The 72,089-nt window shown below is 37.6% G+C and overlaps 1 protein-coding gene and 1 long non-coding RNA gene across 12 annotated transcripts in view; both read left to right on the top strand.

Moving 5' to 3' along the window:
* The first annotated feature begins 23,419 nt into the window (after positions 1–23,419).
* On the top strand, positions 23,420–51,198 carry ZBBX (zinc finger B-box domain containing). Of its 11 annotated transcripts, none has more exons than XM_068692410.1 (21): positions 23,420–23,629; positions 28,948–29,081; positions 29,515–29,606; positions 30,721–30,803; positions 31,622–31,735; positions 33,535–33,628; positions 35,881–35,929; positions 36,072–36,181; positions 40,801–40,968; positions 41,467–41,641; positions 42,810–42,930; positions 43,433–43,569; positions 43,794–43,909; positions 44,200–44,306; positions 45,298–45,467; positions 46,045–46,292; positions 47,063–47,222; positions 47,772–47,927; positions 49,644–49,880; positions 50,231–50,369; positions 50,980–51,198. In XM_068692410.1, exons 4-21 carry the CDS (start codon positions 30,736–30,738, stop codon positions 51,053–51,055), a joined length of 2,445 nt encoding a protein of 814 aa, XP_068548511.1. In that variant the 5' UTR covers positions 23,420–23,629; positions 28,948–29,081; positions 29,515–29,606; positions 30,721–30,735; the 3' UTR covers positions 51,056–51,198. The 11 variants fall into 11 exon arrangements, with proteins under 11 accessions (XP_068548511.1, XP_068548509.1, XP_068548512.1 ...); XM_068692408.1 differs by having other exon boundaries at positions 30,716–30,803; XM_068692411.1 differs by lacking the exon at positions 28,948–29,081 and having other exon boundaries at positions 29,518–29,606.
* A 19,469-nt stretch (positions 51,199–70,667) lies between these two features.
* The window catches only part of LOC137861332 (uncharacterized), a 1,612-nt gene continuing 190 nt past the window's right edge, over positions 70,668–72,089 (top strand). The window contains exons 1-3 of the long non-coding RNA XR_011099547.1: positions 70,668–70,795; positions 70,884–70,952; positions 71,162–72,089. The exon at positions 71,162–72,089 is cut by the window's right edge and continues 190 nt beyond it. This is a non-coding gene — a long non-coding RNA (uncharacterized lncRNA). The remainder of the gene's footprint in view (positions 70,796–70,883; positions 70,953–71,161) is intronic.

Here is a 72,089-nt window from a genome sequence, read left to right as displayed (position 1 = left end):
AGTGACTTCCTTACTTCTTCACAGCCCTTTCTGTATTACCAGGGAAATGTTCAGGGTCTCTGTTTTCCGCTGTACTAGCACTTTCTGTGGAAGGGTGGAATATTTTAAGAACGACTTTCCCCTCCTTAGACAGTGCTTGCGTAAAAATATGAAATACAAAAAGCGAAAAAGTAGCAGCTGTGGCATGGTAGTTACTCTCACTTTTAAAACAACACTTTTAAGAACTGCCAAGGTAGAAATAAATACTATAGCTCCGTGGGTGCCTCAGGGGAGAGATGTGCTTGCTTTCTTTGTCTTTTTTTCTTTCAGGAAAATGGTGACAACTGATATATTTATCTTTATATAGAGGAGAGTCTGCCTATTTTATTTGAAGACTATAAGAAATTATTCAAGCTTCAAGCAACTCTGTGCGCAATGCTTTCAGAAGAAAATCAGCAAATTGAAAATATTATTGTCTTCTAAAAGAAGGATGTTACCAAAAAATGTACAAGTAAAAAGGTAGAAGAGGATGAAGATTCAGTGAAAAAACACTTTCTCTTGACAACAAATCTCCTAATTTTGCTGTGAAGGATGAAGAGTGTTTTTTCTTGTATCTTACAAAATGTGGGGTTTTGCGGTGGTACACTTTAACCTGTTATGTCAAATCTGGATTAAAAAGCCAAAAACTAAGGGGTTCTTCAGGTTCAGTTTTTTGGAGCATATTGAAAGCCTTCCATATTTTATGCTAAAGAGTTCAAACTGGAGACAATTTGAGCTATTTGTTTGTTAACCTAATAAAATTTATTTTTTAAAGTAAATTTGTGTACTTTCTCAAACTTATTGATGCTTGACTTTCCCCATCCTCCAGTCAGCAACGCGATTCAGGCCAAGTGTAAAGAGCAAATGGAAGTTCCCAGCATTGCCTCCTTGTCAGGTGCTGAGAGCTTCTTGTCTACGTGCTAGGAAATGTCTCCTTCAAATGGAAAGGGAACAATACAGCTTGTTGATATAGAGCATTGCTAATATAATATAATGCTTAATTAGTATATTTATGGACTCCTCAAAAATAAGGTGTGGTTTGTTAAAAGCTATTGTGAAAGATAATGCTTTGACCTGCTGACAAGATGATGTATTAATCTGTATCACTTCGGTATGCTTTTAAGAGCCTCATTCTTACTTTCTGTATCACAGGCTGTACAGAATACAAGCAGAGTAGAATGTAATTGTACTAAAATAGTTTCTTGTATGAAACTTTATGAACATAAAATCTTGAAGCGCAATATTAAAATAATTCTTGGATAGCATTCATACATTTAATCTTAGCAGTACTTTTTGCTCTGAATGATCTAACCAAAATGAATAAAAATTGAAGTTGATTTTTGTTGTTTTTGGAGTTATTTCTATAAAGGTTAAAGTGTTTGTTAAAGACCGAGCAGCAGATAAAGAACAGCAGTATTAGAGTGAAAAACACTATTAATATACTATTTTCAACACACTATTAAAATACAGACTCAAATTTCAGAGCATTTCCCCACATTTCGCTTCATAAAGCAGTTCCAAATCAGACCTGAACTGAGCCCAACACCTGTCATTTCTACTATTTTTATAGGAAAATAGCAAATTGCTAAATAGATACCATTTTGTGAGCAGAGCACATGCATGTCTCAGTCACGGACAGAACCATCCAGCAAAACCTTTGTGCTTGTCAGGTTGCAGGGTCTGCATTTTTCTGAGGAATTGCTATTTTTTGCCAATTCCCAAGTGCTGCCTCTGACACGGAGCAGTGCCAGCCCCTTCTTCCACTTCACAGCAAGGCAGGTGCCTTGGAAGGCCTCTTTAGGGAGGGAAAGGTAGAGGGATTTGGTGTGAGTCTTAGAAGTGTCTAAAGATAAATAGATCTAGTTGTTCCACTTCTGCTACAATTTTACAAGCACAGGAAGAAGAAGCTGGCTTTTGGGTGTTCTGGTAAATATTTTACTAGAAAGTGGCCTTGTGAGGGATTCTCTCTTTCACTACCGCCAGATTCCTCAGAAATAGTGCTTTTAGTAAAAATTGCTTTGGGATCACATCAGCGTGTCCTAGTTTCCAATCCTGCAGTGAGGCATTTCTTGGAGCATGGACTTTTTCTGGAGACATTTATGGTAATGTATAAACCTCTAAACTGGTTTACTAACTTTTACATAATTAACATTTCATTAAAAAAAGATGATTGGGAGCCTTATATAAGTTGAATTTCTGGTTCACTTGCTAAACATTTCGCTTATATTCATTCGCACATGAGGGGGTCATTTCACAACTGATTTGCAAAGGGCTGCTGGCCTGATCTCAAGCCTTCCCAAATTGCTAAGATCCTTTCTAGCACATTTAAAGGGCTTTTCATCTGACCATAAATTGCTACAGCTACTTCTGTTGCTTGTGCTCATTGAAAGAGAAGCTGCAGACTTGCAGATATATTTGTGTGCTGTATCACTGCATCGTACAGCAGCAGCTATTTCTGCAAGGGGTAGCCACCACAGGATAATGATAGAGCACAAGCAACCCTTTGGATTTTGTATTTAGCCAGAGAGTGCTTTATTTTGTGGCAAAAATCGAGAGTAAAAAAACTTTCCACCTCAAAAGTACATAAAGTTCTGATGTGGTAAGCAACTATTTTGACATAATTTCCCCTAGCCACCTGCATATCTAAATACAGAATATTCTGGGCTTACTTTAAATTTTTCTCTCCAAATAAAAATAAAAACCAAAGGTAAAGTCAAAAGAATAAGAAGCTTTTCTACTGAAGGATGGTTTCAAAGCTCGTTCTTTGGTTATGTTATAAAAGGTATCTGCCTAAAAGCAGCGTCCTTGTGGCTGTGTTGAGAGCTTACTACTTGGTTGGCAGGCAGTAAAAGTTATTCTGCAATCTTCCCTAGAGGTCTGTTTCACGCTGTATGTACATACACATTAAAAATGCACCCTCTTACTCCCTAAAAATCTTTTTATATACTGATTAATCTCACCTTTCTATAGCTTAGGGGAAGATGGAAGACAACAGCACACACAACATCAAAATGTAGATGTTGGCAGGCAAATGGTAGGTAGCTGCTCCTCAGATCAATACTTATAGATTCCTCCTGTGAGCCTGACCTTGAGGGAGACGCTTGTGTTTGGCTTGCCCTGGTCGGGGATTCCTTGAGTGATGTGACTTGTGGGTTGTATAGATTTATTTCAGCTGTGCCTCAGGCATTTTTTTTTGCTTTCAGCATGGGCCCAAACTGATTCCCAACTGACTCGTATGACTGTTGTTTCAAATGGCACCTCAATGTTTATTTTTCTTCCTCAACAAAAGAAGCACAGCACCTGATGTTTCTTCATGCAGTTATTTTCATAACACACCATAGTAATTCACACTATAAGTTGTATTCAAGAGGCCGGCCCAATTTCCTGCATGTTCCCATTTCAGAGTATCTGGGTTCATCTCATTTAGGAAGGACCTTATCTATGCCAGGTAGAGTTTTGGCTTTTTAACTGAAGTGCAATCTGTTTTTAGGAAACAAGGGCATTTTTTCCCCCTAAAAGATGTTGAGGAATTGACTATTTCTCGGGGACTAAAAAATTATCATGGTTTTATCCCACACATCTGTTTAGAGGTTCTGAACGCTTTTTGCCTCTAACTATATTGTCTGCCTGGTGGAATAATATTATGAAGATTAGATGAGGAATGTTAACTCATCGTAAAAGCACAATTGTATTTAGTTTTCTGGTAAACCTGGAGTTTTAAGGTGTGTTTAGGGCCTTGAACATTGGAGCCCTCAAGGAGATTGATGGTGCAAACAAGTCTGACTTTGTTCTTCTCCCTGAGAAACACTTTAGGGAAAAGATAGAGGAGAGGTGTGCTGAAAACCTGAGTCTTCCCAGCCTATTGGAAAATAAGTAGACCTTCATTATACTCTCATTACTCCAGCTCTCAGCACAGAAAGGCAAAAAATAAAGGTCACTAGCTTTTACCATCTGTGCTAAAATGAGATGAAGGTAATAGAGAACTCCAAGATTTATTGCTTAGCTGCTGATCTGAGGCTTCAAGTAAGTAATAAGACGTATAATCCTATCTCAACAACTTCTTACTTCGTAGGGGCATGTTCCATACCCCACTGAATTTGATTGGAAAATCAGAATTTCTTTCATCAGGCACTGGATTAGGCTTTACAAGTTAATTGAAAAAATTAATCTGAAATCCTGACTTCAGAATTTAGGACAGAAGAAAAGAAGAATTTTAATTCACAAGCAGATTTTTAAAGAATGCATCCAAGAGTCTGAGAGACAAATGGTATTTGTATATAGTACCGGATGATTTCTGCTGAAGTATGATGTCTAATAAGATGATAGACTTCCCTCAGTCCATTTGGGGAAAATAACCTTCATTCAACTGTCAAAAAAGTGAAGATAGGAGAATGATAGCTGGGCAAGAGACTGTTTCAGCAATCTTGAGAAATAATTCTCGCTGTAGTGTAGTTACAGCTGAAACCCAGCAGTGTCGGACAATTCCTCTTTTCACTGACCAGAGCTGAATGTGTAAGCAAACTGATGATGGCTTAATTGGCTTGTTAAAGAGAAAACTTTAATGGAACGGAACAAAGTTGGAAATGATTCAAAAGTAAATATAGCACTAAAAGGGTGGGTGTAAGACAATTACTTCTGGTATCAATCTTTTCCTAGCACCTTCAGACAAACACATTACGACATTCTGCTATGTGCATTCCTATTTAGTCCCAAAGAAATGTCAATAGTATCCATCTCAAAATAGGTATTTGCTATCTAGGTGTTATCTTGGTTCAGAGAAACATTGCTACTGCTCAAGTCTAAGTGGCTCTCGGCAAGGTCTTAATTTGATTCATTAAAGTAGCTGATTTGTGCATTCATTAGTGTCTTTGCATCCTTGATGAGACGTTCTGATGGCTTTGCAACTTGTTTTGTAGTCTCTCCCTACTCTTTACAAAGTCTCCTACATAACTGCTAACAATCTGACTATGTTATGAAGAATATACAACACTTTGAACCATGCACCTTATAATAGCCAATGGATAATGGCTTATAGATACAAATATCAGCGATTTGAAGGTCAGTATTTGGTGCTCTTCTGTGAGATACTATCAGCTTTTGGAGAGATAGATAGCAAAGGTCAATTGCTAAGTTCATGAAAAGAAATGAGGTGAAAGAACCTGATTGTTAGACATTTTGCAGCTGAGTCAGCAAGGTCAAACGTACAATCTTTAAATACTTTGAAACTCAATTAATTGTCATATAAGCTTTTTTTTTTTCTTTTTTTTTCTTTTCTTTTCTTTTTTTTTTTTTTTTTAACCAAGTGCCCACTTTCATATGAGCAAGGGATTTTATTTCACAGCAAGGATTTAATTAGCACTCTCCTTGCTTAGAGTACCTCTCACTCCCCACCTCTTCTTGCCTCTCCTGTGAAAGGCAAGGTGTAAAATACCGTTCTTGCAATGTTTCCTAACTTTCCCATTATTTTTGCTTTAACTATCCAAAAATCCTTCTCTTCCAGCAAAAAAAGAACAGGTCTTATACTTCCACATTAGTGTGAGTTGCTCAAAATGAGAGGTAAGTGAGAGATAATGCCATAAAAATAGTGTGGGCAGTGCAATATTAATAGCAAAACATGAATGAGGTGTTAATTGCTATGTGTGAATATCACCAGCATTACCAAACTAAATAAGCACAGGGGCTAGTAAATCTGCATTGTGGATTTGGCTTCTCAGTGACTACCGTAGAGAGGAAACAGCTAGCATACAGACTTTTGGTGCAGACCTGTCACGTCGCTCCAGTGTGTCACAGCACAGTTTGAATAGTTTTGCAGCTCACTTTAATGACAATTCATGGTCAAAAGTGTTCACATTTAATTGCATGTTTAAATTGCTCATGTATTAAGTAGCTGTTTTTTTGTTGTTGCTGCCTGTTTTTTTTTTTTTTTTTGAGTTTAACATACATTTTAATTAACTGGAGCCAGAGATGCAGTTTACACCTTCAAAATTCTAATCCTTTAAATCACTGAGAGTTTCATCCTTAGCTTACTGAAATCAATAGATAAACTCCTGTCGCCTCCCCAAGAGCTAAGCACCTGCAATTATAGCTGTAAGGTGAGATTCCACAGTCTGACAAAAACTTGTCTTGAATTTTTTGCTCCTTGCTTTCCTACTCTGCATGAAGGATATACGTTCCTGCCTACACAGTAATGAGCAGGGCTCTGGGAGAACCTTTTATTTATTTATTTATTTATTATTATTATTTTTTATTTTTTTTAATGGTTTCCACACTGCTGGCAGTCATTTGGGAATTACACTCAGCCTTTGCAAACTGGACTCATAGCTTGTTAAATGTAAGTAAACTTTTGGGTTAAATGGCTGCAACAAGTTTGATCTCTGCAGCTCATCTGTGTTCTGATGGGCTAATGCTCATTTTCTTAACAGGAGACATGTATGTAATTCCTAACAAGTTAATTCCTCAGACTTCCAGTCTGCACTACTCAAATGAGATACCATCAGCTGTCATAGTAACAGCTCATGACTATCATTTAATTCTTATTCATAAGCTAGTCTGACTTCAGTGGGAGGGATATGTGTGCATAAGGAAGAGCCTTGTCCTTAATCCAGGACTGTAGGAATCCCTGAAGATCAGCCTGCCGTATGCATGCAAATAAATTGTTGCAGGGTAAACCTGCTCAGTCATGCAGACGTTCAATGAACAGTTTTAATGCTCTTGTTTCAACAGAGGATTATTCGATATTTTATGAGTCCTTAGTGGCAAGAAAGAAGCTATAATAAATTTAAAACATGGGGGATTCACTGCCTCTGTGAGGAAGTAAAAAGTTGTCTCCAGGTTGGGAGGGTGTTGGTATGAGCAACATGTGCGGGGAGGTTGGGAGGCCTCTCCCTTTGATCGCTTCAGGATCTCTGACTGAATTTTAATACACAGATTGAAGTGGGGAAGGAATACATTATAATAAGCAAGTAGAAGAGCACCCATGAAGCCACTTCTTCTGGGGATTTCTCCCTTGTGATTGTCTGGGCCTGAGTCCAGTGCCCTGCGAGGTGCTGGCTCGGCCTGAGGGCTCTGCAGGGCCTAGAGCAGCGTCCTCCTCCCCTGCTCCCTGCTTGCTCTGCTTCTCCAGGGGAAAGCCTTTTTCTCTTCCACCCAGTCCATCTATTTTTGCTTTCTGTAGGAATTAAGTTTTCCCCAAGATCTTAGCTTTTTCTTCAGATTTATTAGGCCTGGCCTGAACTCAAGCACAAGGGAGAGCCAGACACAGCGCAGTCCTCAGGACTGACCAAGCCTTGTTTCCCCAATGGGCGAAAACTACCAAAAAGCTAAACTTGTCAGCAGAACTGGAAGCAGAAAATTCATTGTTGTTCTATGAATTATAGTGCTTCAGGTCTGCTTCTTTTATTTCTTTCCCTTCCCACAGCCTGGTTTTCACAGTGCATCTCAACAAATGCACAACTGAGTTTGATGTGGAGTTCAGACTTGTTTTGTTGCCTTGAAAGTTGTATTTGATGAGAAGAGCCTGTTCCCAAAAGAAATTCATGATCATGAACAAAAGGCAAGGCAACTCTGTGAGTGAATGTGCAGTTGATGGCAAGATAAAAAGAAATAAGCAAGCAAAGCTGGAAGAAAAATAAACCTTCTCTTACAAAGGGAGGTGTGTATAAAGAATGCCACATACAGAGCAAAATTGCCTTTGCTACATGCTGTTATTACTTTTTACAGCGCAGTCCCTTTTTTCTTAGGGGCAACATTTCCAGCCATTACTCGGGACCTCAGCCTTAGGCAGCTCTTAGGTCTGAACTGGGACCCCATCTCTCTGGCTTCTGTGTGCTTCATCGAAGTAATTGAGATCAATGAAGTTATTTTTATGCTTTTTTGTCTGTTTTGGATCATTTTTTCTGTCTGAAGTCCAGATGAAGGTATTTTGATGTCCTTGGAGTGCTTTAAAACTGAGTGCAACAGAATCCAGATTTGATTTAGACCAAATTGTTTGGGTCCAGTACAGTTTTTGGTATTTATTTACCCCTGTCCAACTGCAAGGGTTCTGTAAGAGGTTTCTGTTCTGACCTTAAAAAGAGAAATGAAAGTGTGAGACCCCAGAAGAATCTTGTGTTTACAAGGATTTTCTTGCTAAGCGTGTGCTGTCCTCAAGGTTTGAAAGTCATTAATCGAGACTGAATAAGTACTGACCCAAACTTCATCTCCTACTTCTAAGCAGACGTTCCTTTGTATGTGTGAAGGCATATGCATATGACAATTAGCAGCTGAACTGGATGCTTGATTGGATTAGGTGGTGTCAAAACATCAGTCATAGCAAGCATGGCTCTTTTCCCCTTGCATTAAAAAATGGAAAAATATTTTGTATTTCTTCTGGGTATGAAGGCATCAATATTCTGACACTGTTTTTTTTTTCTTTCTCAAATCTCCTTTTTGAATCTGAAGGCCAAGAAATCTCTGTAGACAACCAAATTTCCTACATTTTCTATCTTAATATCTGTTCTGGATAAATGTGGGGAAAGTACTTGACTATTCAAATGATTGGCTACATTGAGGGAACTGTTTTAAGAGGTGCTTTTTCTCTAAACTCAAGCCCTAATTCTTTCTCCACTGGGAGATTTGCCGTTCATTGCAGACCAAGGTCGGATTACAGGAAGAAAACAACTACCTGGTTTTCAACCTCAGCTGCAGCTTCTGGTCAGGAAATCCTACAGCATATGCTTGTGTGTTCGTCCTTATTATTTCTACTGGATTTTTTTTTTTTTTTTTTCCACTAGAAAATGGACCTTATTCAAACCAATTTACATATCTTACTGAAATATTGTTAATATTTTGGCTTAACCTCAAGTTTAAGTTAATCTGCAAAATATCCTGTTGTTGAATAATTTGCATGTGCATATTTCCAGACCAAATCCTTCAAAGATTTAAGACACAGGTTTCACTGAATTCAGAAAGACTACACAGATTTAGATAGGTTTAAAGAAAATATCTCAAGTGTATAGTTGTTTACAATATCATTTTTTTCCCCAGTATTGTGTAAACTTCAAAGTAAATAAAACCTCCTACAAGAACACAGTCACATGGTAACCTGATACTAGTTAATATCAAATATATGTTCGTTAACTCAGAGCCATTTTAGCACCTAGTGGCATGGGTATAAAAATCAGTGGACAGCTTCATGAAGCAAACCATGCTGAGGAAAGTTAAGTAATTAAACCAAAGCCTTGAATATAAGAATTTCATAATTTCATAGTTTTTTTTTTTTTTTTTTTTTTTTTTTTTTTTTTTTTTTTTTTTTTCCCTCCAGAACTGTATCAGATCTCATGTTTGTGATTTCTCTTACAATTTCTTAGCATTCTCCTGTAATATTACCTTAAAGGCTTCAGGACCTCAGTTACACAGATACTAGATACTTGATGCTTTCTAAGCTGTGAAAAATTATCCCTGCTATGAGAAACTCTAATTCTAAGGTAGATAATTAAAGTAATCAAATACCAGAGTGAAATGAAACAAGCAGTTTGTACACATACAGAAGTGTTTAGGTGGATTTGTAAATGGTATGGCAAAGATCAACAGGATCTTAAATGCAGGGTAGGAGCAGATAGGTTTTGGCTGACTGCCGCATGGTTAAGGGGTGTGAAGAGGCGCGGAGGATTGTTATGAAGGGCGACAGAAAGATGTATCTGCACGCACGGCAGGAGCAAAGGGTGCTTTCCCTTTTGACTGCCTGATGCTCACACAAGACATTTTCCTTTTCATATCAGTTAAACTTAATTTCAAACCTGAGGAGTTTCAAGCAGAGGCCAATTTTTAAAAATCGATCTGCTGTAGCGATGCCCTTTCTCGCCTCCCAGAAATGGAAAGCAATTGTTGCTCACCTGCCCCCGATCGGAGTTACGCAGGTCTGAGGAGCAAATGGGCAACAGTTTTGCTGTACCTGTGGCTTAGGCTTGATTATGTCTGTCCTCTGGGCTTGGAATAAAATGTTTAAACTCTTGAACAAAGAAGATTCCTGCCTTTCCACAACATCTACTTTTAGTCCTAGGAGACCACAATATGGTGGGCTTTCAACTAGCACCACCTTTATCTACAGAAAGGCCTTCTTGGTCGTTCCCAGAAAGCTCTAAAAACTTTCTTATGGCACTCTTTTCCTTTAAATCTTGAGCAAGCTTGAATTTAACAAAGGTGGAGTGACAAAGAATGTTTGTAAAATGTGGCATACGGACCACATGGACACCAGGGTTTCTTTTAGGAATCAATAACTCCTTTATTGATGACAGTCACTTCAACTCCTTTACTGAGCACAGGCTCCCTTCTGATACCATTCACTCTACAGCAGTACTTTTCCACTAACTATTAACTGGTTAACAACTTTGCCTGGCAACAGCAAACATTCTGCAACTTCCATGTCTTAAGGGTTGGAGAACAAGCAGTTTGAGACACCTCGATGTCTCCTGAATCACCCTTCTTTGGTTCTTCTAACTTGTTTACATTCCTCATGGCTTCATCATCAGGAGTCCAATGTTATCACCAACCATGGGGCTTGTCGAGCCCCATGGCAATACTCCCACAGTAAAATATCCACAAATGATGTACAAAAAATGTACAGATACAGCACACACAGACTGGATAATGTTACTGAGCTGAGATGTATGTGGGACGACTTGAAGTCACAACAGCCTTACCTCAACCTCACACAGATTAAAAGCTTTTGAAATGCTCTATCATATATTTCCAGTGCTTTTAGTGTCACAATATTTCTCCATTTTAGATTATTGCTCTAAGGTTAATGCTGTTTTGTTCATGTGTGCCTGTTCAGCTAGTGATAGATTAAGGAATTTTTCTACATTTGCAGAAAAATTCCTTCATTTGCAGTAAAAAGGCCTGAGTTGAATTGCAGCTGTTATACTGACTAAGGAGGATTACAGCAGTTGCTTCTGGTTCTTTTTGCTATGGGAAGAGGTGGAGGGGGCAAGGATGGGAGAGAGAGCCATGGTTTCATGTTGGTGTGCACCATTACACACTGCCCTGCCCTCCAGCAACTGGGAGCTCTCAGAGCTTTTCCCCGGGCTCCATTTTGCCATCCCACTGAACCCAAATGTTGTTCCCTCCATTAAGTTCTCACCAGAGGCACGGCACCCAGCTCATATTGCTGCATTCAGGAAGGCAGCCTCTCGTTACAAAGCCTGTGCCCACCTGCCGTGGGCCTTGGTGCACCAATCAAATAGGGTTTCGTGGTAACTATTGCTGTGTCCTTCTTTTAGTCTTTGTTTTCCAAGGCAAACTTATTTTAAAACTTATCACAGCCCTGAACAGTAGGCAGGTGTAATGCTGTTTTCCAGGTAGTTGTACGTGTTAATCTTTTAAATGGCTTTTGGGAACAGTTAATGTATTAGTGATGGTTATTCACATGAGACAGCTTAAGTGTTAGCAACAGTAGTTAGTGACAGCTATTAACACAAGAAAGCTAAATATTTTAAATTGTCTTCAGTATTATCGCTACCTAAATCCAAGTTACTTTTGCTTAAGCTTTCAGCAGTACAACAGAGTGGTTAGCGTAGCCTTAATCTCTGCCTTCCCTGAAGACCAGTAAGTTTGCTATTGATCTCAGCAGAAACTGTTTTGGAAAACTTGACTGAATTAAATATATATTTATCTCTGAAACTCAACATGTTTGGGCATTGATCCAAAGCCCATTAAAGTAAATGGGAAGAGTCCCATTGGTTTTATTCCTTTTCAGATGATGCCTTTAGGGCCGAACAGGTGATAAACAGTATTATGGGCTTGGTACAGGACTCTCAAAAGAGCGGAAGTGAGATGCTTTTAAAATTCCTGCCTTCAGCTCCCTAACGTGATTGAAGTTTATACTCTAGGTTAACACAGGAGAGAGATACTATTTCTTTGTATAGTGCTTGTCCAGTGAAAAATAAGAATCCCATAAAAGAAAGTAAATATGCTGAGGCAGTTCTTTGAATGGAGGAAAAGGGTGTGTTGGTGATCCCTTTGAAGTGTGCTTCTAAACCAATATCTGAAACTAGCATTTCTACAGGACAGTTTAACTTGGGCTTCCAAACGAAAAAATTCTTATCTTTTCAGTATCACATAAGGTCAGCTTTATACCAATAACCTTTAGTCATCTTAATTTAAAATTTTTGGAAGGAAGCAGCACTGCACAATTGAAAATCTGGGGTCCTATTTGCCAAGGGAGACGCTCTGCACTAGCAGCAGAATATTCCACAATAATTAAAATAATGCATATGCTTGGTATTCTTGTGTATGTAAATGATACACCATCTGTGTACATAGCATTTCCTTCTCAAATCAGGGGAACAAGTCATTCACTGAACTTGGTTCTCCACAGGGAAGAAGCTCTCTTCCAGTTGAGAGACTATTTTCAGTGTGTCAGTGAGTGGGGTGAAGAAGTATGTTACCTTAAGGCAAATTATACTTGTAAGAAAGCCATAAATATGAATTTTAACTTTCACTTATATGGATTTTTGTGTGATTAAGTCTGACTTTCATTCAGAAGGTTACTTTAGATGCTGATATACATAAGGTCCTGTTCCAGGTCAGAGATAATGATCCCAAAAGATGTGGACAGGTTCCTTTTTACTGGGCTTGCACGTGAGCCAAAAAGACTGAACAATAAGGCTTCAGAAAAGTCAGTTCTATTTTATCTAATTTTCTCAGACAGGCGTAGTGCTGTAAAGTCATTTTTCTGCTTTCAATAATTTAATTTGTTTCAATCATTCAGAGGGGAAAAAGCTGCAATAAACTGCGCTATAATGACAAGTGCTTAATCGCAAAGCTCTGCTTGCACTGCTGTTGCGATGTCCCTGGCTCGGAGACCATCCCAGGCCCTGTGATGCTGAGTGCTGTGCACCTGGCTGTGGGTCTCTGTTGGGCCCTTCACCTGTCCTGCCACTCTGCTTCTTCACATGGGGCAATGGGGCAAGAGGGATGAGCATTTCAAGTGAGCTTTGGGATGCCAAGGACATTGGGAAGCAATGATGGTGAGGATCTCTTGATCTGCTGTTGTCAACCTGTATAGAAAAGGTGAATTCACATTTTTAAAAGCAGGGATATTTGAATCTCAAAATTGGGAAACAACAGTAAGACTATTTTAATTAGTTTTTATCATTCTAATACAGTCTTAACAAGTACAGTCACTCATTTGCACTTGGAATAAAAAGTCGGAGGCATGTTTAGTGCCACTGTTTCCTACCGTAACCTTTTCTAGACTCACAAAAATAATAACTTGCCAAGGCTTTTGTCATGTGTTCATAGACATCGGGTCCACGATGCTAGTCTACTCATTCAGGCAGATGATTACTAGCTATTATAACTTGTTCCCATCAGAAATATTTCAGCAGACAAGTCGCGTTAAACACCACCTCTCCGCCTGCTGCCAAGTGCCCCGCAGTCAGCCCCTGGCAGGAAGGTCCCTTTCCAGGCTGCCTGTGGATGCAACATGGCACAAACAGAGCACTGACAGTAGGTGGCCAGCACACTAAATGAATTTCTTATCCTGTGTGCTTGTAAAATGACAGCATCAGAAGACTGGAAGATGAGGATGGAATTTAAGAGAGGAAAAAACACTGTAATAAGCTGAACTGCCAAGTTACTGGCATAAGGCAGTTTAGCCGTAATGCTAGTGACATCAGTAGAGGTGCTTTGGAAGTGCAGCTGATTCAGGCTTCAAAAATAGAAATTAGAATCAAATATGTAATCAATAAGGTAAGGATTTCAAAATACAAGTATTCTCAACAATGACAGCCAAAGCACATAAGTGACTTAAAAAATCACCTTCATGCACTGGAAACCAATCAAAGACAGTCAAACACTTGAAATTTTCAGCTCCCGGCATCAATTTATTACAGAAGCTGGGAATCTAATTGGCACGTTGCCTTTAAGTTGCATTTTTCATGTTTTGCTTTTGAAATGAGTTTTATTCGTATTATTATTTAGCATTGCGCTTTGAAGAAACTCATCAGGTTACCAGCCAGACTTTGCCATGCCTATGCTGAGCTGTGTGTTAATTTTCTGAGTAGTCCCTGCGCCTGCTTGTGATGTGAAGTGCGTTTTAGGGGAGGAATGAATTTGGCCATAAATCACTTCACATGTCTGAGTTGCAGAAGGATAGATTAGGTCTTAATGCTGAAGGGGTGGCTTCATTTCATTTTCCGCTCTACACAGGCAGGGTCGATAGCGGTTTCAGAAGCCATCAGATTGTATTTATGGGAGGGCTCTGGGTGGGGGCCAGGAGACAAAGCTAATCTGACCGCCTCTGTCTTTCTGTCATGCTGCTCATCGTGAGGGTCAGAGCCGGGGAGCTTGCAGCTGGAGGCATGGTGGTGTGCAGGCAGAGAGCGCATGCAAAACAAACAAAAAAGCATTTGGTTTCTCATTCTTTTCACACTCCTGAGCCTTTGTTGCTTTCCCTGTAGCTGCAGGTAGCTTCCACCTGCTGGGGCTGCTAGAAAACAACAGGGCATCCTCTTTTGTGTGAACCAGACAAGGATGTTGCCAGTTTCCCCAGACATCAAATTTCCTTGCCTATCACCTTTACAAAGATTGTACTGTTTGGAAGGAGAGATCATTATTGATCGCGCTCAACTTTGTTTCATTAAAACAGACCTCCTGGCATAAAGGCAATGTTCAGCCCGTTGCTGCTCATTCTGAGAGCAGCCTTAGTGGTGCCGTACTGTGAGTTTCAGGGGATTATGGAGTGGGTTTTGGGTATGGCTAACAATGCCCTGACACAGCTGCTTTATGTTGTTCCAGTGAAGACGATACAAACCAGTTATGTTTTGGGGGTGAGGAATTGGCCCCCTCCAGCCACTGCTGTCTGTCACACTTCAAACAAAAAAATTAAAAAAATTAACATTTCATCTTGCCAATGTCCTCTACCTTCAAGAAGGATTCATTGTGAAAGGATTGCATTGCCATAGCAACGAGGACTTTTTTTTCAGACGGCTATAAACCTGGTGAATTTCCAAGACACAAAAGCTTGCTCAGAGCCCAGAAGTACCTGGATAGAAAACAAAACAGATGGTAAATTCTCCACAGCTTTTGCAGAATCATTTTTTGCCAGTTTCTCCCATGTCCTAAATGTTTGTTTTACAATGAATTTGTGATCCGTGACAGATTCAAGACTTTGCTCGGTGGGACTGGAAGTCAGCACCTCTTTTTCCACCATCGCCTGTCCAGATGAGTGGCTAATCTGTAAAGGACAGGGGAGCTCCTGAGCTGCTCCGAAAACACCAGTGATGATCTTTTCATTCTCAGCCACCTGAAACATTTCTTAATACTGTTATAGCCAATGATATTTCCTAGAGCTTAAGGGGTTGTGATACTGGGGACAGTTACTTCTCACCACCCATGCTGTAAATGACTTCTAAGGCCGCACCAGAACATTACTGCAACCCCAGATTTGACTCTCAGGAGGGAAATTTTCTTTTATAGTCAAAGGTTTTTAAACTCTGGAAGATGGTGTGGTACTGATGCAAAGATAATCATCTGCTTCTCTGAAAGGATATGTGCTGGCAAGTGTCGCAAATTCTTGCCATGAGCACAAATGAGTTTTCTTCACACGTATCAACACTTCAGCTCACTTACACGAGTAAGGAGAAATTTTCTTCTGGCAGGAGTGACAGACTCCTGCAGACAGGCTCTGTGTACTACCCGCTTTTGATGTTAATTCTCATTAAAAGACGGCGGCTGATGCTGTTGTGATTGTTCCATAGGAGGTGACTGCAGATTTTCTTTCTCTGGGCAAATTAATATGAGAAAATCATCCTGAGTGGGGAATTTGGGCTGGCTAGGCTTGTCCCGGTGAAGTGCACTTCACAGGCGAGTGAAGCAGTGTCGGAGCAGAAGCTGCCCGCGAGCAGCTTCATTAAGGAAGAATTCTTCATAGCTGAGGTATCAAGGAGGCATTTTCCCCAGAGAATGAAAACTGCTATTTTAATATAAGTGGGGTTCTTCACATATATCAAATATTAACTATTGCCGAATACGAGGCATACCACTTTGCCTTTATTCTAGCTATTTTTCTGACTGTCAGGAGAGCTGTTGGGGTTTGGAACTGCCACAAAAGAAGAAGAGTTCAGCTTAGCCCTAACGCTTCAGCAGCAGCTATAGCTGCAGATGTAGTAGATAAACGCATTTTTCAGTTCAGTTGATTTCAGGCTGGCTTACTGAAATTCTGGAGGAAGAGTTGGAAGTAAGTCTTCCAGATATATTTTTGGTATTGTACTTCTTTCCATTACCTTTTGTTGGTTTTCCTGTAAGTAAAAATAGAAGGTCTAACATACAGAAATGATGAGGATGTTTGTGGTGTCAAGCTCTCGTCTTGCTTCTCTGAATTTAATGGGAACTTTCCCATTGTTTTTGGCAAGCAGAAGATCCAGTTCCTCCTGGGCTCGTTGCCATCCATCCCAGACAGGCAAGGACCCCTGTTCTGTGTACACAGAAAACCCTGGTTTCTTCTCAATATTGCAGCCTGGGAACAAGGGACTCTCCTGCACTGCACAGCACCAGTGAACCCTGGGCTGCTGAGCTCTGTTGGCTGCCACTACTTTTGTATTACACCTTGGGAATGTTAATTTTGCATTTAAATTAATTTCTGCTCTAGTTTTCTGGTCCTTAGGCTGCTCATGGACTTGTTTTAATGCAGGAGAAGTGATTTACTACACGTAGCGAGGATGTTAATAGGGAACTGGAGATAACATGACTTTATTTTAATGATGGAGTTTGCCAGTATCAAATTTTAATTCTTAACCAGCACATTTTCAGTTGTAAACCACTGTTCTTGAGCATATCCTTCATCACTTAAATGGGCCTTTTTAAGCCTTCCATTTGCCAAATGCCTACAGAGAAAGTAATAACTGTAGTTAAAGCAGAATATAGTTACAATATGCCCTGTGGATAAGTTTTAAAATGAAATGCCATGTCTTGAGTGGAAGAAGTTAAAATCATTTGCTATTTCAAGGCAGTTACTATCAATGATTATTTGTGCTAGGTCTTAAAGAAAAAACAAGTTACACAGCATCCAGATATAGACTGAGAGAGCTTTTCTTCCTTGGAATTGTCCTTCTGATGAGATTTTTCACCTTCTCTAAATACAATTAAGCATTAAAACAAACAAGCACTTATACTGGAATATTTGTCAGAAGAGAAATCCTAATCCCTTATCTCAGCTTTCCTTGTTCTTCATCCCGAGACAGTTGAAGAACTTTAGCACTGTAGTATCCTAATGCGAGGGTTTGGCAGTGCTCAGCTGGGGAGCAGTAATCGTGTTTCATTTCTTTATTTCACTGCTAGAAGGCAGCAATTCTGGCACTTCTGCACAGCACCATATGATGGCAATCAGCAAGTGACTGTGGAGGGGGAAACAGGAAATTCCCCACACCCTTACACACTACAATTTTTAACAATATGCCTTTAATGAAAATTTATACTGTTTTATGATCTGCGTTGGATTTAAAATGTCAAAACTAAGATACTTCTTAAATTATGGGTTTGAATCAATGACAGATCATTCATGGGAGATGCAAATGGCTGCCATAAAAAGCAGAGAAATTACTGTTATTTTTAATGATTACACAATCGGTATTTTTGTCGGCATGTCTTCAGAAATGAATTATGGAGAGTCTCTGGTAATGACAGGCATTTAGGGAACTATGTAGGGCTAATGTGTCTCATCACAGATAGATTCAGATAGATGAATGTCTCTAGCATTGCGTGGTTGTTCTGAAGGATTGGGGCAATGCTGGTCATTTCCTTCCTGCCATACCTTCCTGCTCCAAAATGCTAAATTTCCGTGTTCTTCACAGAGAAGAGTGAAGCACTCTGACAGATGCAAGTGCGGCTCAGGATGATGATCAGACAGCACACTTCGGGGTGGAAAATAACAGGCAGATGGTACAGTTGGTCCATCTCCTCTTGTATCTGTGAGCAGAGCCTTTGGTGATGCTGATCAGTGTCAGAAAACTGGAGTCAGAACACGGTAAAAATGTAAACTTCAGGGAGTAATGAAAGCAAGGAGCTACATGAGGAATTACATGCCAGTAATTGGACCTTAACAGCAGTTCTGTACCAAACAAAAACTGAACAAGCCCTAATAGGTAGCACAAAAGCAGTCAACTTTACATCAACTTGAGAGATGTGCAACACTAGTTTGACTATAACACACGTTATACGTTTAGATTTTCTTGTTCAAATAAATATCAAGGGCAGGGCAGGGCAGTTTAATTGGTAAGTGAAATGGAATTTTTAATGTTCTGTGACATTACATTTCACTATGGTATTTTGTAATGCCAAGGAAATTTAATAACTGATGAAAAAACAAAGTTCACAGTAATGTTTACTTTTAAGTAAGTTTTCTTCTCCTTCGAGTGGTTTTTGGGGGGAATACTGAAAAAGCCGACCAGATAATAAAGGGGGAAATGGGGTAATCACATAAAGCTAAAAGGATATAATTTCCTGAAATTACAATCCGATCATTAATAGTTAAGTACTGCTTTTATTCATTTAATGCTAAAATGGTAAGAAATGTTGAAGTTCAGAATAATATAAAAAAAAAGATATATTAAGCTCTTGAAGCTTATTCTTTGTCCATACAATAACAGTCTGCTTGTTCATCTTAATACAACTATCAAGAAGATGTATTTGAACTCTATATTGATTAATTCATGCACACTGCGACTTGATATCTAATTCTTTCTTTTGTCAGCTTGCTGGAATTGGAAGAAAATGTCTGATCTTATTCCTCTGCTGTAATGACTTTTCTGTGAATTTTCTAACAATGAGATCTTCACTTGTATATACTTGCAGCACTAATGTTTTAGTCTCTAACTCTGGCATGCCAGCAGAGATGATTAAATTCTATTGCTTTTGCTTTTTGGGACAAAAAGGGACTCCAGTGAAGATCTTCTACAGTGAAACTTCTTTTTCTTTCTTTCTTTTGTTCTTAACACCACAGCCGTTTTGTGCTTGCATGTTTATTTTTTGATTTTTTTTTAGACACCACTTGAATCTTTTTCTTCTTTATTTGTGGTATTGTCAGCAATTTCCTGATAGATCTTCTGTCTTGTCTTTTCTCAGTAATGATCCAATAATTAGACTACAAAATTTACACTATAAAGAGATCTGTGTTTATAGGCAAATATCTAACACATGCTTTTTGCTTGGTATTAAGTTTCTGTTGGGGCCATGACCAAGGCTGTAATTTTAACATAGGTGCCACCCCTTATCCTGACCTTATTTAGTCATGAGTAAGTACTTTTTCTGTGGGCTCTGCTAGGATTTTATTCACAGAGAGGGTTCATTTGTAGGGTACTGGCGATTAGAATGATGATGTTCAATTACGGCATTCTGTAAATAGTTTTCTGTGAAGAGCAATGAATCTAAAATATCTATCCAGTAAATGCTTTTGGCATCTATAGTGGTATTTAGGCAGAACTGAAACGCCTAAGTTATAAATAATAATTAAAAAAAAAACACTCAAAAAATGAATAGTTAACTTTGATACTAAAGTTCTCAGTTCAGCCTCTGGTCGGGGGTGTCCCAGTCTGATTAGCTTGATGTTCATTATCAGGTTAACATAACTGGGATCCAAACATTTCCTTGGCTGAATCTCTTATTCATTATTAAAGCAGGCACAGTTAGACAAACCTAAAGCTGGTCACTTAAAAAGAGGCCACCAACACCAGCTCAGAACAAAGCACAGAAACAGAGCCTTAAGGAAACTGGGGAAAACCCACACACCAATAGAAGAATGCAAAATGTTTTTATCTAAATTGCTAATTATGGAAAGGAAGAGCTCTTAGGAAGGGGAAAATGTTCATTTGAGACCTCCTTGACTGAGATTATCAAGGCCTATTTTTTCCCCTTTTTTTTGGAGGGATATTAAACAGATTTTTTAGAGGTGGATATATTTACTCTTAAAATGAGAAGAAATTATTGTATAGAATGAAAGAATTCAGATAATTGTTGCTTTAGATCGGTTGCCTGAGATGCTTGCCTCTCCCATGCATTGTGCACTGCATTTAGATAGCTTATCCAGGGAGAGATACCACTCTGGGAGCCTAAAGGGAGCTAAACATATCTGTTATTAAATAGTTGGAGGGGAGAAAACGTTCCAAAGTTTATATCTTGCAAACCTGTAGAGAACTAATAAGAGTAATTTCTCTAGGCTTTCTGATTGCTGAAGGCTGGCTGCAAACAATTCAAGAATTAATTACAGAACTAGGAAAGTAACAAGGATTTTTTTTTTTTTATTATTATTTTTTATCTTTGTAATGGAAAGTTTCCCAGCAACTTAAGCACAGGAAGCAGGCCAGTTCTTCCTTTAATATAACAAAGACTTTGGCAATGCAAAAATTGATATCTCAATGCAGAATTTTTGCTCCATCACCTTTCCTGTCCCACCTAACAGTAGTAGCAATGTCAGGGACTGGTTATATTTGTCTGTTGATCACAACGCTTTCTCAACAGCTTGTTAAAAGTTATTCAGCAAGTGAGAAATGATCACAATATGACCTAAGATACATTTTTGCTAAGAGCTCAGGTCCCTACAAGCCCAGAAAAACAGGATCTGGGCTTTTGATTTTGCCCATTTCAATATGCCACTGCAGGGACTGTGCAGTGAAAGGGCTTTAATACAGGCAGACCCAACCATCCTTATCAACATTTTACACGCATTGTACTGAGCACATCGGAGCTGAAATAAGTGAATAGTAAAAACCTAGCAAAAGTTTGCAAGACTACAGTCTTGTAAAGGAAAAAAGTCTATAAAAAACTGCAAAACCGTAAACTTTTGCAAGACTGCATTATCTTAAAAATTATATTAAAAACCTTCTTTTCTAGAGAAGCATCTCTCACTTTCTCTACAGACCTGCTAAATAAGATATACTTTCTTAAAATTGTTACCAATGACAGTGTAAGTTCTTTAAAAGATGATATGTTGGCGTTCTGGCTGTAAAACTTTACTGTGATCTGCATTCCTCTGTGTCTTATTCCTTCACTTTTTTATATGTATGAAAAAATGGAGCTATTTCTACTAGGGCTAAGGGAAATAACTTGGTATTGCTGTTAAAACCGGTCATTATTCATCTATATACAGCTCACTTAATGTTTCTCATATCCAATTTTTGAATAAAATATTGATGATGACATAGAAATACCTTGGCAAGACTTTGAAGAAGCTCTACGGAACTATTGCAGAAATAAATTACAAAACTGAGGAGCATTCAGTAACTGTGTCAAGTGGAAGTCAATATATAATGTTCAGTTGATGATTTGGTAGTTTGAATCCTTCTAGGAAGTTCTTGTAAACAAAATTCATCTTAGGCAAGGTATCTCCTGATTTCTGGTTTTGCTCATTCCAGAACTGAGAGAAATTAAGTTGCTCCAGTTGTGAAATTTGGAGGAAAATGTTATTAACCACTTCAAACATCCAAATTGCGCAGTTCAGTTTAGGTAAACACTGCTGTAAAACAGGTAAGATCTTATCACTTATCTTATCTTGTAACAGAGAAAAGAAAGCTCTCCTGCCAATACCCTCTGGGGCCCTCTGCTGAAAGTTGCATTGGTTTCAGGCTGTGGAAATGTGTGAGTGAGAAATTTGGCTGTGACAGCAGCTCTGAACTCATGAGGTGGACCTGTATTAATGACTACATAAAAAATGTGTAGATCAGTAACCGAGGAGAAGGAGACAACCAAATTCACCCTGTCCTTCCTTAAGAAATGCAACTGCCAATTGTGCCTAAGAAAGAATTTTCCTCTCTGACCATGAAGATTTAAAGTGCAAGGGGGGGCTGTGGTTCTAGGCAGAGGTGGAAATGTCAGGGGGCTGAAATTTGGAAATCTTTCAAGGAGATGACTGCCAATGCGCCTCACCATGTGTTCAGCAAGTAACTCTTGATTCTTCCACTATAATATCAACGTACAAACAAGAAGGTCTGTTTCCTCTCTCCTATGGCTTGAGAGAAAAAATGCTGTTTCTACTTGTAATACTTGAATATGCCTGATTACTTTGATATTCTTATATGAAAAAGGAAGATTGTCTAAAGACAGACAAATAAAGGAGTAGCCAAAGAAAACAGTTGTGTTGTCTTTGGCTATGAAACAGCAACTAAATGGTTAAGCCTTTATAATTTCTTAAGCCATCTATAACTTAATTTGCCTTCTAAAGAAACTGTTTTGGCTGCTGTTTTCACTCTTTTGATCTTTTATTTTATTAATATACATATATATATATTTATTTTCTTAGGGCCTTGCAATGAAAGCTACTTTAATCTTTGTAGATAAATCTTCAGGTTTGTGGATTTTTTTTCCTCTTAAGACCTTAGCTGTCTTAAGTCTTTCCATTTCATCATGTTTAAATATTTTAGACAATTTGAAGCCCTATTTATAAATGGATATGATTAAGATTAGGCTCTAATAACTGCTAATCTTTCCCTCCAACCAGGGAGATAAAGCCTGTCTTAAACCTGGATGGCTTAAGACGAGTTCATTTTTTTTTTTATCCTTACAAAGTGAACAAATAAAACACTATCCAGCAGCTGTATTCACAGGAAGCACTGAAGATAATCCCTTCCATTTATTATTGCAAAGTGCTTTTCTTTTTAGGTATCAGCCTGCTTTACTTTCAGATGTGTAGGCTGCAGATTACAGAGCTGCCTGAAACTTCGTAATGAAACCTGAAGCTCACCTGGTCTCACATCAAACCCAAAGCCTTGCTGTTTTTTATAGTTTTGATTGAGTTTCGGGTGAAGCAAGGCCAATAATAGCACTAGCATTTTCTTCTCTGAGGCATTTATAAGCATAAATTAATTATCTAGTCTTCACACCACTCCTCAAGGTGAATGATATCTCCTTTTGTCACGTAAACTCAGATGCTTTGATGTGCATCCCTCTGTGCTGTTTTGAGTTCAGTTCTGAATGTGCTTAGCTGAGCCCAAGGTTTTTTAATCAAACAAGGAGCTCTGCCTAAGCAAGGTAATCCCAATTTATGAAGAATGGTAAAAAATTATTGTACATGACAATGTAGCCCTGGAGTTCTGGGAAGTCTGAAGGACAGTTTTGACAGTAAACCAAACACGTAATAGAGTCTTTGATCTCCAGGTTTTTACTGAATGACAAGCTGAAATACTGGAATGGGTATTTTATGACAAGGAGGGTGAGTTTCAGCACACAGACTGCAGTGGTCATGTAAGCTCCCTGGATATCTGGCATATTTCCCCCACCATCTTCCTTGCATATACACCCTGCTTGGGTTGGACTTCCCAGCAGACTTAACCAGCCCTTGCCCATCAAGCAAAGGGGATAATGCTGTTCAGAGGTCAGCTGGCAGTTAAATAGCTTTAATACTCCCTAAATGGGATCTGATGTGATGAAAAGTGTAATATGCTTCACAGCTGGTTGGCATCTTTCATTCCATGCATCTATCTGCAGCCCCAAATGGTGCAGTGGTGGAGGAAGGGGAAAAACAAGGTTCTTGCTGTACGACAAAGTGGAACAAGTAATTCACAACTCATAAGTACCCTGGTCTACTTCTGAAGACTGAAAATACTCTGCTTTTATTGGAAGTGTATTAGAAGTGCGTGGTCAGGTAAATAAAACAAAATTATTTCTATTTCTTGCCTGGTCATGAGACCACGCTGTTCCAGAGCAAATTTAAAGTTCGTTTCCTGCAAATATTGGTATATGAGATTTTAAAACTAGCTTTTGGTTCATGAAACTGGGATTTGAACTACCAGAATGCTTGTGGAAAGGGATCTTAAAAAAAAAAAAAAGAAAAAAAAAGAAAAAAAAAGAAAAAAGGGATATTTTCTTCATTTTGAGTATTAACTTAACTTATCGCTCCCCAGCACAGCAGGGGGATTCTGGGTCTGGGGCCTTGCCTTCACAGAAGGCAGTGTGTCCTATGTTTTTATCAGTCTCTGCTGTAGGCACATGGTGCTACAGAGGTGGGAGAGGAGAGGACTTTTCCTGGAGCGGAGCCTCCTCTCCTCCTCCGGCAGCTCCCCCCTGCAGCCCACCTCTCCGTAGTGGCGTGCAGCTGCACGCAGTGACTCATCTCCTCCGAGAACGGCAGGAGGCTGGGTGGAAGTAAAATCAGACAAATCAAGCCTGAGGGCCACAAACCATTTAATATTCATCTGTCTCAAGGGTTGAGCCTTGTTCATGGTATGGAAATATGGTCAGGCAATGTGATGCAGAGAGCTGACTTGGAAGGCCCAAATAACTGGTTTTTAGCAATGTGTAAGATGTCCAGTACTGAACCAAACAGACTTCCTTACTTTATTTACCATGTGTCTTCCAGCTCTTTCTGCCTCTGAAATGAGAGTGCTAAGTCCTATGTACCCTACCTAAAACTACAGGGGAAATCCATTTAAAAATGACTTCAGTTTCAGAGTTCCTCAGTAATGATCTAGTGAAAGCTGCTTCCAATTATTCCACAACAGGAATAAATGTTATTTGATTTTGTTTGAAACCAAAACAAATTTAAGGGATTGCAAATCAAAATAGGAATGTGGGTTGGTACTAAACCCTGCATGGAAATGTTGGTAAGGTTATTTTGCCTCTGTGCTCAGGTATTCTTTCTAACTGTGTCTTTAAATACAGAGTTTAAAATATTATGTTCCACAATATTTTAATATGAATTGAATAGACAAAACCTATGAAGGTAACAAATCTGGTTTTGCTTGTTGAGAAAATCGGTATGGGTACAAAGGCAGATAATGGTAACAGGCAGATCCTTAAGAAACAGAGAAGGTTTATAACTTATAGCACAACTCCACCAGATGGATTTTAGTTGAATTTCAGTTGTTTTTTTTGTCCTTATAAACTTTATGTTTAGTTCCAAAACAAGTGACTCTGAGAGAAACTATGCATCCACTCCTTTATTGTATGTGATCTGCATTTGTGAAAGTTGAATGCAAAAATATGAAATGATGTTTCATAAAATCAGATCTAATTATGTAAAACAAAGTATAGAACTGAACACCGGGGAAGACACATAAAATGGCTGAAATGTAAATAATCTAATTATAAATATGTTGATGTGTAGAATGCCAGCATCAAATTCTGCATTACTTCATCTCCCATCTATGTAAATCTAATGGTCCAAGTCTCATACAAAATAGGCTCTTGATACTCTTCCAGCTAAAGTACTTGATCCAAAGCCCACAAAGTCAGTATGAATCACTTAAATTTTGGAAATCAAATGCCAATTTTTCTGCAGAAAGTTATCTTACATATAAACTGAAAGTTTTGCATTTTTCCGAGTGGAAACTTTGAAATTAAAAGTAGTCCTGAGCTTTGTAACAGTGATTCAGACATAATTCATCTAGAATAACATTAAGGGTCTCATGTACAGGCTACTGAAAGACATCATTATAGAAGATGTGATATGAAGAACCGTATTTATGTGGCTACTTAGGATTTTCGTACAGGACAGAACGTGTTTAAATGCTACAAATGTGCTCCAAATATGGTCCAGAATACACATCAGCTATTGCTAACGATATATATTGCACTGGAAACACCTGCTCTGTGCAGTCATAACAGAGCCTAAACTAGTTACAGTTTGCATAGTTTGAAATTATTTTATTAAAATGAATATCAATTTATTTGTACTTTTTCATCAAAACATCCTTGATGAAATGGAAAACACCTCCAAATTTGTTTCAGAGAAGAGAGCATTAGGACATATTTTTAAATTTACACATATTATGCAAACTATGATTCCTTCTCAAGAACAAAAAATCCATATGTGTTTCCACAGGCTCTCAACACAAATTGCCTGTCACAGTAAAATCTTGAAAACTGTACTGTAACCAAGATGATGAAGGAAAATTACTGCCAGACAGATTATACAGTCAAGAAAAACTGTGTAACTTATTTTGTGCCTCCTAGCTTGACTACATATGGGACAAATGCAAATTCTCCAGATGAAGTACAGCTCAGAGTACATAAATTTCAAACAGATAGTAGTTTGCACTTATTAAAGCTTGGCTTGGATCATAAACAGAGTGTTTTTTTTTTTTTTTTTTCTCCCTGAAATGCCAGCTTTTCTGTAAAGACTGTTTTTTTTTTTTTTTCCCCTAAAGGAGCATCCATTATAAATAATGGTCTAGCCACCAATATTGGAAGGGCTAGACTCAAAGCAAATAAACTGGAAGACATGATTGATTAGAACATGATTATCCTGTCATATATTCTAGGTATCCTTGGAGGGGATGGTTTGGGGGTTATTGCTTACTGGCAGATACATAAATTCCTGATCTGGAATATCCAAGACGTGATGTTAGGGCTACACAGATCTACGGGATGTGTGTGCATAGACAGAACTTTCCCCAAAAGTTAAATGTCTCAAGCAAGCCCTATAGTTCTCAGGGTTCTGCTAATGGGACAACTTGTATGAAAATTTTCAGAAGCTCTAGGTTGATTTAGGTTTAGCTGCTTATAGTATGGAGCTAATCAGCAAGAAGTGTATATCGATTCTTCTAGAGAGGAAGTTCTAAATGAACAATAATTTTGAATGAAAACATGGAAGAGTCCACATTCAAACATAAATGAGGGGCCTAGGGTATCATGGCTGAAATGAGATGGGAACACTTGTGGCAGAAACAGCATGGATGTTGTGAAGAGGATGTGGCCTCCTTTCGCAGCACAGCCACGCATCCCTGCCCCAGGGAAAGTCTGTGTCAGATACAATTTGAGATAATCCCAGTGCTGCCAAGCTTTTTAGGGTACCTAAAATTACCACTTCTGCTTGGAGGAAGGCAGTTAATAGAAATATCACCTCATTCAGCGGTGTAAAAAACACCTGCCACGTATTGCTGTTTTTACCGAATAGAAGCCTCTGCATTTCTTGTGGGGAAAAAATGTGAAGAAAATATGTCCTGAAAAGTTGGAAAGTCGGCGGATAGAAGTGCTGTAAAAGTATTATTGTGGCTCTGGGTTCTTGGTGGGCCTTGTTCTTGGCTCCTGGGCCTGGTGGCCAATGTGTGTGCCAACACTGGGTTTACTTGATGTGAGAGGACCCTGAGGGCCAAATTTAATCCACCTGGGTGGGAAGCTGAGAGGCCCAGGCACCTAGGCTGGAAATTATAGCATTTATTCTCAAAAACAGTGGTCAGGCGTTGGAACAGGTTGCCCAGGGAGGTGGTAGAGTTACCGTCCCTGGGGGTATTCAAGGAAAGGTTGGACATAGTGCTTAGGGACACGGTTTAGTGGGTGACATTGGTGATACGGTGATGGTTGGACCAACTGATCTTGTAGGTCTTTTCCAACCGCAATTGTTCTATAATTCTATGATCTGTGTCACAAGGGCTGGGCCCTGCTCTTCAGCGGCTGGGGTTTCCAACTCTGGAGCCCTGCATGGAAATATCAGCAGGGCTGATGGATGGCGCAGCCTGCACACAGGTGGCTGCCGAATGGGGCAGCTCACAGCGCTGGCCCTGGGTGTGACTTTATCTAAAACCCAACGCGTCCCCATGGGGAATGGCAGAGGACCAGGGCCCCACAGCCCTTCCCCGGCCCCTGTCTGCCGAGGGGCGGACACCTCAGCGCGGCCCCGCCTGCCCCCCCCTGCAGGCAGTAGGCTCTCCCCGCAGTCCCCTTCAGCCGAATGGACTCTCCTCCTCCGCGCGTCCCGCTGCCAGGGCAACGGCGACGGGGACGGGGAAAGGGACGGGACCGGGCCGGGCCGGGCCGCCGGGGGTCGGTGGGAAGGAAGCTGGGGGCCGGGGAGCCCAGCCCGTGTCGTAGCAGGGCCCGGCGTCCTGCTCGTGGGTCAGGGCTGCGGCTGATTGCTGCTGCCTTGCTTCGGGAGGTGGGACGACAAACAAACCCCAGAGCCACCGGTAGCGAAATAAACGAGCAAAGAAAGAAGGCCGCTGTTTCGGTAACGGGGTGGGTAACAGCCTCGCCTGGCAGAGCCTCCAGGCTGCTCAAGGCAAGTGCTGCCCTCCATCCATCCCCTCATGCACTCCTGCTGTCCCTGCTCTGCAGGGACCCCACAGGGCCCTGACACTGATGAGCAGGCGGTTATCGCGAAATGTCCTCGGTCATTTTTGTTGATAAGACTGCATGGAGAGGCTATCCTGTTAGCATGGTCTGTATTTGGAATTAGAATAAAGTTGAAATCGTAGTTCTTTGTTTAAACGGTGAAGATATACCTCAGGTGTTCGCTTCTCAGTCCCTGTGACACCTTTCCAGTGTGTGACAACATAAACTTCAAATGGGTGGCTGATGAGTGATGTTAGACAATATCTTGCTTACATTAAGAATTCTTCAAAACAAATGAAGAATAGTGAAATTTGAATTATTGGTAAATGGCCAGGACTCAGTCTAGCATGAAATCCGTGTTCATGGGAATGATAATTAGATGCAAGTTATAACATATACTGTATGCATGTAAAATCCTCTTGGATTTTATGGGTTTATTGATATGAAAAAGCTGTAGGAATTTCATCAGCTCTAGTAAAACTCATGTATTTAGAAATAAACTGCAGTAATCTTTAGCTGTTTTAAGTTATGAAGTTATCATTTGATTAGGAAGAAATTTGAGCTAAGCTGAGATACAGGGTAGACGGTGTTTGTGTTCATTTAGCTTGGCAGACTTAAACTTCATTTAGCAGAAGCACCAGTTTTTGCTTTCTTCAGTTGTGCTGCATATCAATTAACAGTACTGAGGAATCTGCTAGAACGATGAAATTTGAGTACTGGAGTGTGTACGAGAGCAGGCAGAAAGGATGTGATATTTACTGCTTGATTTATCTGCATTGATGAGTTGCTTTACTCTCTGCCTCACTAAAAAAATGTTTTATGTGTTAGAAAGAGAAAGGATCCATAGGCAGACAACAACCTCTCAGAAAAAGGGAACTCTCATCTGTTTCTGAATTACAACTTTGTTTGCAGGTACTGGCTTGGTTTATGAGGAGTTACAGTTTGGGTTTTCCACAGAAGTACTTAACTTGCTTTCAGTGGAGTTCTCTGGCAGTCCTCACAGCCCATCGCGTGGGTACTTAAGGACATCCTACAAGCTTAAGAGGGTGTGTGTTTCCCCAAATGGTGCATGTTTAACTTTCAGACTCTTACATTGAGACCATAACATTCAATGTTTAACAGCTGTTCTCATGAACATTAAGGTTCCATTTGCTATTACAATTGACTAATATTTAATAATGGTTAAATGAGTTCATGTATTTTCTTGGAACAATTCAGGTTTATGATCACCTGCTGTCTGTCCGTGACACCTGCTATCAATAACTTCATGCTTTTATTTCAACCAATATTACAATATTCTTGAAACTTTGTGGATTGTTTTCTGTCTGACACTATCAAAACTTGAAAGCTACCTCTTTAAATGTTTGCTTCCAATGGAACATGTTAAAGTTTATGGAAATAATGTTCATGACATGAGTCTTTCCCTCCTTGGGCTTGTTAAGCTGGCCCCAGTCATTTACCTCCATTTTTACTTTTCAGTAGTCTTCAGGCTACATCAAAACCAGAGCGTTATCCTGCCTGTCTAGCTACACTAGTCCCACTAGCACACTGGAAGAACCTTCTGTTCTAAGGTAACAGAATCTCATTTTATGTTACAGTATAATAAAAGAATAATTGTTATTGGGAAGATGGGGAAGAAGGAAGCGCTTGCTTTTTCCAGCACAGTAAGAAACGTTTTGTGAGCACATCTGACATTTCTGTCCGGGCTGAAACATCATTGTTTAGGTTCCACCAGATGCTTTAAACCTAGGTTATACACTATTGATGCGCATTTTGCTTCGTGAATGGGGGTGTCGTGAGCATGGCCACTAATGGGCATTTTCAGGTTTAGGCGTGAACATACTGCTGAACTTTTGCTCTTGAGCTCAGTTATACATTTGATGTATTTCAAATACTAAGCTTCTCCACATCATTTAAGTCTTGCTTTCAGCTGGAATCTGTTAGCCAACCGTTGAAGAACAGTTTCCAAATGGCCTGTCAGCTGGAAGTCTCTGGACTTTGGCACTGTGCTTGAAATTGAGTGTTGGCATGTTTCTTCCAGCAGCCTACTTAGCCTGTACTAGTTATACTGCAAACATTCAAGTGCAGGGAGGGTATGGATATTAAGTTTTGTTTTGGACTCTTTGCTGTATAGATTTGCTCGTTGGAAGAGTATTTTACAACCTTGGGGAAAAAATATCTTTAAAACATCACTGTCTTGAAATTTTGAGAGTAGGTAATAACTCTGTCTGCTCTGCAAGTTATTATGCTATTTTGAATCAATTTGTATAGGATTGAAGACATTTGTCATTCCAAATCAGATGAGATGGTTTTGCAGCCATTGTTACTATTTTCTCCTTCTCTGTGCTTTCTATGAGTCTGGTTCAAGAAAGCTGAAATTTGTTTAATATTAAGCTGCTTTCTTTGAACTTTAGGGAATTGCCCAAAAGAAACAGACAAGTAAATATTTTCCCTGGTACCATAAATGTAATAAAAAGTTTTTCTTTCAGTTAGATTTAATCTAGGGTTGGTTTAGGTTTTTATTGAATTTCATATAAACCGCTTCTACTCTTTGTTCCTCTCTTTCTGTGTATTAATAGTTCTTTGCTTTGTAACAAATTTTTACCATTTTAATTTCAATCAAATTCCTATTTCAACAGGTTGCTAACCGTAGATCATTCAAATTTTTTCTCTCTCTCAGAATAGATTGTACTGGGAATCATGAACAGCAGTGGTTTTGTAATACTCCCAGGTTCAAAAAGTGGAACCTCAGTGAGATTAAAAGCAAAGTAAGTGCATTTTATCTGAATATGATAGAGATATTGTTTCAGCATTTTCAATATGTTTTAATGAAGCATTAAAGTAGAAGAACTTATTTGTGTAAGAGCACAAAGAATTATCATTAAAACATAAAATTGATCATGCAATCTTCACAATCTTCACTTACGTTTCACTTCTGGTATTTTCCCTATGCTTTTACACTTGAGCCTTTCTTCTTTCTTAGGTTTTAGTCTACTTTCTGGGTAAGGTACAGGTCTTATGACTTTGTATGCTAACATATATAAAGAAATACTAATAAAGCATTCACTGGGATAGTTCATTTCATCATCATTAAGCAACAAATCTTTCTGAATACAGACACAATTACATCACTTTACATTGGCACTATAAGTTTATATTGGAGGAGCCATTATCACTGTGAAAGCCAAACCAAACAAAAAAAAAAACAAACAAACAAACCAGAAACAAACAGAACAAACACCAACAAACCACAAATATCTTTATAGCAGTGTGGGTTTTGCTGTATAATCTTTCTGTTCCCATGGCTATATCATGAGAGGGCATGCAACTTGGCAGAAACTTAGCTTGTCTGTCAAATAGGATGACTGTGCCATTTGAACTGTAAAAACCGCTCTGTGAGGAGGTATTCTTGGGTGCAAGGATTTTGCACCTGACCTGCAGTTCATTTTCCATTGTTGTTTTCAGTCAGAAAGGTGACCTCCCTTTAATAACAATTTTTTTCATCTTGCTGCTTTAAACTCTTTCAGCTATCTTACTGTCTTTCACATAATTTCTATTGCATATTTGATCATTTTAACTTTTCTAGAACTGTTCGAGAATTGCGGTTGGAGAAGGTGCAGTTAGAAATGGAGAATAAAGAGATGGAGAAGAAATTACAGCAACTGCAATCCAACATGAGCAGAGAAAAAGAAGAGAGAAAGTAGGTGAAATTTCTGTTTAAAAAATGGAATCCAATGTGATGCTGCCTTTGCATCCCTCCCAGACAGGATCTTTTGCAAAGTGTAGAATTCACAATGGTATTCAGTCTCCTCTCTCCAATCTTTCTTTTCCAGTGATAGACTTGCTACTTTTAAACTCCCATGAGAAACTTTGTTTTTTTAGAAGTAAATTAACAAATTCCCAACAGGGATATTCCTTCAGAGGCAGAGATCCCTTTTCCTCATTTATTTTATTTTCTTCTTTTTTTCCATGTGCCATTGGATTTGTCAACTTGGTTTTAAAGAAGGATACAAAAAGTTGTTGCTCTTGCACTATTCCTGTCTTTTGACATTTCTGGAGAGGATCCTGTTCTTAATATTGCTTTAATCCTGTTTTGCATGCATCCGTATAGCTTCTCGGAAAGCTGTTTTCTGTGTGATGGAAAACATGGCTCAGAAAGTAAGCATAATGTAATGATGCAAGTGCTAGGGTGGAAGTTTTTAGCGTTGGCCGTTTTACTGACGCACTCTAAATGTTAGTGAATCTCTGCAACATCTGCTTCTGCTTCTTTGTATTTCTTCCTGATGTATTTTGACCCTGGAGGCACACCTACTGTTGCGCAGTGCCTTGGATACATTAGTGCCTTAGTCTTGGTAATTCTAAAGACTTGCTTTTGGCAGCTCTGTTAGCTTTTAATTGAGCTGTTGAGGCAATGTTTTCCAGATAGCGTGTGGCATTGTTTTTCCCCACATTGTTCTCCTGGCCTTGTACCTGCAAACCCTGATGGTGTTTTTACTTCAAATGATAGGAACCATTGGCATTTGCACCACAGCTGGGAAGATTGTTTCATTCCCCTCCAATAAGTTTGCCTTCTTGTTTTGTATGCTTTATTATTATTATTATTTTACAAGAAACCAAACACAATGTAAAACAAGGTAGATTATAGTCATTTAAATACCTGAAAAATATTATGCATTGTGTATCTGCATTGAAGCTTAAAACCCCATGAATGTGCAGAACTTGTGCTCAACTAGCATACTACAGTGCAAATAGCACTGTAAACGGGAATGATGAAAAGTATACAGCAGTAGGAAAAAGCAGGCTGAAAATAATCAACACCCTCATGACCAGTTCCTCTGGGGACCTTGGTACTGCTCTTCTCATGTGGCCCCCCAAAAAAGTTTTTTCCCCGTCCTTTTTCATCTCCCTTTTAAATTTATATATATGTATGTGTGTGTGTATATATATATATACACACAAATATATAAATATATGTCATATATTCCCAAAGTAACCTTCACTATTAGAGTTGGTGGCTGCCATCAGCTATGGAGTCTGCTAATAAATCTCTTTGTGAGTGAACCTGTCCTAACATCCTTTATGCAACAGTGTGCTATAGCTGAAAAATACCATCTCACCTCCCTTAGTCTTAAATTCTTCCCCACTGTCTTCCACATTAGTCATAGTAGTTAATATCTAAACTGACATTCCCTGAAATCTGTATTTTAGGTGTGTATGCATGGCTTGTTAAAAGATGTTGTGTTTCAGCTGTGCTGGATGAATGCCCTAGGGTAAATTGGGATAATGAAGACTTATCTAAAATGCACTTCTGTTACATGTTTATTCATCAGTTAAAATTCAGTGGAAGGGAGGGTCTTGTGTTATGGGTAATTGGTGACCGTATAAACCAGTGTTTTTTGTGATGCTCTGTTCTTATTTAAAATCCCAGAAGAAAATGTATATGCTTCTCTTGTTTCCAGAAGACATGATGAGTAAACTCTTTCTTGCCTTGCTTCATAGGAAATCAAGCGCTTATCACTGGAAATCTGGACAGGCAGGACCAATGACCATCCAAGCCCGAGTTTTGTCACAAAGCAAAGAAAAAAATTATAAGGTAATAGGCTATCAGTATATTCGCAGATAAAGCTATTTTAAACAAAAGAAGGTTTAGAAAATTAATGCTACACAATATGGTAATTTTAAATACTGTAAAAATAAAAGATTGAGCAATTCTGAGTAGAATTTGTAGCTGTTTATTTTTCCATGCCAATCTTATGTTTCCCTTTGAGCTGGAGGAACATCAAGTTCTGTTTGGTGATCTGTTGTTTTTTGATTGTAATAGATACTGAATTGGTAGAAGTAATGATTATTTGCTATTGTAAGAGTTTAATTTGGTACTGGTGGAAGTCATCGGGAGCTTGTCTTTCAAATTAATTAGGCCTTGTCTAGTGTCTATTGTGAATCTGTAATAAAAGACTCCATGTGAAGTTTTGAGCACAAGTTTACGATCTTCACAGATATTAACTCTGAGAAAGGCACATCATATTTAAAAATACTACAGGTACATCTTTTTCTTTTCCTCAGTCACTGTGTAAAGTAGTACTGTCATATGAATGGCATAGTGAAATGTGGTTCTCTCTTTTTTTTTTTTTTTTTTTTCCACTTCTGTATGTCTTAAGATGCTTCTGCATTTCTTCCTTCTCAGTAAGCACAGAAGAGGAACACAACTTGTCATGTGGTCCATAGTACACGGGAGGATTCCTACATTTGTCCCTTGAGGACTGATGCTAATGGGTCAAATGCAGGCTAACCAGATCTCTGAAGCATTCTTTTCAACAAGGGCCAACAACGACCGGATATTTTGAAATGTGGATTAAATTTGTCTATGGAGTCTTGTTCTATGAGGTCCTCGCTCGGCCCTGGAGAGGGGTGTAGAACTTTTCTAGTCAGCCATTGAAAGACGTTTGCTTTTTAATATTTACAAAATAGGGTATTTCCTTATTTCTTTTTTAAAATGGCTAAGGCAATTTTGCAGAAACTCTCCAAACATATTAAGCAGATAAGCAGATGTGTCTTAAGAAACTTGAGCTGAAAGTGGTTAAAGTTGGTCAAATTTATAAGCAGCCTTTCAGACAGTGTTATCACTTCAAACTGCAATAACCTACTCTCAATATTTCCTTCTGTGGTGAAATAAAATCATCACTTTAATAGCTTAGGCTTTTGTCCTTGAAGCTTTATACATCCTGGAAGCAAGCATTAGGTATATCCACGATCAAACGATGTTCATGAATGCTGTTAAAATACCAATTATGATAACAGAACTGATGGTTTTTACTCATTCCCTGAATTAGTGTGAAAAATCTGTAGGAGATTTCCAATCCAAACTACTTCAATTTAGAGATACTTCCTATTTCCTTTAGCAGACATTGATGTGTCTGAAGAGGCACAATAGGTCTGAATGGGACATAAAAAGAGAGCTTTATGATTTTTTTTCTGGAAGCTATGCTATGTATGTTGTGGTGAAATGGGAGCTGTTAATTAAGGGAGACCATTCAAAACTGGCTGAAATGAAGCCTGTGTAAGTCTTAAAAGAAAAGCAGACAATGACAACTTCAGACTAAGCCATCACAGTTGCTATTTGAAGTCTTTTGAAGCAGCAGCAGTTTGGTGTGAAGGTCTTTTTCAGCCAACGCACTCAATTTCAATAAAATTGCCTACTTGCCTCTGAGTAGAAGAGAGAGGATCGGAATGAAAGGGTTTTCTTTAACCCACCTCTTTCTCCTTCCACTTCTCTGAGACAAGTAGCTTAGAGCTGTTACTACTTCAAAGTCTTTGGATTTCAGCTGTGTTGGCAAAGGAGAAGAGGCAAAACTTTCAAAATTAAAATGCCTGCAGATTCACAGGGGTAAAGGGTTGAGGGTGCAGTGTGGACCCTGTGGAGGGAAAAAAACAAGGAAAAAAAATGTTGAAAATGATCAGTTACTGGGGTGCAAAATCTTGGAAGGATGATGAGGGGAAACAGAATAAAAACCATCTAATTCCTCCCTTCTGGCCCCCAAGGTCTATAGGTAGGTATATGTGCAGATGGCTGGACAGATTTTCAGTCTGTGCAAATGACTTCACTGGTTGAATTTTGAGGTTAGGTCACTATGGTTGCGAAAGTTCTGCAGGTCTGTACATGCGGAATACACTTGCTGTGTACCTAGTAAATAATACATGCCTAGCTATTTTCCTAGAAACAGTAATTTTTTAATTTTATAAGTTATATGTGCATTCATTTTCATTAGCACCTTAAGCTTCTTTTTAATATTCATACTCTAATACCTTAATGTTTATATAAACATACATAAATATTTTTTCATATAGGTTTCTTCAGGAAAAGTGAAGTTGCAAATACTGAAAGAACAGACGAAAGGTAAAGGCATCTTTGTTAAATTAAAACTCACAAAATTCTGATAGTGTTTGATTCTGGAAGGTTGCTGCAATTAAATAATAAGGAGGAAATCAGAGATTGGAATAATTTTTGTTTTTATCATATATATATTTTTTTTTTCCAGAGCCAGTGAAAGAACCATTTAAGCATGGAATGTCAAATTCTGTAGCTCATGAGAAATCTGAAGTGAAGGAGCTAGCATGTGGACAATGTGAAACTAAGAGCAGGCTGCTGGTAAGTAAATTACACACTATATTCTGCTGCTACAGAGTATACATAATAGCTGTGTAGTAGTATCTAGACGTACTTATAATGTATAGCAAAATGATTTATCTTGGATTTTTCTAAGCTGTAAACTGTATGTAGTCTACAGAGACAAGTCATCTGATGTGGGATTCACTTTCAGGCTCCTTCATGAAAATATGTACATATACACCTAAAACACAAGGGCAAGTCTAAATGTTATGTTAGTGTTGCGTGTGCTAGCTTTTTTGTACATTGTGCTTGTATTATGGTAGTTAATGGAAGTTGTATTAGTTGCCTCCTGCCCTTTTATTAAAAGGAATTATTTTAATGACAGTGTTGCCACTTTGAAATTATAATGTCAGGGAACACTGGTCTGAACTTTTCACCAGAAAAGCTAAGGCTAATGCAAGATTTTTATACTTTATTTTTGCCTTTTGTTCAGCTGCTGGGACAAGCAAGTCGTTAAAAGGATTCTCTAATTCTTTTAGAAGGTCCATTTGAGGTGCCAAATTCAACTATTAGATGCACAGCAATTTAAAAAGAGGAAAAATATAGTTAAAATGTTTGAAACTATTTTGATCATACTTTATTTAATATAACCTTACCTTGCTGGAATTGAAGTTACAGTAAATTTTTTTTTCACTTATATGTCAAAATATTTTGGTATGTTCTATATGATTATATCCATGTTAATTTTATGATTGCTCAGTGATAACTACTTAGTTCACATGAGGTAAAGGAAGGTTTTACATCCTGATCTCATGAATGACAAAGAAACAGATAAATAACCGTTATCTGTTCTTTAACAGGGAGTTTCTTTAAGTTGTATTTTTTTTAATTGACTCAGCATGTGAATGTAGCTGAAGAAGACTAAGACCACACCATGTGTTTAAAATAAGCTGTAGGGTTGCAGGCAAATAGGGCAAATTGAATAGTCTGTGCACACTCTGTAATTTTAAATACTTTGATAAGCACCAGGGCAAGCGGTTAATTCTGCCTGCTTTCTGAGTTGGTATTTTCTGGCTATGTTACAGTGGAAATTAGCATTATCGAGTATGAGGTGATTTTTATTTAATAAAGAGAGTTTGCCTCTTAGCAAGTGTACATAGAAAGCCTAGCCTCCAAAATATGATAGCCCCTTACTATTCAATTATTCAATTTCTGAAGTAGTTTGTGGAAAGAGAGTAGATCTATTGTTGAATGAGGAAATGACACTTTCTTTTAAAGAATGTAGTACTTTTTTTTTTTTTTTTTTTTCTTCATGTAATACATGCTACAATATATTTGAATCACTTTTATGGCAAATTAGAACACTTGGAGCTGCTAGTTCTCAAAAGGAAAAGACCTTTTTTTTTTTTCTGCCTCCTTTTGGAAAAAAACACGTGTGGATTTGAAATCCCCGTCAAGATCCCTGCGGACCAAAGCCACCTGCGTTTTGCTCCCTTGGATTCTTTGACTGCTTCCCCTTCCCCTTCCCCTTTCCCCCTCCCTTCAGCGGCCGGGTGTGGGGAGCCGGGCGGCTCCGGCTGCCCCCAGCCCCTCGGGGCTCCCTCAGGGGCGGCGGGGCCGGGCCGGGCCGCCAGGGGCCGCTGCGGCTCCACGGTGCTGCCGCCGCCGGGCAGGCCCCGGCCTGGCCCGCCCTGATTGCCTGAGTGTGTTTCTGTGTGTGTGTGTCTGAGGCAGCAGCTCTTTCACCTCAGAAATATTTGAAATTGTCCCATCCTTGCTTCTGGGATGAGTGAAACTACTGCTTGCTTTTCCCTGCCTCCCTAAATTCACCTGGAGCTGTGCTTCAGAGCGCTCAGCTCATGATCCCAGGAGGTCTCCTGTGCTACCACTGGCTTTGAAGACAAAGCGGGTGGATAGCAAGGTGGTGTTTTATCACATCTTAGGTTACAAAGGCATTACTTTGACACCATTGAATGTGAGTTTCTTATCCACTAGTAACTTTTACAGTTAAAAATTGTGATTAGAAGGAATCAAGGTTACCTTACTGCGAGAATAAAAGCTAACAAAAATAGAGAAAATGTTGGTAGGGGCATGACAGAGTGCAAGCCAATTTAACTCTTTCTGTTCTACAATATGAGGTTTTCACAAAGACAAATTTTGCTTTTCAATAATCACTCAATATAGTGTCCTGTTATTCCTTTAAAAATTGATTGTTTTATTCCTTCTTCCTAGAGAGGTAGTTCTTTCACTAATGCAGAAAATTATAAAAGTTGTTGGTCTGATAAATACATCCCTGTCAAAAGGATACTTGCTTATAGTATTTCAGAAGAAAGATGACATCATTTGGTACAAAAAATTCATGTGGAATTTAAGGCAGTTACAGAAGGTTACAACATCTACTGAGTATAGAAATGCCAGCAATAAATAATATTTTTGGCATGACATGTTATACTGAGTTATAAAAATATTTCACCACACATACTTAAAGGCAGGCTCTTTAGGATTATTATTATTATTTTTTTTTAATCTACTGTAGCAGGTCTTTTGAACCTAGAACTGAGAACTGTGTGGTAGCAGTAGTAAGATAACAATGATATATCTTGACATTTGTAATGCATTCTTTTTTAGATGCTTTTTTTAAAAGGAAATGCTATTTATCTCATTTTTTAGTGGTAAACAAACTGAATTGAGATGTTGGAAGTTTATTTGTGGGGATTAAAGGTCATGCAGCAGTTTGATGGAAGAATACAAGGATTTAAAATGAGAGTCATAGAGTGCTGTGAGCACTTCATCTGTGTGAGGAGAGTTTCACCTTAATTGTCTTGATTTTTTTTTTCCCCTTTTACTTGTCTTCTTCCCTCTTCTTTCCAATCCTACTCTGAAACTAATTAGTAATTGTTTCTATTAATAAAGGGAGCTAACAAAACAACACTGCAATTTTGCAGAGATGCAAAAAGTGCTTTTTTGCATTTAGAATAGAAAACAGTAGCTATAATTCAGTTTTTCGTAGGGAGAAAGATTATTGCAGTCCAAGTGAGATTCTGCAATTATTAATCTAGAATTTTAGCTGTATAATTGAGGAGTATTGGATGTTTTTAGAGAAATTACACAGCAGAAAATTTAAAGGCAGTCAGTCTAGTGAGAATCTAGAGTCGTGTTTTCTAAAAAAAACTTATGCTGCTGCCTCTCTTTCTTGTCCCCTTACTACTGCTGCTTTGGAAATCAGTGTATTTGATACCTGTGTTGGTTTGGCATCATACTGGGAGAAAATTAGCATCTGACTTCAGCTGCTGGGCAGTTTAACATGAGGCCAAAACAAATAAGCTTTGTAAAGATTCTCTGAAATCAGCTTTGCAATTCTTGCAAATTGCAAAATCTAGCTTCTTTTTGGAAGCAATTGAGCAGTATGTGAATAAAAATGCCATGTTGTTTAAACAAATAATGCAGCAAGCTAAGTCTTACAAACATTGATCAATTACTACATACTGTGTGCTAGAGTACCAAAAAGAACCATACATAATGCAACTGTTCATTCTCAAGAAGAGTAGTTGCATAAAGCTACGTCAAAAAAACTATTTCCTTCAAATGTGACTTCTGAATTCTACTGTAGTCTAAGATTATTTTCTTCATGTGGTGAAAAAGAAATCAACACAATCTTTAGCTGTGTACTTTTGGATGCATGTGCATTAGAAAACAGAATGAGACAAAGAGAATGGCAATTACAGAGACAAATTTAATTGTTTCTCCTTTAGTATATGTTTGTCATCTTTATGTGTTTTAGCAACATGTTGGTGAAAAAACAATCATGATTAAGGAACATGACAAAACATGCATGTTCATACAGTAACCATTGAAACTTATTCATCCAGCAGTGCAGTATAAGAAACAGAGGAAGACAGCAAAAGGAAAAAAGTAACAGCTATTTGAAGCAGTTAGTGTCCTGGCATGCTCGCTGGTATGTCACAAGTACCATTTAATGCGTAACCAGCAATTGCAAAGTTGCTGGGTCGATTATAGTGTAGAGTAGGTGGAAATGAGAAGATGTGAGTAAATTCTAGTTTTGCAATGACTGCTTGACATCTTTGACTCTTAAAGATTAAACGTTCTGACTGTACCTCTTCTGCTCATGTGTTTTGGTGGTAAGAGTATGTGCTATGCTTTACTTTGACTTTATAGACAAATTATCTTCCCTTTTGGCCTTTCTCTGTGTGTAGAAAGGATTGACATAAAATAATTTTTACTACTGCTTGATAATCATTCAAGAGTTGGTAATCAAAGTCTTCATATTACATTTTAACAGTAATTTTTTTTTTGTTTGTTCTACGATAGGTTGCACATCAGTGAAGTTCCAGTGGAGCAAAACTCTTGATCTGTAGCAATTTTTAGTCAGTTATCTAGTTCTTCCTAGGACTTTCCTGGATTTTTAAGTGTGAACTGATATTCCAGTTGGTTTGTCCTGTGTCATACCCAGTGGAGTATTCAGATTATTGACTTTTGTTCATGTTTTTGCACTGGGATTATTAAAATTAGTATGTGTTTGCATTGCCATCATTCTGTTTTCAATATGCAGTTCTCTTGCTACCTTCTGTTTTGCTGTTTGGTGGAAAGTTGGATTATATTTATATTAAATTAAAGGTTTTGTAATGTTCTATCAACAGACAGAAGCCAATATGCATTTTGGAAAATTGGAAGTTGTCCATCACTTCACCAACCAAGTAAATCTGAATGAATCTAAAATTAATCATGAGGAGAAGAAAGTAAACTGCAAACATCAGGTCACTTCAAACAGATTTTCATCTTTGCCAGTGTCAGTAAGCAGTGCTGAGGTAGTACACAGTTCAGAAACAAAAAATAAAAATATTGTTAACATTTTTGACATCTTAAACAGAGTGGTCTTAGGTTTCTCACATTGTACCAAATGAGGGATCAGGCTATCAGACTTGCTCAGTCTGTTAACCTCTGTTTATGTCTCTGCGCATAATATCTATCCTATACATAGGATGTAGGCTACCTGTAACTACTGCTTTCTGCCTACTAAAAGTATTTAAATATATATTTTTATGTGCTTATACTAGTTTTTTTTTTTTGTTTGTTTGTTTGTTTGCTTGTTTGTTTTGCTTTTTTTGCTCTTGATAGAACATTGCAATTCAGTCATGAGCAAGATCACTTGAAACAGTGACTCTGTTTACCAGGGTAGCTAAACTAAGGGCAGAAAACAGGGTGCTCCATTTCCATAGCTAATAATAAAAATGTTGGTGCTGTTATGTAACTGGGGAGAGGATCATTAGAAGTGCTGTATTAATTATGTTGTGGAACTGATTTAGGAACTCTTCTCGGAATCAGCCTGGACAGGCCTTGACGATCAGGACAAAGGGTTATTACTAAATGGTACATTTAATGAGGAGGAATCTGCAAAGTCTTTTCAGGAAGCTTTGATTCAATGGAGAAATGGTAGTTGTGATCACAGAAAAGAACAGCATGCTGGCAAGGTCCTATCAGGTTTGAATTTTTCTATTTTAATTGCACATTAAAAACTTGAGTGGCCATTTTGATGAGTTAGCAGCTAGTTAGCAGCTAGTGAAGATAGGTGTTCTGTTAGAGTAGTAAATGTTTTTTCTTTTTTTTTTTTTTTTTATAGATATATATAATGTACATGTTGTTGTTTTATTAGAATTTTTGTAATTAACTGTTACCTTAGCCGGATTGTTCAATCTGTGTCTATACTTTTCTATAGCATTTTTTTCTCATTTAAGAATTTAATGTGAATGGTAATGCCAAACCATAAAGTCCAAGTTTTTAACTAAGACAAAGAACGTGCGTGGCTTGGGACTTTGTATGTTGTATCAAAGTATATTTTCTGTTTACATTCCACAGGCTCCTAATATTTCTTTGTTCCAGTGAAAAGATGCAATCACTTCAAGTATTCATGGAAAAATACAAAATAACTCTTGTCTGATTGGATTTGTGCAAATTGTCTTCATTCGTCTTCATTCATTGTCATCATTCTTAGATTTTTGTACAAAAATACACAATACTGTTGTTCCCCCCTGCACTGTTTTGGCTTTCCCCAGTTTGTAGTAGTCTCCCTTTATATGCGAAGTTGCAAGGAATGAGGTTTTACTGGCTAGTGCTACTGCTAAATATATTGTGTAAATATGTTTTTTAAGATCTCATGCATCTAGAAAGTAGATTTCTGTGAATTAAAGGCAATCGTATATGTCAAAGGATTTACAGGTGCAATGAGAAATCTGTTATATATCATTAGGTGCAAGGAATGCTTGCATATGTTGCTGCTTATCTGTAGAATATTTATGTGTGTCTTGAAATTTATTTACTGACCTTTTAGTCGTAAAAGGAGAAGCTGGGTAACCTTTAGATATGCAGTCCTATCTAAATCTAAGCGAAGACCTTATTTTCTGCAGATTCTGACAGTCTGTGAATTCTTTCCAGCTGAATCCAGTAAATCCAAACAAGTTTGCAAATTATTTATGTGACTCCAAACTCCCTGTTTCTTTTTGTCTACTAGAATTATCCTGACACTTTAAATTTTAGAATTATGCAAAGACTTAGCTAGGCATAAGCTACTAATGTGACATTCATTCAAAAATAATGTATCTAAATAGCAAGTTTATAAATTTGAACTTTTTTTTTTTAATAATTCTACTAGAGTCTGTTGGAATTTGTGAGGTACAGACCAATCTGACTAGTGTGAAAGAACGTTTCCAAATTCAATTCAAGGAGGGTGGCCTGAGCTACATGGAGAAACTCTTGCTTAAGAAATACAGAAGGTATTGTAGAAATTGCTGGTGCTGGTGAAGGTCAGAAACGCTTTATAGCATTAACAAAATTGCATTGAAACTTTTTAATATTAGCTATATTACCAAGAGTTAATTAAGGTGACAAAGTACTTGATCTTAAAAAGTATTAACTATAGCCAGAGTTGATGACTTCGTGTATCAGAATTACAGCAGAGGGAATACTTGGAGAGATTCTCTCTGCTATCAGTGTGTTGTAGAATTTGAAGAGCAATAATGATATTTGGAAGTCTGTTTTTGCTACAGGAGTTTTATAGAGAAAAAGAAGGAAGATCTTCATGATACTTCCATAAATATAGACGAGTTACTTTGTTAGTCCCTGAGGTGTGAGGTCATTGCACGGAAATTAGGAGTTGCTGCTTTTTAGCAGTGGTAAATACCGATGCAGTAAATAGTGTGGATTTTCTTTAATGACATAAAAAGACTTTTTTTTTTAATGTTTTTTTTTTTTTTTTTCTTTTCATTTTTTTTTTAGAGCTGCTGTTGATGAAATATCTGGTATTTGCATTAAAGATTTAAGGCCTATGCAAACACAGACAGTGCCACATCAGGCTGTGATTGGAGGAGGTGAAAAAGGAGATGATGATGATGATGATGTCAATGATTTAACAGGTATAATAGTTTTTTTTTTTTTTAATTGAAACTAACTATTAAATATTTTGGGGGGAATTTTTTTTTTTGAGTATGATTTCTGAACAGTTACTTAAGCCCTTTCTGCCTTTAAAAAAAAGAGTAACAATAAAGAAGAAAGTAGAAAAATAAAAGTTTTGCCTTTTTATAAGTGTATCATAGGTGAGAAAAAATAAAAAATGCATCAAATTAATTATATTTCATAGTTGAAGAGGTGAAGAGATATTGGACATCTGTATTTAGAGAGCTGGTACCTAAAACTGTTCCTGAAACTGTTCCTGAAAGTGCAGAGCCCACTCTGAAAATTGAATTTCTTGATGATGTAAGTATGTAGTCAAGAACTTCATGAATCTTCAGAGTGATCTTAAATGGTTTGTTCAAGTAGTGATCTATTACAAACTTAAATTAACAACAGTTAAATAATTTCTAAATAAAATATATATCTATCTATACATACCTGTTCCCTTTTACAATAGTTTTCTCTTGTTGTGTCCGTGGACTCTGAATGTATAGTAATTATACAAAAAAAAATCTATACACTTTTAATCACTTGAGTTCATATTCCTTTTTGTAATCATAATCAATTGCTGAATATATATTTTTATAACTTAGTCTTATTGCACGAACTTGGAAGAATCATGTAACTTTTTGGTGACGGAAGCTGGGGCTATAGAAATGAATAACCAAAGAAAAACTGAACCACTTGAAGAGTTTGAAAGGTATGAGAAATACAGAGATTATTTGGAACAGAAAAGGAAGTAATCCTAACTTCTGATTTAGTTATATTCCTAAATAGCAGGTTCTTTTCTTTGCAGACAATCATACTTCATATGAATGGGGAGAATCCTTGATTATAAATTGTTTTAAAGCACCGTTAAAATATATGTCTGCTCATCCTCGTCACAAGACATAGTCTTTGGCAGAGTCATGACACTGTCAGTTACTACTTTCCCTTCCTTTACATTTCTTCCAAGATACTGTCTGAATGCTGTTTGTTGTCCTTGAAAGTTGTTCTTTCTACCATTTCATAGAATCACAGACTGGTTGGATTGGAGGGACTTTAAATCCAATCCAGTTCCAATCCCCTGCCATGGGCAGGGACACCTTCCTCTAGATTTTGGCTGCCCAAAGCCCCATCCAGCCTGGCCTTGAATACTTCTAGGGATGGGACATCTACAGCTTCTCTGGGCAACCTATTCCAGTGCCTCACCTCCCTCATAGTAAATATTTGCTTCCTATTATCCAATTTAAATCTACTCTCGCTTAGTTTTCTTGTCATTTGAGTGACCTAATGATATGATGACTATACTATTAACTGTCTGTAACTGGAGATATATCACTTTGAAATTTCTTTATTTTATTTGCTTGATCACTCCAAATGTTAAACCATCTAAGATATATTCCTTCCTGTTAAACCGTCTAAGATATATTCCTTCATATGTTTGGAATTAAAGGTAAAATTACTCTTCTGTATGCTCTTAACTAAGTAGGAGCAGGGACTACATGCAGACAAATATGTAACATGTCAGTATTATGTGCTGATATTCATATAACTAATTTTGTAAATCCTGATGAAACTTAGAGCCCTAATATTGACTGTCATTTTAAATGATATGTGTGATTCTTCTGGCATGCCACAATATATTCATGATAAGATGTGCTATATTTTCTTTTGCTCTTCTGATCTTTCCTGCTTCGTCTGTTTCAAAGTTTTCCAGCAGTTGCAAGTCAGAACAACACACTACTAGACTTTTTGCCAGAAGAAACTGTGGGCACGATGAGAAAGTCATCGTGTCATTTAACTGCCACAGCTGACACTCCGTATCTTTTGCATCTTCCTCTTGACAGATATCCTGTTTCTTCTGAAGAAATTTTGCATGGTAAATTTTGAAAACTGTTTTTATTATATAAATTACTATTTTGTCACAGGATAAAAAGTAAAATGGCTATGTCTTGTATAGACAAAGCAAAGCAGTATGTAGAATTATTCACAGTCTAATAAAATGTATTTCAAACCATTATTACAATTTTTAAAGAAATATTTCAAAATTGCCATTATTGGAGTTTTTGTGTTGACTCTACCTAGACTATAATGGTAACTGTGAAATGTATTATCATGGACTAGTTGGAAGTATGTTAAGAGTATTATCAAGATTTACTCTTTTCATGAACAGTGATGTATGGGAACACATGCATTAGATATGGAACAGGTCCTGCTAGCTGGTAAGACTGGTCTGGGTATGTTAGCATCTCAGGATATCAGTCAGGAAGCTGATGAATATTAACTGTTCTTTTTATTTTATGCCATAATGAAAGCCCTATGAAAATTAAAATATAAAGCTTGAATGGAGGTTTCGTATTCTAATCTCATAAAATATAGTAGACTTGCAGATTGTAATTCATAGCAGTTTCCATTTAAGAAAAAAAAAAGGCACAATTTTGTTTTTACTCTTGTAGAAAAAATGGTTGTCTGCAGTGTTCTTGAAAGAAATGCAGAACAAAAGGACACTATCGAACTAAAGACTGCGGGAAGATCACTCAGCTCCTGTAAACTACCTGAGAAGACCTCTGACCCTAGTGAACTAATGAGCAACAATTATCTCTTTGAGATACAATTGCAGAAAAATGATAAAGATTCACAAGAACTGGATGGTGGCTGCAACAGCCAGAGTTTGGTTATGCCTGTAATTACAACGTCCTCAGCGGTAAAATGTTATGCTTAGCAATTAAAGATATATAAACTGTAGCTTAATCTACTTTCCCAGGTTATCATGAGGAACATACCCTGTTGCTGAATTGGTTGAGAGACAGTGATAGATGTATAGTTACCACAAAATACTCTACCTCTATTTCCCATCTTCCTCCAGAAAATCCCTCAAAGCAACCAACAGTAGTTTTCTTCAGAGGATTGTTATTGCTTCCATATTTCATCTAAGGGGATGGAGGCTTTCATACCTTCTGCTTTGTGTTGTCAGTCTTCTGTTGATACTTTTTTTTTTTTCTTTTTTAAAGAGCTTATCTGAGAAGATAAAATAGCCCTTCCCATGTTAGTATCAAGGTTGATACACTTACCTAATCTAAAATATTCAAAATGTTCTTTCAGTTAAAAAAAAAAAAAAAAAAAAAAAAGTGGAAAGAAAAAAAGTCTGGAGAAAGTTGGAACATTAGATTTAGAGTCACTGTATTGCTTTAGCTGATGTTTACAAAGATATTTGTTAACAATCAAAGAGCCACTTCTAATGTCCACAGTCAGTCAACAGAAGAAGAGGCTCAGACTCTTGCAAAGTTAGCAATGGAAGCTTATAGGATTTGAAAGCATTGTATCATGTAAAGCCACCAGCCTTTTGAATATCCATTACACTAGGCTATGAGAATCATTCTAAGTTTTATAAAATGAGCATTTTATGAATATAAATTTTCCAGGGCAATTTATGAAGCATTTTCCTGTTTCTAATCTGTTTGTGTTTTATTCAAGTTACAGGATGTATCCAAAATACAGAAATCTGCTTCTCCACAGTATCGGGGACTTGAAGGTTTCTTTGTTGTAGGCGTAAACCCTAAACAAGTAACGCTGGAAGCAAGTTCTTCACTGCCTGCTGACTCAAGCGCAATGAAAAGGAGTATCCCATTTCCAGGTAATGGCATATGAAATCCTCAAACACAATACTTATTTATCACTGCCACTGTAAGACACCCCTCACTTTATGTAGCTTGAATCCAGCTTACTTTTAGAAGTCACTTTGGAGTAACAATTATGCCAGCATACACAACTGGTGGTGTGAAAAGATGAAACAAATTCACTACCACTATTAAATCACATTAATTTAGAGCCATACATGTGTATCCTTCTCTGTATCACCTGGAAATTTGGTTCCAGTATTTCTGGAAATTTCTGCTTTTCCTTGTGCATAATATACATCACCAAAAGGCATTGTTAATGCTATTGCTTCTAATGGTATATGAAACAACACGTGACATGATTGGCAAACATGAGTATTAATTTGATTTAGTATATCACTTGAATTTAAAAATTATTATTGTTATATGCTTGATTATATTATGTGCAGAAAACTTGATGCATGACTTCTTTAAATCACAGAAATTAAATTCAGAAAATGTAGTAACAGTAAATATGTGTAAACACAAAATCAACAAAGATTTTCCTCTAATACTTCTTATTTCAGGACATAAGAAGTGGGTTGCTGACAGGAGTTTAAGTGAATGTGCTGATGACTCTGTAGTTCAAGGTGTCATAGAAAGTCAATTGAACAGATCTTCAAGTGGTCTTGAGACTCAAAATAGAATTTCTCCCCTGATGGTAGTGTGCAGATCATACTCAGGTAAGGATAATAAATATGAGACCCTACTTTAACAGGTTATTTTTCCTGATACTTATTTTTAAGGATGTTTGTTAGCTTGTTTATTTTAAGCAAAGAATATAGTTTAGTGATCTACTCAGTTTAGGTGCTCATGCCTGTGAGATGGGAGTCATAGCACTGGCTTCTTCTCTGTTAGGATTGTAATATTTATGTATAACAAATATTTTTGGAATCTTTCAATTTTTAATTAGTCTTTTGAATGGCAACAACTGATAAGGCAGAATCTGACAGCACAGAATCTTACGTTATTTCAGAGAAAACAACATTAAGTTGAAATCTGTAAAACAGCATGCGACTGTCAGTGCGCAGTGTGTGACTCCCCATAATGCACCACCATTAAGCAGATATGGCTGTGGTCAGGCCTGGTAATCAAACTGCTGTTTCCCAGAGATGAAAACAAATATTTCAAGATTTGCTTTCTTCAGTTGTATTATTCAACAGGAGACATGCCTATAACTTGTGTTTGATAGAGCTTGTGTATTCCTCTTCATTACATACAACAATGTCTGTTGTGGTCTCCCCCTCCTGAATGTAGTGCAAAGTGTGTGAAGTTTTACAGAATTTATGATGAAATCATTTGAAAACTTATAATTGACACTTACATAGGAATTCAGCCTTTGTAAAAGAAACCTTTGTACCAAAGATTTAACTATCAAAAATTCATCATTAATTCATCATAATACTCAGAAAACATTTCTCAAAAAACTCCATTAGGGGATTGATAGTAACACATAGAGGGGAAAAAAAAAGAGAGAGAATGTATCCCCCTGTTTTTATGTTTAGAGATGTGGAACTAACAGGTGACTTTTTGTTCCATATGGTGAATAGAAGCAGAAAAACAACAAACTATTAATATTGCAGGCGTTCTGGAGTTTTGGCAGATATTTAAATCACCATGATGGATTCAGCTGCTAATAGGAAGACATTAACCAATACTTTTATAACGTTTTTCTTTTATAAATGTTCTTCACAGTCTCGCAGTGCTTTAAATGAGCAGAATATGAACAGTCACGGAAATATCAGTCTGATTTGTTCCAGCTAGAAAGAAGCACAGTTTGAGATTTGTCTGTACTGGCTGTTCATAACTGTTCTTGCCTTTCTTCTGATTATATAAATCATATTTTCACTCATTAAAACTACTGTTTTATGTAAGCATTGATAATATTACAAAATTAAATGCAATGTCAAATGTGGTTGCTAATACATTGACAACATAACCACCAGTTGCACAAGGCACGCTTGTAACACCTATCATAACAGAAGTTCTCTTTTTTCGTGACAATCTGCATGTCTAAATCTTTGAGCTTTTATGAATGTTATTATGAAATATTGTTTTAAATATGAGAGGAAAATTATGCCTTTTTTTTTTCCATTTTGAGGTTTTTAAAATACCTGTTAAAATAATTTAAGAATTTAAAAAGTGATTGGAGTAAAGTTTTCTTTTGCAAGAAGATTGCAGCAAATTTTTTGCTCAATGTTTTGTCTTGTGTGGACTTCTGATCTGGTTATTTAGATATATAAATAAAATTAGAAGCTTGGTGAAGCTCTTGGTAGAAGCTCTGTGGTGATTATTTTGATTTTAGGTGATTTTTATAACTTCATCTGTACATTTGTATTTTGGGTAAAATGACATTTATATACCACTTTGTTAGAAGTTGTGACTTTGTGTGATTTCAGGGAATGAGTCCAAAAGACCTCATTCGGCAGATATGCTACAGCATAAGCTGACTAGAAGTTGTCCAAAAAATATTCAGCCAAGACCAAAGAGTTCACCTATGCAAATGTTTAGAGTTGATGGTGAGATACCAAAGCATGAGTGCATTGATGTAACTAAGCAAGATGAGGATCATTGGAAATATATTGCTGACCAAGAAGCCCTACTTACTCTGGAAAAAGAATTACAAAGTTATGCAAGTAAGTGGCAATATTGCCTTTTTTTTCCCCTTTTATTCTTGTAATGAAAACAAGTAGCCATTTATTTTGTTATTATTAGATCTAACTGATATTGGGACGTATGTAATTGAAGATTGATTTATTTCTTTTTGATCATACTTCAGCCTACCCTTAATTTAGTAGAAGCAAACTGTGTCATGCAGCTTTCCTTTTTTTTTTTTTTCTACTTTCCTCAATTTTGTTGGAGAAATCTACAGAATATGATAGGTACTCTTTCAGAGCATGGATTTCTTTCAAACAAGTATCCTGAACTTTTTGTTTACTGAATTTTTTGTTTATATTTTTTACTGAAATAATTGAAAATATTTCAGGTTCACAAGAAAAACTTTACAGCTTAACTTCTGAAGATGTAACCTCTTCTAGCAGATGCTTGAGGAAGATATGTGGAAACGTTACAGATTTCCATAAAAACTTGGAACTAAAAGACCAGAACAGAGATGATATGCCTGGGTAAGTTAAACTCCCCAAGTATGTTTTTATGATACTGTAAAATGCTTAATATGCATATTAAACAAACATATTGCCAGTACTGAAATAAAGTCTTAACTTTCCGATTTTATTTTTTATCCTGTTTACAAATGTTAGCATGACCTATTTTGTATCCTGGTATTTTGTATCCTGGTGTTTTAAGTCAGTACTCTCAAATTTAGAGTAAAGTGATATATTTTGTTGTTGAGACCCTAAATTATAAATTTGGGAATTTCTGAAAATTCTGAAAAATTAGGTCACTAACTTTTTTTTTTTTTTTTTTTTTTTTTCCCTGAAAAGAAGCTCCTAATTTACTCATCTTAGGATGTGGGCTTTCTGTACCTAGGCCTAATAGTGACAGTGTTCTTTTGCCTTCTTGTTTAAGATGTGAAAATATATGTGATAAAAGCTGAGGGGGATATAATGAATATAGTAGCTTGCAGTTATGTATACTTGCATACTTGTATGTATACAGTAAAAACTATTTTTCTGCCTTTTATTTCTGTGTATGTGAACATGTCTGAATTGCTTTAGCTAGAGTAGCTTGAGGAATTTGAGCTGCTAATAATCATTGTTGTGTATTTCTTTTAAGGGGCTATGATGAAGGCCAAATGGATGATAAGGAAGAAATTCTAGAGGATAAACGACAGGTTCTTGCGTTACAGTGAACATGCAAAGAATTTAATGTAATTTTTATCTTTGCATATCATATGAAATCAAGAAGCAGACAGAGAGGTATCTTGAATGCTGCTGATATTATTTATTAAAGATTATTTTGTAAACCTGTGAATAAAAAAAATGTTAAAAATCACTTGGTTTTGACTCTTTTTCCTGGTATAACCAAGTAACAGAATAATAGAAAACTTGAGTCTTGTATTATTTATTATTCTAGTGTTGAACTTGCATCTCTGTTGTATCAAAAGGTTTAGGGTTTTAGGAGGCATCAAATGAACTGAACTCCATGTTTTCTATGCCAAAACAAAGTATTATTTAAATGGAAAACTGAAAAGAACAGTATTTACAAAATAATGTTAGAGCAGATGTTTGGCTGTCTGATCTGTGTGTTTAGGGGTAGTTGTAGTTCTTTCCACCTTCCCAGACAATATAAGGTTCATAAAAGCAATATAACTTCCGTAAAAGCTGCTTGACTGTTACGTGCTGTGTGCTGACATGATACTGCCATGTAAAAAAATTTGGTTGTTTTATACCTGTGTGTGGATTTAGCAGAATGTAAGATTTCTGTCTGATTGTGTTGGGAAATTTTTAAAGCAGGATTAACTAAAAGCTTTGGTCTGACAATTGCTCTCACCTGTTTTTGGATAAATCACTAGACATGGTTAAAATTAATGGTTAATGCTCACAGAAGCTTTCCTATAGAAATAGAAACTTTACATCCTGGCTTACATCTTCCATCTACATTTCACTGTTATCTCATAACTGGTTTACATGGGGAGTTTGCATAAGATGCAATTCAAAGACCAACACTGTACATTGTTTGGACTATATTATTATCCATTTTATGTTTAATGAAAGGATTATGCATCTACTTTAGTTATTACTCACCACAGCAACAGTGACACAAAATTTCATGTTAGAGGCCTTTTATTAAAGGTCATGATTTTCATCACTACATTGGTTAATTAACAAATATAGGTAGTTTAAAGAAGTTAATTTTGTTTATAGCCTCAACTGTTTAAAGACATCATTGACTGCTCATCCTGAAAGCCTTGTGATTTTATGTTCAGGTGGCAAATGACCTTCATTAATGTAACAGTGGAAACATTCCAATATATTATTTGGGTTCTAATAATTAAACACTTGTTTGCATTCTCCTTAATGCCACAGAACTCTAATGTAGTGTGCATTTGTTTTCTATTCCCCTCCTCAGTTATGCACTAGTACCACACAGCACGAACAATTTCTTTCTACAGGAAGAAGTACTTGAGTATCCCTAGTTCACAAAAACTAGAACTGTTGGGCTGAGCAGGCCATTGATTTGACCTCCTGCCTCATTTCGCCTCTTTGAGGTGAGGGCTTAGTTTTTCACTTTAGTTTTCTCAACAAAGTTTACCATATATTGATATTTTATTACAGTAGTTTGCCAAGAATTCTAAGAATAAAATCAGAAAGCAGGTTTCCTGCTTTGTAGATTAAGGTCAATGCTTCTCTCTCATGACTGTAACCTTTTCTTTCTTTCTGAGTTACTTTTCTAAATATTCCTATTACACTCATTTCCCTTGCAGAAAGGGAACAGATAGGCTGGCTGCTTCCATGCTGTTCGCAACTCATTTTAACTTGTAAACCACTGGTGTAGGTGCTACTGTATTGTGTGCCTGGACCCCTCAACAACCATATTAAACCTTTGTGTTTGAGATCGTAAGAGAAAAACAAAAAGTCACAGTCTATTGTCCACATCTGATTTTAACAGCTCTCCCATGCCATTCCTTTTTCCTGAAAGAAAAAATGTTTCTGACAATACTGCTAACAAACTTTGGACAGAAAATGAGTTTATTTCAAAGTAATAGTAATCTCCCTGTTTAGTGATAATTTAAACACATCTCAGTTTTATATTCCTAGTTTTAACACACCTCGAGATGTCTTTGTTATAAGGATTTTTTCTTCAAGACATAGTAGTAGGACTGCTATCCTAACTAGAAGACCAAAAAGAGCATCAGACCTGATGCAGTTCTGTGGCATTGATTGCTTGTTTTCTGTTGCATATAGAACAAATCCAGTGCTGGAAGCTCATTGCTTTCTACAGTTGGTGGATGTGATTTAATCTGCATTACTTCCTTGTTACAAATGTGTTGTGCAATTGGTTATGGTTTAGTGTTGGTTTTGCTTCTTCCTCCTGTGCCATTTGTAAGGGTGGCTGGAGCTGAACCTGTGTCAATGGACTTGCACAGAAAAACGATCTCTTCTGGCCAATAGAGAAAGAGAAAAGAAGGAAAAAGATTAAATAGCAGCTTATATTTCTGAGCTTCTAGGGTGAGTCTACATGTCTTTTTGGTGTATATTGACTTTTAGTAACATTTAAAATGACCTGATGTTATAAAACATAGATCTTAGATCTTAGGAATTACAATGGCAATCAATTTGGTTTTTGTAATCTACTTTGAAGTGGACATCAAATTCATTATATATTAAATTATTCTAGCATTTGTGTAGATACATCTACTTCAGTAGTCTGTCAGACTCCAGAGAGACAAATGTCTGAGCCCTTGATGTAGATGTTGGAAACAGGATGGTGGAATGCTGCTTTTCTACACCAAAGTATGTCAGAATTGGCCTTCTGTCACTTGGTGCACTCTTAAGGTTGTGAAAGCAGAAATTATGTTCGTTGTAAACAGCATCAGTAACAAGCCTCGCAAACAGGCCAGAAATGAGTCAGGAAAAAATTAGGACATTTTTAGAGTAGTAATGGCTATAACTGTAGCCTAGTTATATTAGCCATAGTTGTAGCTACAACTACAGCTTTCCTCTCATAGCCTAATTTCTAATTTCTGCATTTTTAAAGGTGACTTTGAAATTTGCATTCATTAAAAAGATGTCAATTGGTTTTGTTGTATATTTTGGAGAAGGTGGGAATGGGAACAAGGTTACGGACTGCATACTTCTTACTTTCTTTAAAAAGAAGGCAGTATCCTGGCCTTCCTTTCAGCAGAGATTATGCAAATGGCTTAATTTTGAATGATGGAATCTTAAGAACATCCAGGGACAGCCTATCTGTTCTTAATAAAGTCTCGGGGAGTCTTGCCAGTGAAAAGCACGTAATGTTCTTAGTCACATTTTTGCTTTTAACGTTTAAATGACTTTGGAATCCATTTTATAAGACCTACTACATTATGCAATATCTTCTCCGTCATTGTAATGGATTCTACTGCCTGCATTAGCTACTGTGTACTGGACTTCATCTGCTTTCACCCTACTCAGTCAACCTACTGACTATACAAACTGTGTCTCAGCTGTGGGGTTTGCCTATTGCTTACAGGACTTAGGTCTGATGACAGGCGTTTATCATTCCTGTTTTGTATGGTATATACATTTAGCTAGGCAACCAAAGAACATTAAGGTTTCGTTTCTGGTAATTTTTTAAACACAATAGGGTGTTTAGAGCTCAACAAAAGCTTTTATTATTGTTATTATTTAGTGAAATGCCAGAAAAATAATTTGAGAGTTTTATTAGTTGCAGCTCACTCTTGCCCAGACAGCTGTGCTCTCAGCATGTTGTCAAAATAAGACTTGCCTCAGAAGCCGAAGCAGCCTAGGAAGCTAATCAATTTAAAACACCCAGCAAAAGTTATGGGGCACGCCAAAGTATTAACAGTATTTAGCAGTCTGTCAAGGCATAGGAAAATCACTGTCAGAGTAATACCATGTTTTTCCCTTTTGGTATTAAGACTGTTACTGCTCTCTGATCTGCGTTCTGGAAAACAAGAAAACAGCTAGGTAAGGGCAGTAATGCCTAGTAACAGTTCATCTAGTAAGTGAAGATGATGAGAGCCAAATGTCCTGTCTAGGAAGAGCCCATTTGGAAGAAGAGCTCCAAAGGAAAACCTCTGAAGCTTTTAGAAAATTGTCTGAAAGAAATAATGTCAGTATGTATTTTGCTAGCAGTATTTGTTTTCTGTAATTGTGGGACTAAATTGCACATCAGTGAATCCTCTATGGGATGGGGAGAGCTACCCACCAGTGACTGTGTCCAGGAATTCAACAGGTGCTTGAAAAGGAGCAGGCTGAAAAGTGCTCAGTATCCTGAAGTGTGCTATTGCTATCTTTCATTAATTAAAATCACTCAAAAACCCCACAATATTTAGAAGAGCATAACGTCTCCTTTTGGTAATATCTATTCTATAGTTGATGCTTCATTTTGATTCAAATTCTGTTGTCTTACAATGTGAGAATCTCTGTGCTTTTTGAAAGTCCCTCATAATTTACAAATCAGTTAAACGTTTTTGCATGAATGACAACCAAGGATTTGTGCCTGCAAGTATCACTGCATGAAGTGGGCTATTTAAAGCAAAATCTATTTGCTACAGATAAAAGAAAAATGCTCTGAATTTGAGTGATATGTCAAAATGTCAACTAAATTGTCAGCCAAATGTGGCAGCTGTTCCATTCTTAGGTTCATTTTATATAAAAGATAACTGAGGAATGTTGTAGCTGGTTTTGTTTAGTGAAAGTAATTTTTTTATTAAAAATGACTTTTTCGGTAATCATATTTGACAACGAACAGCTGAACTTTTATCTACATTTCTGAAAAAACACCTGCCTGTTTCCAAAATATTAAGAAACCTGTATCTTCTATGCAGAATACTGTTGAACACTATTAGAGAGCCAGCCCAGTTTCCTCCTATATTCTTCTGTGCTTTCTTGTGATGTTCTCCAACAGCCCCTGCTGCCTTTCATTCCAGCAGTCCTAATCAAGGTGCAACACCCTGCAAGGTAAAACAAGTAAAGATCCTTGTGTAACCCTCCTCAATTCTTTCTCCATTTCTTTTGCCTCCTGTTTGCATCTACCAGTTCCTCAAACTTTGCATCTTGTCCTTAATCTATTCTCTTCCTTCCCACGGAGGCTTCCCTCCCCCTGCCCCAGCCCTGCTGCAGTCAGGGGAAGTTGTGTTTTTTCTCGATTCCCCACTGTTAGCCAGTCCTTGCCCTCTGTTCCTCAGCAGGCTTGAAGGCTGAAGCCTTTGTTTTGTTCAGGGCTGTTCCTCTTTGCTCAGCAGCCCTCAGCAGGGATGTTGCTAGTACCATCGAAGCACTTCAGATAGATCTTTGTTCAGGAAACTTAAAAACAATTGATTGCTATTCTTTTGTGCGTGTGACAATCAAGAACTAAAAGCTCTCCCAAGATGCACACGACAGGGCTCTTCCAGTACAAATTCTGACTTAAAAGATGTGCACATTTTACACAAATGAGGATGTTGTACTTACCTTGGGTTATTAGAAATGTAGCATCATGTAAACAGAGCACTGTTAAAATCAGTAAGAGTTCCAGGTTAGTTTTTAAGAAGATGAGGGGAGTCAGCAAAGGAAGGGTAGAAAGAAAGACAGACTGGGTTTAATTGTATAAACGCACACAGTTGGCTGTGTAGATAAGGAGTTATTTCATATTTTGGCAAGGTGGAACTAGATCTAAAATGGCAAGCTGGCATATTGAAAGACCAGCAGTGTGTTTACGAATGCTCAAGCTTACATTCATATGTTTTCAGCGTGTGCGTATAAAAGCAATGTAAACGGCTAATAAAGGCAAATCATTTCCCAGCGATTCTGGAATACGCAGCAGCTTTAGTTTTATGGCTTTGGTCAGATTCCCTCATATACTCACCTCACTTAATCCAGCTGGAAACACCGTTTAAAAGCTACATCCCCTAGTAAAACAGATACCACAGCTGTAGTTGAGTTCTTCTCAGTAAATTATATTGCAAATTGTGAGTTTTCTGTAGGGTTTGTTGAGCTGAATTGACCTTTTGTGGCACAGCTCTATTCTCTTTAGCAATCCTCCTGTTTTGAAACCAATCAATAAATTGAGCAGTAACAAATCACCAGGACCAGATGGTCTTCACTCAGGACTTCTAAGGGAATTAAAATGTGGAATTACCAGACCGCTGCTGTGGTATATCACTTAAATCTGCCTCGTTGCAAAGAGTAGCAGGGAGTAACTGTTACGCCAGCCTGTTCAGTGCCCCAGTGGGAGGCTGAATTCAAAGTCTGACTTAGTACAGCATAAGAAAAAAGCACGGTGGTTGGAGAAAGGGACAGATGTTGGAGAGTCATCAACATCAACAGATAAACTGTACCTGGAAGATCCTAGTTCCTTGGAGAAGTTAACACGTATGTTGATGTGGGTTACACAATTTACACAGTGTGCTTAGATTTCTATTTATTTATTTATTTACCTAAAAAGACTCTTAAAATTACAAAAAGATGTTAAGGAAATTGAGTAACCATTGGATTGAAGAGCAGGCCTTTATGCATTTGTAATTTATTTTAAAAATGTAATTGGAACTGCAGGAGAGCATTGTATGTCTTCCCATGGAGGAATTATATAAGGCCTGGACTATGCAACAAGTGTGGTCTGGAAAAGGAGGCAAATAGGTGTCAGTTTGCTGTTGCTATAAAATGACTCAGAATGTTCTAATTAAATCTGCCTGTGGAAGTTTACAGAAATGATTGGGTGACAGAGGAAATTGGGTATTGATAAATGAAGTACTGTCTGTGGGTGGGAAGGAGCCTTAGTCAAAGTCCTGGATGAGCTTTAAATTTGCTAGTTGGGAAATAATCATTGTCTATAGTTCCTTGAAAATGTTGGCTGAATGGCAATCAGGCTACCACATATGTAACTCTTTATGTAGATGCTAGTTATGCTACATTGTTCAGGATACAGCGGCACTACTGATGTAATGAGAGAAGGAAGATTAAAATTAGAGGCCCTGGAAGAAGCAGTCCTGTATCAGCAAGTCTACTTGCTTTGCTGGCAGCAGGTCACACAATCTTTCTTGAAGCTGTTCTTGGTTGGTTGGTTTTTGCTGTTGGTACCACGTGTAGGAGGTGCTTCCAGAACCTTGCTGCTCTAAGAGACGAGTTAGATCCTTCATCTCATTTCCAAATTAACTTTGTTTTTATTTATTCACTTATAGGTCTGTGAGGTGCTTTTTATTTTTATAGCATTTTTCGTTTACTGTTAGCATTTTTAATTTCAATGGATCTTCTCCCTCCATTAGAACTCTTCTTTCAATTTCCTATGTCTAGTGAAAAGCTGCAATTAAAACTTAAAAGACAGTATTTAGCTAAACTGCTAAGCACTCTTCTTCTTGAGATCCCCCTTGGTCCTCATAGCTGCATTCATAAATGAGTTGGTTATGTGCTCTTATGTTTAGTATTAAAGGTATGCTAGACACATTGTTTAGTAATGTAGTTAAATGGCTTAGAGGAGTTTTAGTGCGTCTATCCACATGGCAGAGAGAATGATTTGAGGTACTATGAAGGCTGACTGTGTAATGCTAATTACAAAATTCCTGATTTGTTGCATAGATAAGAAATCTGGCATTTGGCAGAGCTAGAAGAAAGCATTTGGACGCTTTTGATCAAAGGTGCTTATGGAAAATTGTACTGCAAAGTACCAAGTAAGTGATGAGAATATAAAATGGCAAAGTTTAAGGAAGAATGAAGCTGTTGTCACAGACAGTCAGGAATTTTGAGGAAATCTTCCTCTGGTGAACATGGATGCTTGCATGTAATAGTCAAAAAATATGCTTTAAACAATGGATTTTAAAGGCCTAAAAGGTGCAGACATTAAAGCTGAAATTCATATAAAATTCAGAAAATTGGCTACAGATGTCTTCTGTAGCATGTTGAGAAAACTTTTGAATTCTGTAAGTGGAAACTACCTAATTTTCCCACTATTTAGTGTTCAACATTTTGCAAGGATAAGTTTACTTTTATATCTAATATATAATATTAAATGATGTGCTATGTGTCTAACATGGTTGTACCTCACAACTTTTCTTCTCACGCTGTCACTATATACATGTAACTTCTTCCATGTTTAGTAGAAGTGGTGGATTTCAGAGGACATTTAGAGTGAGATTTTCACTCAAGGTAGCTGTCTTGGTATACCAGTTCTTGAGAGTGTTTCAATCCACGTATTCAGATGTGATAGCTGAAGTGGTAGTGAGGCATCTGAGCAAAAAGAACTGTTGATAGGATTAATTTTGGAAGGCATTATTATAGCAGAAATATATAATCTACACTCTTGCCTTGTGCACTGCTATCCTGTCTATAACGTGGTTGATGTTGTGCTTATATATGGGTAGCATCTAAAGCAGAGGTTAGAAGCTACCCTTGGACTTTCCTGGAATGAAATTACTGTGAAGGAGTGCTTGGTTAAATATAGAGGGAGGATTTGTATGTGTCTTTTATTTTGATCAGTGCTGCATATTTTTATAGCGTAGTTTGAACATTGAGATGGGACTTGAGACTCTGATTTGTGGAAAGAAAATGGAGCAAAGGAATGAATGTGAGCAGAATTAAATAAGCCCGTTCCTATCTTGAACGATAAAAAGAACAGGAACTGTCTGAAATGCTGCTCTGACATAAAATCCAGCACAGAAAGTGAAACCCGAAAGCCCCATTACCAAATAAATTTGCTTTGAGGGAAGATGAAATGTTGCCCATGTTCAGAGGTAGCAGTATTTTGGCTGTCGTGTGATCAGCCCACTCTTTGTCTCTACACTCCAAAGCCTGCAAAATTAAGAGCAAAAAGAAGCAAACCAAAATAAGCTCTAACCACATTTTACAAAAACAGTACTGAGTTGTTGAGTTGTTGAGTACTGAGGATGACATGATGTGAGTTCTCGCTTCCAGTTGCATAACGTGCTGAATTGCCAGAAACGGATCCATATATGATCAATTCAAAAGGTGCTACAAAAGAGGTAGGTGAGATACCTGAGAAAACACTGCACCCCTTTTGTTTTTATCATTGCTGCATGATATTGCTTTAAAATACTGTACAATCAAACCAGCTGTTTCTTCTGGCTACAGGGAAGGATTAGGAGAGGAGAAAAACTAATAACCAACCCCTCACCAGTATGAGATGCATGGAACCAAATTAAAGCAGTCAAAAGATAATGGAAGCTGAAGCAGCAACACTTTTATGGGAGTTGAACCACAAAGTGGGGGCCTCAGGGCAGCCCTGCTATTTCATCCCAAATCAGTTGCAGCTCTTCAGCTGGAGAAAGTAACTGAAACATCCTCTGACAGAGACAATACTGCCTGATGTGTGATGGACACCTCATGATACCAGTGCTTTAAAATCCTTGAACCCACACACACCAGTACTTTCATACAGGCACTTGAGTGCTTTACCTACAGCGATACAGCTCGTTGTGATACCGGATACAACTGCACTGAGGCGTACGGGCAGATGGATCACCTAGGGTTTTCAAATAAGGGAGAAATGCCAGGCAGTGCTATGAGACAGTTGTAGAAGGAAGAGCTGTTTCATTCCTTGTGCCACGGCAAATGCTTGCCATGTCACGTCAAGTACTCCAAAAGCTGCCTTTGCTGCCATAGGAAACGCAGAGATAACCAGAACGGGGAGGCCAGATAAGTGCTGTGGCTCTGGGTGAACCGTGCTGTGAGGGTTCCACAAAACCACCACTTTACCTGACTTGCTATTTTTTATTTATTTTCTTTTTCCTTTCCTTGTCTGAGAGAATTATTAAATGAATTATATCGCACAACAAGCTTTGGGATGCCTAAGGCAACACTCAGTTTTTTAATATTTTAGCTGCAGCGTGTCTGTAATATGTTAAAGGACTTCTTCCTTTCTAAACTGTGAACATTTTCCACACTTACTGATATCAGAAATACCTCTGCTCTTGCTGTGCTACCTCCACTGATAGTGATGTTATTTAGTTTTCATTCAGCCTTGCTGCAGTCAGTTTTTATTGCTTAAGGGCTCGAAAGAGATGATTACTTAAGTCAGGGAGCAATTTAACATAGGTAGAATGTGAGGAGCTTTCCAAGGAAGGAGATAATGGAGTCAATTTAACTCTTGCTGCACACAGCAAACAAAATTCCTGTCTGTCCTTCACAGGCTATGTCTGTCTGTCAAACATGTTATCGTGCATCTTGCTCATTTACTGCAACTTTTCCAACTTCATTCAATCCGTGAGATTGAGTGATAATATATGGAGTAATAAAACAGCGTTTTATGGTTGTTAACTTTTTTTGTGACAATTTATATTTATTTGGAGACCCACAGGGAACTCTACAGAGATCTTCTGCTGTCAGCCTGGAATGTTTGCAGTCCTAAGATGAGTATTAAGCACTGCTTGGAGTCCTTATGGTCTGCTCAGATTACTGGGAGTAGCTGCTCTGTGTAAATAAATGCCATCTGTAGAACTTAACAGATACATGCCTTGGACAGGTACAATTTGAGGTCAAGTTCATTCAGTAAAGTCCATTAAAAATACTTTCTCCTAAGCGAATAGGAGTAGTTAGGTTAAATGAATAGGAGTGAATCAAGGCAACTGTAAGACCTGTTTGTTGTGTTACATTTAGGTTCACACCCACATATCTAGGGCTTTGCTTCCAATTACAGCCAGATATTGAAGATGGGAGAGAAGAAACTTTAGAAAGTCCCTCTGGTTGTGGGGCTGTTATCAGCTAAAAAGCAAAATATAGTATCTCTATTAAATGAGGATGCTGGAAAAAAAAAAATCAATGAAACAGGAGATTCCTAGATTTGTTATACCTCCAGAGTGGGGTCGTTCACTGGAGTCTTGTCATGAAAAACTCTGAGCACATGCAAGCATTCTGTTATGCCGAGGTTGGAGAGCAGTAAAATATTTTGTATATCTGAAGAGTCCATTTGTCTGATGGATTTGCTGAAATTGCGTTGTTTAATGCATTGTGTCTCTAGTTCTTACAATTTCATCCACTTTCAGAAATGTGTGTTGTAATTCTTACAAAGTAGGAAGATTCAGGTTGTTGCATTTTCATCCCAGAAAGCTCAGTAGTACCCTCAGTACTGAATTTTTTCCCCATGAAACAGATGCTAACTTTAAGAGAGATTAATTGCAATTTTATATTGGGAAATGAAATATATATATTTTTAAAATTGATTCAAGATCTTCTTCCAAAATCTTTGAAGGAGTCCTCTTCTGTGAAACATTTGATGTCATGCTACTATTTAACTCTTTGTTAACCATAGATACCAAAAAGTGTCAAGGCCCACTAGGAAGGGAACAGTAAGAAGAGGAGATTTTGTTGGCCAGAGCATGAAGCCTTGGGAAAAGAAAATAGGCTCCACATGCCTCAGGATTTTTGTTGAAAATGAAAATAGTGTTTAAAGTGTCAGGCTTTGACTGTCCAACAATATGATATTAAATTAATTAGCAAGAGTTCTGAAAGTGACTTGCAACGATGAAGAAACCATTAACCTCAATCAATGTAGTAAATTAGAGCATTTCATTTTTACCTGCTAAAGGAAGAGGCCTAGAAAAAAAAGAAGTATTTCTTTCCTCTGCAAAAGCTAAACCTTCAGTGCATTTTCAAGAGAAAACACATTGTACAAACAGCAATGCAACAATGCAGAGTAGTCGTCAATAGAAGATTCCAGAGATGCATATTTTGTAAATTCAGCAGTGCTGCAGGAAAAAAAAAAAAAAAAAAAAAAAGGCTGATACTTGAAAACTGTAAAAATTAATGCTTCCAAATAAGTGTTAGCAAAATATATTCAGCAATTAAAATAACCAACTCTGCTTGGAAACTTGCTATTAGCTTGATTTTTCTAATATGACTACACTGAAAATATTTATAAATTGGGTCCTAAGAGACTAGCACGCAGCATTCAAAAGCTTCTGGCTGCATTTAAAACAATACATACTGCATAGATATACAACTGTGCTTAGGCATCTCTTAACAATTATTTCTAACCTGTTTCTTTCCTGAGTCCCCCATTTTAACTATTTTTTCTCTGTAGGTGTCACTATAGCATAGCAGATAGAAAACATTTCCCTTAATGAAAATGTAGAAGAACACAGGCAGATCAGAAGCAAGCTGTAATCTGGTTTACTGTGCCATGGTTGTCATATCAACAATGAGGTTTCCCAGCAACTAACAGAATAAATTATTTTATAGATTTATTTACTTATCCTTTCCAATAATGATCCTGATGCAAGAGATATTTTTTCTCCTTACAATTATGTGTCAATTAAGAAAGGCTTCCCAAATAATTTACATTTTGTCTTCATGTTAATACTGACAGTTAAAACAGTTCTTGTTAATATAATTGGAGCTGATACAATTAATGAAGATTTTGCCCTTGCACAAAAAATGTAGCCGTGTTATGTTTCAAAACTTTCCATATTTCTATTTAACTGATTGCTGAGAGGGGAATAAATTATTAGTATACGTGGATTTGATGGTGTTGCTTTTACAGATACTCAAGATGTGAAATTTGCTTGTCTCCTCTTGGTGTTTTCTCCGCTTCTTAGATTATGCACTTGCATCAATTCTTGAAGAACTGTTAAACAGGGTTTAATATTTTAAAGTGGGATTGAAGGAGGTGCCTTGAAGCTGCCTCTTACAACCTGGCTATTAGAGCATTCCATGGGACATGGGAAACCCAGCTTTGAGACATACTTTAGCTTAGGTATAAATTCATAGCTCCAAAAGAATCAGTTGCTGGTAGTCTGCTGGTTAAGGCACAGCTGTGGAGGGAGTGCTGGAAGCCATAGCTGTAGTCCCAGTTTTCAGAAAGAATTTTGCATTATGAGTGATTTCCTTTTTAACCTAACGTTTGTGCAGCACAAAACGTATGTGCGGTAATGAGAGAAGACCTAGGGTCACCGTTCCACCTTCTGGCAGAGTGTCATAATCGTAAGGCTTGCAGCAATGTTATGAATTTTACACTCGTTCCTTGTGGCACGTTAATTTGGCATGATTTTGCAGAAGCATTTGCCTTCCTCTTCATTCTTTTACATAGCCTCGTCTATAGGATGCTCACTCAGGCATCGTATTCAGCAGTGAGTGGTGCGGCCTTGAATCCTCTCAGGAGGAAGATTGTATTGACCTGTTTTCACTTCCCTAGAGGGCTGTTCTAATTTTTAAGCTATTATCTAATAAAGTAGAAGTGAAACTCTGACAATCATTTAAAACCAATAAAGTTCATCTAGTCAGTAGTGCTTTGAACGTGCTTAATAGATCAAGGTCTCAAGGGTGCCCAGAGCCCCCCTGCTTAATTACTAACTTGGGATTTATGTGTCTGGCTCCTAAGGGTTGGATCCTTCTAGAAACAACTTTAAAAGCTTTCAGAAAAAGGTGGAAACCAGTAAGAATGGTGTTTTATATATATATATATATATATATATTTTTTTTTTTTTTTTTTTTTTTGGGGGGGGGGGAGGGGGATGTAGTTTGGACTTTAGCTCTAAAAGTCTATACTAAGCCTTTGGGAGCTTGCCTTTGTGCGTATACCTAATGGATCAAATTGCTGGAGATACCGAGGTGTCACACTACCATATGGTATTATTTAAGAGCTGAAAGCCTAGTTTTGGCCTCTAGCCTCTCAAGAAATAGGTGTGTTTGAGAAAAAAAGGATTTATTGCACACAAACTGTCTTGGATTTCCACTCTGTTCAAATTACTATGTAATTTATACCACACCTCCTCATAAACTCTCCCTCTGCTTCCTCGGAGAGTACAGCACTTGAAGTTAATTAAATAGAGAGGCTCTGTGAAGCTCAGAAGAAACTAGAACAGTGCTGATTGTCTGACTGGAGAAGATCATCTCAAGCTTGCATTTGGGCTCTTATTAGCACACCAGGTAATTACATGCTAAGATCCAGGGCTTGTATGTGCTGTGTAAAATCTACAGAAAGGCCCTTGTCCACGTCTTGAAGGAGAAAGAAAAAGTGTTCAGTAAACAAGTCAAAGAAAATTTAATCTGTATAATAGAAATAGATTTAATACCTCATTTGGGGTCATAAAAGGAGAGCTTTTGTGTCTATATGGGTCTTCTAAATGTATTGACATTGAGTCTACTGGTTTATGCTGGTTTGAAATGGGATATTTTCAGAAGATTGCTCTTGGGATTGGAGGTCTCTGCTTTCAGAGGAGTTATCTCCCAGCCTGTAGCTACTATGATCTACTGTTATTGAAAGAATTAGTGTAATCTTGCTGTAATCATTTGGCTAAAATGCACACATATGCTGGTATGGGCAGGTTTGTAAAACTACGGACAACTTTTCTGCAATTGTCTGTGTTTCTGTGTGGTAAACTGAGAGTATGAAGTAAATTTTAACTACTTTAGGCTGATCCAGGTAGTAGTACCGTGATAAATCGGAACCCTTTATTTTAAGGAAACAAATTGTTTACTGTCTTACATGGGGACTTGCCCCAGATATTGGCACTCTGTGGCTGCTGTATCTGTGGTAGCCTGACACTAAATGAAACTGTTCTTCATGTGAAATGTTGGTTTAACATTCAGTTAGCTATCATGCTATTTATTTATTTATTTAGTAACTTTTTACAAGTTTTATCATTCCATTTCTAACATGTGTGTATGTTCTTTGGAGCTTCAGCTGCTTGTTTCCTTCCCATGTCCTACCCTTGAGCCTCAAGCACTATCTTAATGAATTGATTCATAAGATTTGACACTTGTATTGATTCTCCCCCATCCCCCTTCACTTCTAGAACCTCTCCAAGTTTTTTTCCCCTGTCTTTTTTCCTTTTGACTCTGGCATTTTTGGATCTTACTTGCTATATAGCTTACGAGTGACATTCCAAGACCATTCTCAGTGTGTAGCTTTGACTCATTGTTCCTTCATGCCAGGGTTGTTTCTCTTAAGAGACAAGCCCTAGAATATAACGGAGTGTAAATCCCCAGGAAGAACAGGACACTGTAATCTTCATAGTGGGAGAGAAGATGTTGAAGTCTAAGTACTAATTATTAGCTTTAGGCACCTTCTGGTAATTTCATGGAACCTAGATATATTTCTGAGCAATGTGGCTCAGCATTTCCTTCTGGGATTTTTGTTATCGCTTTTCTATAATGGATCGCCTTTAAAATACATATTTGATAGGTGTGAATGCTTTTGAAGGACTAATAAATAGCATTAATATTTACTGATATATATATTTTTTTGGCTGCTTATTTTGTGTTAAAGCTTCACTATCTGTGTATGTCTTTATAATAAATAGAATGTGAAGGAAACATGTTTCTGAGAGTCTGTTCTACTTAGCCAAAAGCAATAGAGTCATTTATTGTTGGCAGAGACTACTTCATCTCTGTTTGTCCCAATAAGGCTCTAAATCACTGGTGGGGTAAATTCATTTATCAAGAATATACGAATACAGTCTGCTGTTCCACCAGCTAGGATAAAATTACCAGACTATTAGTTCTCATGCTGCAGGATATAAATAGATCATTAGATAGGTTCAGTGTTTTTTTCTTCCTGTACTAGCCAGATCCTTTAATTCCATTTTCTTTTTTTGACAGTATTAGATATTTTACTTGAAGCACGTGATATTAGATTTTTTATTTGAAGCTTGTGATACTGGCTAGTGCTGCAGATAAGTTGAAGCTGCTAGGCATTTCTTGAACCTTCACACCTCAGGGCTACATCCATCTCAGATTCCACTTTCCCTCATTGTTTTTAGTCTGTCCTCATACCAGATAAAAAGAAAGAAATTGAAAAAGGAGGATTGATGAAAAAGGATGAACTTGTACACAATACGTTGAAATTACAGTCAGGATTCTATAGAGCGCTTAATTTGTTACACTTATTTGGTGGAAAAGTCTGATGTGGTAATCTTGAAGTAAGGACTTTGTTATACAGGATATAGAATATTAATATAGTATAGCGAGAAGAGAAGGAACGAAAAAATAGGGGAGGAAAGAAATGAATAATTTATAAGAAAACACTTTCTTCGACTCATTAAAATGGTCTGACAGTCATGGAAACCTAAGATTTTTCTTGTTCAGGATGAAAGTAGAACACATGCAAATGAACTTTTTAAAAACTAATCAAAAGAAAATTTCTCCCCCCTGTCTTTAGAAAGAGAAAAAATATTATTCAGTGAGATATTTCAGTTTAAAGTTTTTACTGTTTTCTACAATTATATTTAAATTTCTGTGAACAGATCACTGAGTAGCTAAAGCTGATGCTTGAAAAAGTGACCTCGCTCCTTCCAATTCCCAGTGACAGGTAAGTGAGTAATCACAAAGAAATGACAGACTTTTTTCTTCTACTTCAAACAATTTTCAATATGTGATCTGGGACGAGTACGGGTTTTGCTCTCTGATGCTCCTTTTTGGGAGATCCTTATGTAGATAATATGAAGAGCCTAGCCAGGAGTGTTGGGGTAGTTCTACCAGCTTTCGTTCAAGGCTCCAGGCTTTCTTTCAAGATTTGCCTTCCATTGAAGTGGCATGCCTTGCCACTCTTTAGTTTCTCCCCTAGAGTTTAGTGCTGATGGCAGCAGAGGGATTCTCAGGTGTATCTTTGGCATGAGTCATGCTGCCATACAGCTGGAAGAAGGGGTGGGGAGCTGAAGATGGTGCAGCTTTGCACAGATGGTTCCTGTCTCAGAAACCCCCAGGGTTCAAGAGTACTGCAAATCTTGGAACTTAAACGCTCTCACCAAATTTTTCTACCTAAGTTTTATAAAAATATGGAATTTTCCTAAGACATTTTTATATTTATAGGAAGTGTTACTTTTTCTACATAATTTTCAGGTCTTTGTAATAAAAATAAAAACTTGAAGCAAAATGTTCTTAAACCATTTTTTCCTCCTTCAAAATTTTTAAATGTCATTGATGATTCTTTTGGTGTGGAATACTTTTAAAGGACAGGGAGATGGAAGAGCAAGTGTCTCACAATTCTGACTACCTTAGCTTACCATCCTCAATTTAGGACAGAGGGAATATAGTCAAATTTACATTCCTTGATTTCTTTGAATGCTGTTATGGATTATTATTATTATTATTTTTTTTCTTCCTGAAATAAGCCATCCCAACTATTTCATCAGAGTTCCATTGGAATGAAGACACATTATGACTTTCCCCCAAAAAAAGATTCAGTCTGCAATCAGAAAATGTAGTGCACCACACCACCATCTAGTGTCAGCTGGGTGAACTCCTGGATAGTCTGCAGACAAGTTAACTACGTACAGGTTATGAAAAGTTCTAGGAGCAGAGTATAAAGTTATTTAGTAAAGAACGGTAACAACAACCACATTATCTGATGTACTCTGCTAGGTTTTGCAATCAAAGAACAGGATTATTTGTGCAATTGGTATTCCTGATTTTGCTCTACGTTAATATCTATTTTTTTTTTATCTTCTTTTGAATGTTGGTCAAAAATGCCCTGAGAAATTATTCCTGTTTCTCAGATGGATACTCTGAGGATATGCTGACTTCGTCTGGGTGTTGGACATAGAGCAACCTGATCAGTCATAGGTGCTCTGCTGTAAGTGACCTGTTTGGTCCAGAAATGTTGGAGCTGTCTGCCATGCTTATGCAGATTTTCTCTCAGATCCACAGCAGTTCTTGCTGTCCAGGAAAGTATGAGACTTATGGATAATTTATGCAAGTGCAGTATATCTCCAAAGTGCTGCATTTACTGCACACTACAGAGCAGCTATAACCACCAGTCCTAGAGCTGAAGCTGTTTCATTTACATGTCACTTAGCAAAAGAAAATACTTTAAAACATAAAATGATTTTTAAACATCTGCCTTAACTAAATCTACTCATTTGACATACAATTTTTCTAGCTTTGTGCTTTGTTTTTCACTAAAGTACAACTGCTTAGAGAGCTAAACTCTTAACCTTGTATCTCAATTTCATCTTGAATTGGGTTAATCAGGACACCCTGCGTAGTTGTTTATTCTTCTGGTACAGAGAAAAGTACATGCAAGGAAGGGATAATAACCTGGAATGGTAATAGGTTTTTGCCTTGAGAATTTTTGACCAGCAAGTTGATGAATACTGATGTTAAAAAAGAATGATCACAACTGTGTTGATTTAGAGGGTAGGAAAATCCTACTTAACAGTGCGCAGGTCACACTTGGCACACACACACAATTGACCTGGAACTGTTCTTTGCATGTCCAGCAGTCCATAGCCAGTTTGATCCTATTACTTTCGAAGATAATGTACATTACTGCTATCTGCTTAGATGGTGCCTTCAAAATAAATAAAACAGCAACAGCAGTTTAATGTGTAACAATGCATAATGTGTTATCAGGGCCCTTACTTCCAGTCTTGACTGGCAGTTTGCTCAGCTTTGTAGGAGATGAGAGATTAAAACTGTTGTCCAAAAACTGGACTGTGGCTGCCTTTGGTGAATATTGTGACTGTGATTCATTTTTAGCTGCATGCTTAGGCAAACCAGCTATCTAATCTTCACTCTGTCACGTGCCATACAACAAACCGTGGCTGTTGATTTCACACCTTTCATGCGTTACTAACAGGATACAACGTGATTTTATGTACTTTGTTTTCTTATCGCACATGTCTTTAACTTGGAATAGAAAGGCTCTTTTAAGATCAAAGATTTTTTCAGTTCCTTTAAGAGCAGAGGACTATTAATTGAAAACTAAATAAATCTCCATGCTTATTCCAAAGTAAGCTGAAAACAAAGGAAAAACAACAAAAAAACACCAAGCTTCTCTATTTGTTTATCTGTTAACACACTATTTGTATGTTTAACAAAGTTGCTGATACTCATCTTTTCTTGTTTGTACATCCTTTGGCATTTCCACACTTATTTCCAATCAAACATGTAAGATTTTTTTTTTAATTGAAGACAGCAGACTATATTTTTAAAGGTGCCATGCATCTCTTGTACTTGCTTGAAGAACTTATTTCTGAAATACGTGTTTTTAAAATATTTTTAATTCTTACTCCAAACTTGCTGTGACAAATGGAAGGCTTGAGACATCAGACTGACCAATCTGTTAATATTTTATGAGCATTTGTGCATTTTCAAACTAGAAATTTTAACTGTTCTGTGCGGCTCTTAAAAGTCTCTCATAGTTCTTTTATATAAGAAGAGTCAGCTAGATTTTGTTGTTTTTCTAAATTTTATTCTATTTTTCACTTCTACTGAAAGAAATACATATAATTGTTACCAAGTATATAACTGTTCACAAGAAATTACAGTTCAAATCAAATTCAGAGTTCCTACTCTGGAACCTCATGGGCCTCAGCAAGGCCCTATGACGCTGAACAAATTTCCTTGAACAAAATCAAAACAGGGAAGGAATCAGCTGGAAAAGTTCAGAATTCAGACCATGTTAATTTCTTACAAGAAAGATGGTAGTAACCTCCACTGTTTCCTTGCTAGAGGGCACAGAAGAAATCCCGGGTTGCAAATAGTGCAGACGTCAAATTTTTAGAGATTTTATGTTCTTTTAACAGAAGTGGAACATCTTGTCAAGGAAGCCAGTTCAGAGAGGCACTGGCTATGGTAACTCACATCCTTCCAAAGATCTCCTTTTGAGGTTATATACTTTGGTGGTCTAATACTGCTACAGCCTATGACTTAAGCCATTCTTTGGCTCCAGAGTGATGCCACTTGCAACTTTCTCATTTCTTCATTACTAATATTTGTCTTACAGCTCTCCAGCAAATACCATCATGTCCAACTTTACATGGCTTCCCTTCATCTTCTGTTGCTACCAATAGCAACGAGGGAGGTTAATCTTTCTGGCCGTCTGCAGCTGTGAACTGACTCAGCATTTGCATTTCCTGATGATAGGCTGATAAAAGTGGCATAAATCATCCTCTTGAGAACTGTGTATAAATACATCTTGTCAAACGCAGGAGTTTTGGGAAGACTCAGAATTAGACACCCCAGACCTCTCTGGAGTCTTACACTGGCTCTCCATTGTAAACAATTTCTATACACAGTGGCTGGCTTTACCACTTAGCTATTTTATTTCTGCTTTGATTGTTCATGTTTTTGGTGTCTTGACAGACAGCATTGGATAATCCTTTATACTCCACATGAGGTTGTGTGTGTATACAGAAGAATCAAATGTCTCAGGTCAGAGCTCTTTGAGAAGACAGAAATTTATTACTCTCTTCACAAACAGCTTTAAGTTCTGCTGTGTGTAGGCTAAGTCACAGAGCTAGTGGGATTTTTTGTCCGCTTCTTGCCTTCTGTGAGATGAATGGATGGATGTTGCTTTTATTCACAGACTGTGTATGCATTTGAATAAGACCTTGGCTAACTTTCCTTTTTCTTGGCTACAGCTCAAGCCCTTGAACTTCTGATACTGTTTTACCTTGCTGGATCTGTTTCAAGATTAAAATGCAAAGACCGTCAGCTTTTCAACAGGAATAGGCTTCAAGTTTTACTCAGAGAACACACTAACAAGATGATTTACCTTCTGCCCTAATTATTTTCCTCCTAAAAATGTTTGTCATTTGACCAATAGCATAAGTAACAAATGAGCAACCAACCTAGATAAATAGTTGAAACTCAACAGTCAAAACAAATAGTCTCAGACTGAACTTCATTGGCCTCAGCAATTTAGCAAATACAAATAATGTGTTACTTGTGAAGATGGTGAATTGAATGTGTGCCCAGTCTGAGACAACAAAGGTGGGCTTATGCATGCCACTGTGCTGTCAGGCAGCATTTTCTGGGTGAAATTCTGGGCTTTTATCTCCTTAGAGATCCCGCCTGTGAAATGATGTAAAGCTGAGACAGGTGCTTTAACTTCACTTTTGTCCTCTGCTTGGGGATTACATCTCCCCTGCCCCTACAAGTGACCTTGGACCTTCCTCTCCCCTCCCGGGTGTGGTGGCCTGACCCTTCTACCTCCTCATGAGGAGGCTACTTCCTGCTGGTCTTCTTTCTGCTCTTGCAGTAGTTTTTAGGCTCCCTAGATATATTAGCCTTGAGGGCTTGCCTTCATTCAATATCGTTACTAATACAGCTGCCTTATTGGGTACACACAGACTTCAACTACAGTTTGTAAAAAGGTCTTTGGAAGCTTGTGCAGGTCTTGTGCCTCTCCCTTTGGTCAAACAGAGGCCTGGCATAGGTTTGCATAACACCAATCCTTTTGTATGGCCTAACGTGTCTGGAATGGAGCAAAAATGTTTGCTGTTGTTTTTTGCTGTTGATTGTTTCATTTCTCTGTGAACTGGGACAGGATCATAGGAAGAAGCTACT

This window comes from Anas acuta, chromosome 9, assembly GCF_963932015.1.
Source record: "Anas acuta chromosome 9, bAnaAcu1.1, whole genome shotgun sequence".
In the NCBI taxonomy this organism is placed as follows: Eukaryota; Metazoa; Chordata; class Aves; order Anseriformes; family Anatidae; genus Anas; species Anas acuta.
Note: the sequence above shows the minus strand (reverse complement) of the source record. Positions and strands in the feature narration are given on the sequence as shown.

Bases quoted from the DNA above. Each gene is read 5' to 3' on its own strand.
- ZBBX (XM_068692409.1), top strand. From the start codon at position 30,736: ATGAACAGCAGTGGTTTTGTAATACTCCCAGGTTCAAAAAGTGGAACC. The intron at 44,307-45,297 runs GTATGAGAAATA...TCTGTTTCAAAG, and splicing joins CCACTTGAAGAGTTTGAAAG to TTTTCCAGCAGTTGCAAGTC. The intron at 49,881-50,230 runs GTAAGTGGCAAT...AAAATATTTCAG, and splicing joins AGAATTACAAAGTTATGCAA to GTTCACAAGAAAAACTTTAC.